The sequence below is a fragment of the Microcaecilia unicolor genome, chromosome 2, assembly GCF_901765095.1.
Source record: "Microcaecilia unicolor chromosome 2, aMicUni1.1, whole genome shotgun sequence".
Taxonomy (NCBI): domain Eukaryota; kingdom Metazoa; phylum Chordata; class Amphibia; order Gymnophiona; family Siphonopidae; genus Microcaecilia; species Microcaecilia unicolor.
This window is the reverse complement of record NC_044032.1, coordinates 261,148,894-261,220,982: the sequence shown is the minus strand read 5'-3', so window position 1 is coordinate 261,220,982 and position 72,089 is coordinate 261,148,894. Positions and strand designations below refer to the sequence as shown.

The window sequence follows — 72,089 nt, the reverse complement described above, 5'->3', positions numbered from 1 at the left end:
GCATGAGCAGGACTAAAATCTACATACGTTTTCCCCATTTTACAAACAGAATACGTATAACGCATATATGGGAAAAATGTCCATGTCAGGATTTATACCTGCTCAGAGGTACTCATAGGTTTTACAAAATGGCTTGTTTCTGCCAGGGCTTCACACAAAGGCTTATGGGAGAAATTCTTCTCAATGTCATGTAGTTTATTTCCACCTCCAAAATGAAACCAAGTTAAAAATGCAGCCGTTACTTAGTTGCAGTACTTGTACATTTAGGTTTGTAAAAATGAAGTATCTACATATGGAAACTGCACCATTTAGACATGGAAGCTGTGAAATTGCTGCTTCCGTATCGAAGCTGCTGGGTTCGTGTCGTTCATTTTTTCATGTACCTTTGTAAAATGGCTGCCCCTGCTGGACATGCCAGCAAATACACATGCACTGCTGCAGGTATTATGGAGACCGATCTGTATCAGAGTCCCTTTTCTAAAATACCACCAGAATTGAGCACATTCTTAGTTCCAGTCTCTACGATCTATATAAAAATGGGGCTCCATGTGTGTGTTGGATTTTCAGAAAGCATTGAACAAAGTCCTTCATGAGAGACTTCGGAGAAAATTAAAAATCCATGGGATGGGAGACAATGTTCTGTTGTGATAAGACAGAAAACAGAGAATAGAGTTAAATTGTCAATTCTCTAAATGGAGGAAGGTGAATAGTGGAGTGCTACAGGGATCTGTATTGGGACTGACGCCGTTTAACGAATTTATGAATGATCTGGAAACGGGAACAATGAGTCCAACCGCCACCTGAAACTGAACATGTCCAAGACTGAGCTCATCGTCTTTCCACCAAAACCCATTTCTCCTCTTCCTCCACTTTCTATCTCAGTGGATAACACCCTCATCCTCCCCGTCTCATCTGCCCGCAACCTCGGAGTCATCTTCGACTCCTCCCTCTCCTTCTCGGCACACATCCAGCAGATAGCCAAGACCTGTCGCTTCTTCCTCTTCAACATCAGCAAAATTCGCCCTTTCCTCTCTGAACACACCACCCGAACTCTCGTCCACACTCTCATTACCTCCCGACTTGACTACTGCAACTTACTCCTCACCGGACTCCCACTTAGCCATCTATCCCCCCTTCAATCTGTTCAGAACTCTGCTGCACGTCTTATATTCCACCAGAACCGATATACTCATATCACCCCTCTTCTCAGGCCACTTCACTGGCTTCCAATCCGATACCGCATTCAGTTCAAGCTCCTCCTTCTTACCTACAAATGTACTCAATCTGCTGCCCCTCACTACCTCTCTACCCTCATCTCCCCTTATGTTCCCACCCGAAACCTCCGTTCACAGGACAAATCCCTCCTCTCAGTACCCTTCTCCACCACTGCCAACTCCAGGCTCCGCCCATTCTGCCTCGCCTCACCCTATGCCTGGAACAACCTTCCTGAGCCCCTACGTCAAGCCCCCTCCCTGCCCATCTTCAAGTCTCTGCCTTCGGCACCTAACTCTTACCTTCAGGATATCCGGACTGCCCCCATCATATCGTCTACTCACTTGTCCTTTAGATTGTAAGCTCTTTGAGCAGGGCCTGTCCTTTTATGTTAAATTGTACAGCGCTGCGTAACCCTAGTAGCGCTTTAGAAATGTTAAGTAGTAGTAGTAGTAGTAATGAGTGAAGTGATTAAATTTGCAGATGACGCAAGATTACTCAAAATCACATGAAGATTGTGAGACATTGCAAAAGGACCTTACAAGACTAGGAGACTGGACACCCAAATGGCAGATGGAATTTAATGTGGTTAATTGCAAAGTGATGCACATAGAGAAAAATAAACCAAATTATAACTACACGATGCTGAGTTCCGCATTAGGATTCACCACTCAGGTAAAAGATCTAAGCATCATCGTGGATATGTTGAAATTTTCTGTTCAGTCTGCACCGGCAGCTAAGAAAACAAATAGAATGTTAAGCATTATTAGGAAAGGAATAGAGAATTAAACAAAGAATATCATCACGCTTCTGTATCACTCCATGGTGAGACTGTTTGAGTATTGTGTGCAATTTTGGTCGCCGCATCTCAAAAAAGTATAGCGCAATTAGAAAAGGTGCAGAGAAGGGCAACTGAAATGATTAAGGGGCTCTTCTATGAGGAAAGTCTAAAGAATTTAGGGCTCTTTCAGCTTGGAGAAGAGACGGCTGAGGGGGGATATAATTGAGGTCTATAAAATACTGAGTGGAGTGGAACAGGTAAACATGAATCGATTGCGTATGAACAAGTACAAAGACTAGGGAATAGGTCATGAAGTTATAGTTATATAGTAGTACATGTAAAACAAACCAGAGAAAAAATTTTTTCACTCAATGCATAGTTAAGCCCTGGAATTCGTTGCTGGAGGATGTGTTAAAAGCCATTAATGTACCTGGGTTTAAAAAAATGTTTAGACAAGTTCTTGGAGGAAAAGTCCATAAACCTTTTGTTAAGGTAGACATGGGGAAAGCCACTGCTTCTCCCCAGGGATTGGCAGCATTAAATCTTACTACTTTTTGGGATCCTGCCAAGTACTTGTGACCTGGATTAGCCACTGTTGGAAACAGGATGATGGTCCTGATGAACTTTCTGTCTGACCCAGTAGGGCAACTCTTGAAGTTCTCATGTCCTTGATGCCATTCTTGTGTTTTTCTCCTTTACAAATATGTTTTCTTACTTTGAGGTTTTGTTTTTTTTTTATCAGTGGGAATGGGAATACTCCAGTTTACACAATGTCTATCTTCTACAGTTCTCCTAACATCGGTAATGCTATAACCATTACAGTTTCCAGTGGATGAGACGAGCTCTCTTATTGTGCCTTTCTGTATACTAAGCAATAAGGGAGTATTATTGTAATGATTTATCTGATTAACTTCAAAAGGTACCTGAATATTCAGCAACTGGTAACTTTTGGCTGGACAATTTCTGGTTAAAGGTTAACAGGTTAAAAGGAGGAGAGAAGAGAGGTGTGTCTGAGGAGAATCAGGGTCCAATTTAATCTAAGTTAAATAAGCTTAGGGCCCCACATTTCAAGGAGCCTCACACTTCACTAGCACAGAAAGCTATTAAACCTAAATTTTACTTTCTAATTAAGCGAGAAAAGCCTCTTAAATGTTACAGCTTAGAGGCCACAATACTTATAAATCCAACCCTGGACAGAGTTAAGATTTTCCAAGTAGTCTTTTGTCTTTAAGTAAGATATAAATGGCATTCTTCACTTTTATTTTTGTAATTCCCAGTTTGTGGGACAAAAAATTTGGCTTTATCCAGATGTTAAGGTTATGTAGGACAAGAGGAAAATCTTTTCGGCTATGAGGCAAGAGTTTAGAGACCTGGGTGCTTCTTTCCTCCAGTAATACCTGAGCAAGTGTTTGGGTTACGTAATCCGGGATAGTGTTTGTATGGGGACAACTGATATCTGTATCTGACTTGAAGAGAATCTTCACTGGCTGCTCCAAATTAGTTAAATTGCTATATTAGGTTTAGAGAATTAACATAAATTAATACCTTGAATCTAATACAGCAATCTAAATTATTTGGAGGCGCTGGTGGAGATTGTCCAGTCAGCTACAGCTATCAGTTGTCCCCATTTAAAGTCTTATCACAGAATATGTAACCAAACACTTGCACAGGTATTACTGGAGGAAAGAAGCACCCAGGTCTCTAATCTCTTGTCTCATAGCCAAAAAGATTCTCCTCTTGTCCTGCATCATCTTAATAACATCTGGATAAAGCCAAATGTTTTGACCTACAAGGTCACTAAGGTCTTCTTAAGGAATATCCCTAACCACACCATCTCCAAAGGACATCACGCGTTGTGATACCCCCAGTGATCCTTCTCCAGAGTAGCCCCCATACTGTGGAATGCACTCCCTGAAAGGCTTTTCTCAATGCTCTACTTCAGGAAGCAGGTGTCAGCTTGGCTGTTTTCCCAGAGGCTTCAGGGAGTTTCCTCCCCTACCCCAGTTCCCTGCCTCAGGACACAGGAAGTAGAAGGTGAAGCATAGTTGTACCTTTCTTGCTTAATTTGGTGGAGGAGGGCAAAAAGTAAGGAAGTTGTATTAGCAGTCGGGGGAAGGGAGCCAATTTAGCACCAGTATATGGACAATTTGGGGGGGGGCACTGCCCCCCCAAGGCCCCAAACTATGCCTATGAGGTGATGAGAGGTCTCTCCCTCCACCCTCCTGTGTAGCCCCTGGAACCATTCATGCAGTGGTCCATTCCAGGGCCCAGCTACATTTATCTACAGGAAAATGGGAAATCCGTTTGTCCTTGATCTCTCTCTGTCTCAGTTCTATCAGTGGCATAATAAGGTCAGTGCAATTGTTCTGGACACAGTTCCCTCCTTGCTGCTGCACATCATAAGCAGGAGGTGAGGCCTGAGAGTGTACACTGGCTCAGGCCTTGCAAATCACTGCCTGCCGCCACTGCTGCTGCTGTCATACACAGCAGAATAGGTAGGCTAGGCTACAGGGGTCCTGACCTGATCAACCTTTTGCCCACACAGCTCTAGCAGCAAGGAAACTTAAGGGACAAGGGCAGAGATTGGTTTGTTTGCCAGGAACTGCAGCTTCTTCAGCTACAAAGTGAGAACAGGCAGCACAAACAGGAAGGGAGAAAGAATGAAGGCCTTGAGATGAAGGCCAAGAACCATGGGTACAAAAATATCTTGCTATATCACTAGATCTAATCTGCTCTTCCAGCTGGGGCTCTGCCAAATCTGTTATACATTTTTTTCCATCTCATCTATCAAGAACTGCCATCTAAGCAGTAGTAAAGTGTCCTAAACCATCCTTCCCAAGGTTGACTGCATGTATGATTCTTAACTGCTGTGACCATAGATCCTTTGTCTTCACTGCTATAGAGGGCTGCCAACAGGTTTGGTTTTCAGGATAGCCCTAATGAATATGCATGAGAAGGATTTGTATTCAGTGAAGGTAGAAGGGATGCAAATCTCCTTCATGCGTATTCATTAGGGATATCCTGAATACCAACTTATGGGAGGCCCTCGACAACTGGAAGTGAAGACCACTGCTATAGATGAAGTGGTGTACATATCTGGTACAGTACAGTGGATAGCATGTCCTAGGAGGGGTCTGCAGTTTACCAGTTGGGCAGCTGCTAGCATCACACTAGAGGGATTCATAGACCTGTTTCCCTCTGTCACATATGCAGACAGTACATGGATCCAAGGCCCAAATTGCTACATCATACATAGCCATGCCCTTCACCTTGCACTGTCCTTTGCCTATGGATTAAGGGATATCACAATTACAAATCCTGACCTTGGTGGCTAGTTGGGGGCACAAGCAAAGTTACTGCCCACTGCTATCCCATGAGCCTCCAATCTGATCCCCATCCTGCCCTGCATACTTCATTCATTTGTAACTTATATTCCACTACATATCTCCACAGGATTCATTGTGGATTACAAGAAAAGAAACATCTCAATCAGATGGAATAACAAAATAGCACCCTTAAAAGTAATACAATCTAAAAATTAAACTGAATCTATAACTGAAAACAGAAAAGCCTTCAGCTGTTTTCTGACTAAAAAGTATTGTTGACATGTGTACTCCGTGCTAATATGTGCTGTGAGGTATGAGATACTATTGGGAATTGTGTGGCAATATCTCATGTTGATATCAATAAAGATAAAAAAAAAAAATAAGATAAAGTTGATCTAATCTGATGAGGGACATCATTTCAAATGTTTACTGCTAAATATTGAAAGGAGTTGCTCAAATACCTCTTAAACTTAACACATCAGGGATTTATGCATGAGGAAACTGGAAGCCAATGTAATTTTTTTAAAAAGAGGAGATATTCTCCCAAATGTATTAACTCCTAACTAGGAGTAGGCAGCCAGAAAATGTGTGGGTCGCATCATTAACCATGTTATTTTTGGGAATGCGTGGGAGTTTTTTTTGGGGGGGGGGATCTTTCATTTGGTTGTTACAAGAGAATGTGGTTAAGAGTGTGTACTCTTTCACAAACAGTGCATGAACTCTTTCAACATAGTGCACACTGTTTGCAAAATATGTGCAGTATTCTAGAAGCCTCTGCCCTATTTGTGTACAGTGCACAATCACAATTTCTTCTGCTCGTTTTCCTTTGCCAATGACATGTTGTAGACATTTCCCTTATTGTTTCAGACAGATGCACATCCCTAGTCATCACCATCCTCTCACACTCCCTGGATCCCCGATTCAGTTCCAGCCCTTTCCTCCAGCTGCGTCTCCTGTCCTTTCCCTCTTGCCAGCCCCCATCCACAGAGTTGTCCAGGGCCGGGGGGGGGGGGGGTCTTGCTCTAAGCTGACACCTAGTGGCTTAAACCAGACTGCATGTTTACTGAGTTAGGGCTCCCAACCAAAGGTCATTACTCCAATAGCTGCGCTAGTGACTGTACTTCAAATAGCTGCAAAAAAAGGCTGATGGCGTTTGATTTGTTTTACATCATCTGGAGCTTAATAAAGCAATTTGTGAAGCTAATAAATAAAATTACATGAAATGATGCCCAATAGTCTCTGTCTCTCTCACCCTGTTATACCTACCAACTCCTCATGTGTTTTAGTTCCTAGAGTCTTTGGGAATATAGGGTTTGTCTGACAGCAACTAAACTGGTTTCTGTGGCAAATGATCCTGATAAATTACATAGCACATCTAGGATAAAATATTCCTAACTTAGGTCATCTGCTCCCCAGATTGGCAGGGGCCACTGCAGAGAAAACAGTGGAAAGTAGGAATTCATTGTCTTAGCTCAATGGTGACACCTAGTGGCCAGATTGAAGGTCCATGATCTTCAGGTATTCGTGAATAAAGGCTCATGGCACTGGCATCCCCAAGAACCAGAATGAAACTGATGGATTAAAAAATTGTCATCTTAACACATGGGTAACTCAGTTTTACCTGTAGAAAGCTGGCTATGCAAACTTTGGCAGCCATGTACATTAAAGTATATATAGGAAGCAATGTCATGTATAAACTAGGCATTCTTGGAGGTGAAATTGAATAGACTTTTGGGCTTGCAAGCATACTTTGAAAAATGCACAATATTTGTTTTACACAGCAGACATATTCACATGTATTTCATGTAGGCATAAATATCTGTGAGTTCCTGATGCTACTGGTTGCACATATGAGCTACAGTGTTAGTACATACTGAATATATTTTCCCTTTCCAAATCTGCCACTTTTTACACATGTGTGACTACCTCAGGGAAAAGTTGACCATGTTATGGTATAAGCCAATCATCAGAATTAAATGTGTAGCATGATGTTGTGTTGGATCAGATACATATATATACACCAATATATTTGTGCAGCTTTTAAATAGAAAATAGTATCATTTCAAGCCCCTCTCTCTCCATTCCTTTTTCTGGGAACTTCTGAGAGCAGGGATAGTTAATTACAAACACTTAACAAACACAAAAGAGCTTCCTCTGCCCTCCCACCTAACAAAGGCATGACTAAGGTGGGCACCTGAATACCCCATTGAAAACAAAGAACTCAGGAAAAGCATAAACAGGACATTTGCTTGTCAAAGGTATACCTGCCCCTCCCATCAGCTTTCAGACATGTGCAGAAAGGAAGGACTTGTAATGTGTATCTGCCCCAGAGACTGAGCAGGACATCAAAAGACCTTTTGCCAGCAAAATCCAGACAGTAAGTCTGTGATGTCATAAGACATGAGACCAACTCAGGGGTCGTGTGCAGACATGAGACCAAGATACCACAATGCTTTGCAAATGCCCAAGGGTCGTGTGGAAACCAGGAAATCAGGACAAAGATCCACACGGCATATCCTCCTGCAGCTTGGAAGATATAAAAGGACAAGCTGTTTCCCAAGACTCAGATTCTCTTCAGCTGCAAGCAACTCAGATTCTCTTCAACTGCAAGCAAGACTCAGACTCTCTTCAAGCAACTCAGATGATCCACTTACTGCAGAAGCCCTGTTCCTGTCCTGCAAACATGTGCTTACCTAATGCTGTTCATACTGTGTAACAAGGACTTGTAAGTAACATAACTTTTGATCTAGACCTGCTACTTTGTTCTATTTTATGCACAAATTCTCTGTTCTACGATCCTTTTTAAAACCTACCTCTCGTGTGCAATTGTATATTAAATCAACCTTTTTGAAGCTACATACGGTCTCTTTGTGTTCTGAGTATATGGTATCTTTTATATATACTTAATTTATTTAATTTATTGCAATTATCACCTTTGGTGATTGGTGGAGAAATTAATATCCTAAAACTTATAAATACAGCACCTGCTCTTAAATTATAAAGAGAGGCGAGTTGCTCTAGAGCTATTTTCCCCAAAATAAATCATTTCTTGTAACAACCACAGTCACCAGAAACAAGAGGTTTTATTTGATTCTGTTAGAGCAAACAATTTGTAATACAAGAGTTCAAAGCCCACCCTTTTACATGAAAAACATGAAAAAGTTAAGGAAATTCAAACTTGTGACTCTTGCAGACTGCTTATGGACTCGTGACATCAAAAAATCAGCCATACTCAACATTTGCATCTGCCACTTTAGTCACCTTTCCTAGAGATGGTCAGATATACTGGCCAAATCCACTTATACAGCGGCTTGTAAAATTACCTCTGAAAAGTAGCCATTTTGAACTCTGAGTGTTAGAAAGCCAGCACTCACCTGTAGAAGGGCCTTGTGTCAGCCAACTGGGGGCCTGGCCCCTGCATGTCCATGCTTCTTGGAAGTCTGCTTGGGTGTTTTGACTTTAGTGGAGTTCCAGGGCCTGAATGCAAGCAGGCTGTCATTTCTGGCAATGGCTCCAACCCAGCCTGTGCAATCCCAGGCTGTCAGAGCTAAGGCAATAAGGAGCAGGTCCATGTTCTTTTCCTGTGCATTTACTTCTTCCCTGTCTTGCACTCCCTTTCCTTGCCTCTTTGACTTCTCTTAGGAAGAATGAAAGGAACTGTGAAAGTTTTCTTCTGTATCAACCCAAACCAGTTTCTTCTATGGAAGCCCCCAGGAGGGACTTAGATATACTGTAAGCTCCCCCCCCCCCCCCCCCCACACACACACACACACTCTCACTCCCAGCCTGATTGCTTCTACATATCCTTCTCTAAAAAAATAAGCCACCTGGCTATGCACTGTGACTTGCTTGTATGCATCTCTTATTCCATTCTTAATTCAAATAAAGACATCAAAAGAAATTGTGCCATTATAGGATACGTCTAGTGGGGATCTATCAAACAAGGACTTTGTGAAGTGGATGGAAACTTCCCCAGGCCTCTGGCACAACTTTCCCTTATAAAGTTACTGCAAAAGCACTTGGTAGGCCTCAAAGGCTCATCACTGTGAAAGGGGCTTCTGTTGCCCTGTGGACATTTTTTTTTATATATACAAAGCTAATAGCATCATCTCATGTAATAAACATAAATGCTCCTTTATCCCACCTCTCAGGGAGAAGCCTCCTGGAAACTGTTGGTGCTCTGTTGGGTGATGAAAGGAAACTGACCTTAGAAATATCAACAGAAAAGAGAGGTTTCTGTGCAAGAAAATACAAGCCTGGCTAAACAGAGAATGCATTCTTACGAATGAAAAATAGAAGAAGTATCTGATCAACACTTTAAAGGAAATTGAAAGTAGAAAGTTCAGATATGCAATGATAGGGATGTGGAAGGTGCAGAGGGGACAAAAACAGGATTGGCTCAGCCTCTACCTGATAATAGTGTCAGAGCACCATGAAATCAAGGATAGGCTGCATCTGACACAGTTTGGCTCCTATAGCCAGTGTTATTCAAAATACTTGGTTAAAGTACTCAAGTAAAAGTAAAATTAAATGTTTTTTTTTAATTCCTAAGTAAATGTAAAAGTATAGTGAAGAACACTTCAAAAAATTTACTTAAGTGAAACTAAAATGTTATTGCCTAATATATATTTATTTGGATTTTGCTCATACCTTTTTCCATTGTAGCTCAAGGTGAGTTACATTTAGGGGCATTGGTATATACTTAAGTAAAAAGTAAAAGTACTGCAACTACAATGAATACAACTGTTCTTAACGTTTTTATCCCAACAACTTTATTGCTCTACAATTCAATTCACAATACAATTCAGAAAACGCCATTTCTGGCATCTATTTAAGAGAACTAGTACTTGGAGGTCCTGCAGCTATGTCCTGCTATAAGTAATCATTTCTTCTTTTCATGGTCAACAGCTCCTGAAGTCGACTTATGGCGAAACACAGATTTGTGTCGGGCTGAAAAGTGGGCTCAACAGTAGTCTGGAAGAACTAAGGAGAGTTGAAAAGTAGTCCAAAAGAACGAAGGACATTTTTCCGCTAACAGATGTGGCAATGTTTGTGAATGAATTATAACTATTCATCGTTGAGGAAGAAGAAGAATGTAGTATAAGTGATTTACTTGAATGAAAAACAATTAATGGACATTTAGTGGATAAATATAGGACATCAAGAAAACCAATTGAAATATTCCATATGGACTAGGGTATTATCCATGTGAATTTAAAGGGGTCTGTGCACATTTAAACATAGAAGTTTTTTTTATTCTTTTTATATATAATAAAACTTACTTGTGTTATAATAAGCTTGTAAGTACTTTTATAGTATATGAAAAAAATCTTTGTAAACTTTCTATCCAGGAAATCTAGACTGCCTCAATCTTGATTGACTTTTTGTCCTTTAGATTGTAAGCTCCTTTGAGCAGGGACTGTACAGCGCTGCGCAACCCTGGTAGCGCTTTAGAAATGTTAAATAGTAGTAGTAGTAGTAGTATTTTTGTATGTAGTATGTGAGAAAGTTATTAGAATTGTTAGGATTCCTATTTGTATATTGTTAAAGAATAAGTGTAAACAGCACTGATAACCATCTTGCCTGTGTAATTAACAACTGCACTGCATAGATGCAATGTGTAAGAGCTGCATGAATACAAAAGTAACTATTTAATACCATTTGGGAGAAAGGAATGTTTTCTATAAAGTTAAAAACTCCAGGTGAAATATCCTGTAGTGATTCATAAGAATGTAAGAATAGCCATACTGGGTCAGACCAATGGTCCATCTAGCCTGTATCCTGTTTCCAACAGTGGCCAATTCAAGTCAGAAGTACCTGGCAGAAACCCAAATAAAAGCAACATTCCATGCTATCAATCCCAGGGCAAGCACTGGATTCCCCCATGTCTATCTCAATAGCAGACTATGGACTTTTTCTCCAGGAACTTCTCCAAGCCTTTTAAATCCAGATATGCTAACTGCTGTTACCATGTCCTTTGACAAGTTCCAGAACTTAACTATTCATTGAGTGAAAAAATATTTCCTCCTATTTTAAAAGTATTTCCATGTAACTTCATTGAGTGTCCCCTAGCCTTTGTACTTTTTAAAAGAGTAAAAAATCAATCTACTTCTATTCATTCTACACCACTCAGGATTTTGTAGACCTAAATCATATTCTCCCCAGTCGTCTCTTTTCCAAACTGAAGAGCCCTAACCTCTTTAGCCTTTCCTCATATGAGAGGAGTTTCATCCCCTTTATCATTTTGGTTGCTCTTCTTTGAACCTTTTCTAATTTCACTATATCTTTTTTTGAGATATGGCAACCAGAATTGAACGCAATACTCAAGGCGAGGTCACACCATGGAGTGATAGAGGCATTATAGTATTCTTGGTCTTATTTACCATCTTTTTCCTAATAATTCCTAGCATCCTGTTTGCTTTTTTGGCCACTGAAGATTTCAGTGTATTGTCTACAATGACACCCATATCTTTTTATTTATTTATTGGGATTTATTAACTGCCTTTATGAAGAGATTTACCCAAGGTGGTATACAGCAGGTACAGTTTAACATAAAACTTATAATTTTAACAGCATAACGACAGTAAAATAACCAAGTATAAATACAATAAATAAGGTAAACTTGAAAACAGTAAATTGAAACATAAACAGAACTACTGTAAAACAGTATCAAAAATATATACATTTAATAGCACAGGAATTCAAATACCAGCAATATAATACAATGTTAACTTAATACTAATGATACACCTAATAAGCATGCATTAGAACATCCAACTAATATAGATGTGATGCTATAGATTTTCTACAATACAGCTTAACACATAGCTGAGGGACCAAGTGCAAATATGATGGGAACAAGATGAGTTGTACAGAGTCAGTTAGGATAATTAGATGGTTAGCTAAACTCAAGGCAAGTTCTTTTTATAGTTAAGCAAGAGATAAGGAACTGATCTAAGTTACCGTGTGTGTAGCAAGCTAGTCCAGGTGCAGAATAAGTGTATAGTCAGTCACCCTATGTATTAAAGGCTTTGGAGAAGAGCTAGGCTTTCACCTGTTTCCTGAAGTAGAGGTAGTCTCGAATTAAACGTAGCCCCTCTGGGAGTAAATTCTAGAGTGTGGGGGCTACTCCTGAGAAGGCTCGCTGAGTATCACATTGTACAATTTCTTTTGATGAGGGTACAGATAGTGATGATCCTTGAGAGCATAGGCATCGGAACAGGGGGAGCCAGAGGTGACGTGGCACCCCCCTCCCCAAATCTAAAGGGAGCAGGAGGGTCACAACAGGCTCTCCCCAGTCCCACCCAATACCCCCCTGCTACAGCCACCACTGCTGCTGCTGTTTCAGCAGTGGCGACAAAAACAGAGAAAAAGATTGTAGGGCCGCACTGTTCCTGCTTGTGGCTGCCGGTCCCGCCTTCCTCTGACATAATTTCCTGTTCCAGGGCAGAGCCAGTCAAGCTGTGAGCGGGAACAGTGCAGCCCCATGATCTTTTTCTTTGTTTTTTTCCGCCACTGCTGAAACAGCAGCAGCAGCAGTAGCCGCGGCACAGGGGTATTGGGTGGGAGTCGGGAGAGCCTGGTGCACCAGTGGCAGTGGAGATGTTCGGTGGGGGGGGGGGGAGAGGGGTTAGATGCTGGATATTGGGGGGGGGTTGAAAAAAGGACAGACACTGGATGGAGGGGAAGAGAGGGGACAGATGTCAGATGGAAAGAGGGCAAGGAGAAAGTAAAAGAGGAGAGACTCTGGATGGAAGTGAGGAGAGAGAAGTGTCAGATGCTGGATGGAAAGGGGGAGAGAGAGGGGGGCAGATGCTGGCAAGAGTTAAGAAGAGATGGAGGAAAGGAAAAACAAGAGACTTGGAACCAATGCAATTAGAAAAAGTAAATGGCCAGACACCAAAGGTAGGGAAAAATGAACTTTATTTTTAGTTTAGGATAAAGTAGTGTGGTAGCTGTGTTAATAAATACAGAAAATGGAAATATGGTGATATCTTTATTGGACTAATTTTTATACCTTTTTGACTAATGTTTGGAGACCCAACCCTCCTTTCTCTTATCAAAACAGAAGTGGCCTAGTGGTTAGGGTGGTGGACTTTGGTCCTGGGGAACTGAGTTTGATTCCCACTTCAGGCACAGGCAGCTCCTTGTGACTCTGGGCAAGTCACTTAACCCTCCATTGCCCCATGTAAGCCACATTGAGCCTGCCATGAGTGGGAAAGCGTGGGGTACAAATGTAACAAAAAAAATATATATACCATAACAGCAGTATACTTTCCTGAGCTAAGGAAAGAGGTTTTGGCCTCTGAAAGCTAATTGAAAAATGTATTTAATCCAATAAAATGGTATCATATTTTCCATTTTTTGTTTTATTGGGTTTTGGCCTCTGAAAGCTAATTGAAAAATGTATTTAATCCAATAAAATGGTATCATATTTTCCATTTTTTGTTTTATTTGTATTTGTTAACCTATAGTATAGTGATTGAAATATGTCAGTTTTTTTTTTAATTTGCATCTGCTGTCTTTATATTTGCACAGTACAGGAGGACATGCATCACTTTTTCTCTTTCTCTGGAGTTGCACTGTAGCTTTTTAGGAGTTCAGTTTAATATTTGCCTACATATTTTTATACTATGGTGGGGGGTTCAAAGGTAGGAAAGGATGCTGGATGTCGTGGGAGGGGGTGACTATGGGATATTAGGTAAGGGGAGATGCTGGAGCTGGGGGTGGAGCATGGGTGGAGCAGAGGACAGAACATAAGCAGGGTTGGAGCGGAGCTTGGCCCTCCCAAACAAAAAGGCGTTCCACTGCCTCTGCTTGAGAGGACCTTAAAGGTCTCAGAGGTGTGTAAAGGGCTAACTTATTCTTTAAATACTCTGGCCCATTTTGTCTGAGGACCTTGAAAGTCAAACAGAGTTTTAAATTTAGCCCTGAGATACTAGTAGTCAGTGTAGTTTTTGCAAGAAGGGTGTGATATGGTCGCGCCGCTGCAGCATTCTGAATTAGTTTTGGAGCTGAAACTCTTTTTGGTTTGGCCAGTGTACAGGGCATTACAGTAGTCTAGTGTGATCAGACTCGTATATGGAGAGAGATTTCGTAGCTGCCATAGGTGATAGAGAATTTTTGAAGGTTGTTTGAATTTGTGGGATCAGAGGAAGTGATGAGTCTAGCAGTATTCTAAGGTTTCTGACCTGTGATTTTAGGGGGAGTTCATATTTCCCAAAATATATTTTGAAGTCTGTTATTTGTCTACTTGTGTTTAGTGCTCAAATAATCTCTGTTTTACATGGGTTCAGGCAGAGTTTGTTGTTGCTTGCCTATTCCTGAGTTGCGGTTAGGCAGGCAATCAGTTTACTCAGAGCTGTGGGTAGATCAGATTCTATGGGTATGAGTAGTTGTACATCATCAGCATAGATGTAGAATTTTGTGTCCATTGACTGAAGCAGCTCATCCAGAGACTTGAGGTAGATATTAAAATGGGAGACAGTATAGATTCCTGTGGCACCCCACAGTTCAGTGCCCAAGGTAATGATGTGCTGTTTACTGAATAGAACTGATTGTTGTCTATCTGACAAAAGGGATTTGAACCAAGTAAATTCTGTGCCATTGATACCTGTTTCTGCCAGTCTTGTATGGTATTATGATCCACGATGTCAAAGGCTGCCAAGAAATCCAACAACACTAGTATCGAGGAAGATACCGTGTCACGGTCTCTGTGCAGATCATCAAGAAAGGACTCTGTTCTGCACCCAGGTCTGAAGCCAGATCGATATGGGTCTAGCCAATTACGTTCAATTAGCCAGTCGTTGAATGGAGACCGTCCGTTCTATAAGTTTTGCCAGGAAAGGAATGTTAGAGACTGGTTGGTAGTTTTGTCCTTGTCCAGTGAGCTCCGTTTCAGTAGGGAGCACACCACAGCTCTTTTTAGTGTTGTTGGCAACTTCCCTTCCATAGGAGAGGAGTTAACTGTTGTGGCCCCTTCAATGAGGTCTGCGCTCGCTTGTTGTACAATCTTTACTGGGCACAGATCAAGAGGGCAGGCTGTAGGCCATAGACCTTTCTGGACCTTTTTTCTTGAGTGCTGACTCCTAAAAAAATTAAGAACATAAGCACATAAGCATTGCCATACTGGGACAGACTGAAGGTCCATCAAACCTAGTATCCTGTGGCCAATCCAGGTCACAATTACCTGGCAAGATCCCAAAACAGCAAAACAGATTTTATGCTGCTTATCCTAGAATATGAAGTGGATTTTCCCAAGTCCATCTTAATAATGGTTTATGGACTTTTAGGAAATTATACAAACTTTTTTTAAACCCTGTTAAGCTAACTGCTTTTACTACATTCTCTGGCAATGAATTCCAGAGTTTAATTACTCATTGAGTGAAGAAATATTTTCTCTGATTGGGTAAGAGGCAAGCAGAACATTAGTTATTATTATTTATTTGGATTTTGTTCACAACTTTTCAGTAGTTGCTGAAGGTGAGTTTCATTCAGGTATACTGGAATGGATGAGAGGGCAAGGGGTTTTGAGTGAGTGTATAGGAGCAAAGGAGGGTACATAAGTGCATAAATATTGCCATACTGGGACAGACCAAAGGTCCATCAAGCCCAGCATCCTGTTTCCAACAGTGGCCAATCCAGGTCACAAATACCTGGCAAGATCCCAAAAAAGTACAAAACATTCTATACTGCTTATCCCAGAAAGAGTGGATTTTCCCCAAGCCCATTTAATAATGGTCTATGGACTTCTCCTTTAGGAAGCCGTCCAAACCTTTTTTAAACTTTGCTAAGCTAACCACCTTTACCGCATTCTCTGGCAATGAATTCCAGAGTTTAATTACACGTTGAGTGAAGAAAAATGTTCTCTGATTCGTTTTAAATTTACTACATTGTAGCTTCATCGCATGCCCCCTAGTCCTAGTATTTTGGAAAGTGTAAACAGACGCTTCACATCTACCCATTCAACTCCACTTATTATTTATAGACCTCTATCATATCTCACCTCAGCTGCCTTTATTCCAAGCTGAAGAGCCCTAGCCGCTTTAGCCTTTCCTCACAGGGAAGTTGTCCCATCCCCTTTATCATTTTTGTTGCCCTTCTCTGTACCCCATCATTCCCCTGACTTACTGTCCCTTGCCTTGAGCTCCTCATTCACCCTCCCATCCCAACATGTCTGCAGCAGGAGAGCATCAGAATTGTAAGGCTTTAAGGTCCTCCCATCTGCTTCTAAGTCCAGGCTGTCATGCTTTCAGTCATATAGAGGAAAGCAAGGGCAGACTGAGAGTGGTCTTGGCTCCCCGCCCAGCCGCTGCCTGACACACTCCCTACTGCCACGCTGCTGCCCCCTACCACCACAGCTGCTGCCCCCACTGCCCAGGTCTTACCTGAAGGGCCCTAGTGGTCTAGTGGTCTGTGCGAGGGGGAGGGAGAGCATGTTTTTCCTGCCTACTGTGCCGCTGCTACTTGCCGGTGCCGCCGTGTTTTCAAAATGGCGGCCAAGACTTCCCTTGGTAGTCTTGCAGGTCTCGACAGTCTCACGAGAGTTCTGCAGGGAGTCTCGGCCACCATTTTTAAAGTACGGCGGAGTCAGGCAGTGGGAATAGCAGCAGCACAACGGGCAGAGGCCACTAGATCACCAGCTGTGTGTCTTTAAATGTAGGACTGGGGAGGGCTGTAGTGTGCAGCGGGCATCCAGGCAGAGCCTCTGGGCCCTCAGACACTGCCCGGTTAACCAAATGGTCAGTCCACCCCTGGTGGAAAGCACAACAAACCAAGCCTAGAAGCACAGGGGGGTAGACCCTGCTTAAAAACACTAGAGGATAAATATTCAGCTTCCAGCATTGAGTGTTTTCCTGACCGCCGCAGACATTATTCCCGGATACTCAATGCTGGTCCATGTCCGGGCTTCAGCATTGAATATCCAGTTTATGCAGAAAGACGATACTCAGAACTTAGCCAGCCATGGGTTGCCATATAAAGATAGGACTGTGTTTGATGCGGTCCCATTTATGTGACTAGCCTGGCTGGTTAAGCGCTGAATATCAGTTCAGTGCTGGATGTTTTTCATTTAGTTGCTAACCACCAATTTTCAATCAAATGTCTATGGACTCAATCATTCAATACAGGGATATCATATCACAAAACTCATAACAATCCCAGTAGTATGTATAATAAATCAAAATCAGAAATTATACAAAAAGATTTTTGTGACCATCGGAATATGGCAAACAGAGCATTACAGGTTTCTTTTATGCAATGGTTGCAGAATCGTCATCAATCAGATTTATATATTTTTTAGAAAACTCTATATCAAACTTGTTTTTTTCTTCAACCGCATTACACAATATTTAACTTCTTATCATCTCAATATTTAGCTTTAGAACTTAGCTTTAGTGCTATAAGTGAGATTCAGACTTGCTGCCGACATGGCCAAGTTTCGATCCTTCTTCAGGGAAGCAGTTCACTATGATAAAATTAAAAACAGTCTTAGCAGTGAAATCTCCACAAGACAAACAAATACTTTAGTAACTCACACATACAGCATATCGAATCAACTCTCTCTTGTTAGCAGTCAAAATGGCAGCGTTATCCTGCAATCCTTCATAAATACGGAAGGAAAACATATCATATGATCAGCACGAATAACTTTATTTAGTGGCACAGTCTTGGCCGTGGTCGAACTAATGACCACCATTCCTCTTCAGCATTTAATCCATTGGGTTGCAAACACTTCAGTTGATAAATCCAGCATTGCTCTTTGTAATTAAGCAATTGTTTATCATTCCCACCTCCCACCCCACCTGAACACTGTCTAACACTCTCCATTTCAGTTCGTACCTTGCGCATATGCATCCAGTGGGCTGGGCTTACCCTGTTTAGATACGAGTTCTGCACGCTTTGAATTTGCACGTGATTGGCAGTACTGCATCAGCAGACACAACTTTCTCATTAAGGGGCCCTTTTACTAAGGTTCGTAGGCGCCTGTGCGCATCCAACGCATGCCGAACTGGAACTACCGCCCCGCTACCACGTGCCTCGGGCGATAATTCCATTTTTGATGCGTGCCCAAAACACGCAGTAGAAAATATTTTCTATTTTCTTCCGCGCGGCGCTTGCCCAGCGGTAATCAGCAATTTATGTGCTAGATGCATACCGCCCGATTAGTGCATGAGACCTTACCGCTAAGTCGATGGGTGGCGATAAGGTCTCAGGCCAAAAATGGACACACGCAGGTTTTAATTTTGCCTCGCGTCCATTTTCGGCCTCAAAAAAATAAAAGCCTTTTTTCCCGGGAGCACTGAAAAATTGACCTGCGCGCGTCCAAAACATGCGCCTACACCAGCGTAAGCCACTTTTAGGCATGCCTTATTAAAAGGGCCCCTAAATTTGCATTAGAAGCCGGGTAGTCAGCCTTTGCACGTAGCTCTAATGCACGGCTTCTGCCAGTGGCGTTCCTAGGGGGGGCGGTGGGTGTGGTCCGCCCCGGGTGCACGCCGCTGGGGGGGTGCCAGGCACCTGTCGGCGCCACTTGTTCCGTGCTCCCTCTGCCCCGGAACAGGTTACTTCCTGTTCCAGAGCAGAGGGAGCATGGAACAAGCGAAGCCGACAGGCTCGCGGCACCACCCCCCCCCCCCCCCAGCAGGTAAAAATGCACCCGGGGGGGTGTCGTTTTGCTGGGGGGAGGTGTTGTTTCGCCCTGGGGGGCGCTGCACCTGGGGGGGCGCATCGGCGATCCGCCCTGGGTGTCAGCCGCCCTAGGAACGCCACTGGCTTCTGCATCAGCAGGGAGTGCTGAATCTTCTATTTCTGCAGTAAAGATACCTCTGTCAGCGTCTAGTAGATTAAAACCTTCTAAACATGGGTGTCTTACACTTGATCTCTGTTCAACTTGTCTGTCTTTGCTGGAGGTTTGTAGATCACAAAATATATAATCGGGAAGTATACATTAATATAACCCCCAAACTCAATATGACAACTATCAAAAACACTACCATACCAGTGTTGTGATTTTGATAGTGATCTGTAAGTTCCATTTCCCTTTTTTAAGATAACACATAGACATAGCGCCTCCTCCATTCCCCAGACCTTCTGCATTTCTGTTTTAAAGTTATTTTGTACATGAGGTGCTGCTCCTCCCCTCCCCCACACATTCTGCTTGTCCTAAACAGATGTTAGCTTGGAATGACTAAATCACAATTCCAGAGTTCATTACACCAATCTTCATGATAACAATAATATCCAGACCTGATCCTACCCTGTTATATACCAGAATTACTAATAATGCTGCAAGATGCCTTGAGCATTACTCTATAAGACTTCCAAATTGAGGGTTTTATTGCTAGGAGTTTGATCATTTGTATACATAGCCTTCCAAATATTTGCTTTTTCCTTTCTCACTATTCGGAGATAGTACTGAGTGAATATGAATCATCCCATACTCTAAGCTCATCTAGGAAGGCCAATGTTTATGTTTTCCATCTGGCTGAGACTTGTAACAGAGCATTCTCTGTTTCTGGTCCCCTACGTTGGAACGCTCTCCCATTTGAGATCTGTAAAAAAGTTGTTTTTTCACATTTTTATAAAATGCTGAACACACATTTCTTCAAGTAGGCTTTTGGTATGGGTTGATTTATTTTATGGGTTGTCGGTTTGTGCTTGTTTTTAAAGTGTCTTGCTGTATTTTTCTGTTTATTTTTGCAATCACTGAGGGCAATGCATTCAGACTAGCATAATATAAATGGCCAAAATAAATAATTAAATTTCTCTGTTCATCCTCTTGCTGGCTCTTCTTTCTTTTTGGGCTTCTCGCTTTCTTATGTCTCTGCACTTTACTCATTTGTTAGGGATGACAGCCTGATTTAACTAGACCCCATTTGCAACCAAACTACCTGCTAGTTTCATCTCTCATTAATGTATGACCTGAATGATTCACCCAGGAACATGGTTCTCTTCTTAAACTGATGCAGGGTCATCCCTTCTACAAAGATTGTTGTGTCTCCAGATTAATCCCCCCCAAAATCAAACTCCCTTTCCTCACACCAACTCTTTAACCATGCTTTGAGATGAGCAGGATAGAGTGTGGTAGCCGTGTTAATCCACTTTTAACGGTAATGAATAGAAATAAAACCCCCAAAAAGAAAATGATACCTTTTTTATTGGACTAATACATTTTTTACTAGTTTCCAAAGGCAATACCTTCCTCTTCAGGTCAGAGGGGAGCAGGGACGCCACAATATTCCTCATTCTGAACACACACCCCACTGTTTACTAAGCCACGTAGCAATGCCGACACAGCCCATTCAAAGTGAATAGGCTGTGTCAGCATTAGCGCACGGCAGCCGCTAACGTAACTTAGTAAACAGGGGGGACAGAGAGATAGTAGCATCCTGCTGCTATAACTGATGGTGTTGTAAGAAGAAACCTCCTAGCTGGGGAGTGTGAAGTATATGTTAAAGAACTGTGGGTGAAGGTTTTACGCCTCAGAGGGCCATCTCCAACCCAAACTTAGGAAACTCCTGCGAAACCTGGGAGATTCAGGAACCAAACTTGTCCATGTTTTCTCTGCTTGCATGTGACCACGAGCAGCTTCAAATCTCACAGTCTAACCGGGGAACACTGTTCCCTCTAAGCTGAATGGAAGTCCTCCACCTACAATCCTGCCAGTAGGGGATACTGTTTCACAATCACATTTTCAGCAATAAAGGACCGGCAAGTTCTGCAGGACTCCAGGGAACCTGCCTGGATCTAGCGATTGAAAACATAATATTGAAGTGTCACCCCCCCCCCCCCCCCCCCCCCCCCGTTGGAGGACTCCTGCCCAGCTTAGAGTAGTGGTTCTCAACCAGTGTGCCAGGACACACTGATGGTGTATCATGAAGAGATGGGAGGTGTATCACTAAAAATTGGACATAGACAACAAGCTTATCCTTTCCTTAACAACCATATGTGCCTGCAAGCTGGGAAAAACAGAAAACCAGAGAATCAGGTACTTGAAATCCTAGTCCCAATTTCTGCTTCCCCACCATCTCCAATAATAACTATCGCCACTATCCCCAACTGGAAATGTTGCAGGTCTGCTGTCTATAAGATAGGTTCACTAAATAGTTTCTGAGTAGCATATTTTCAGGGTTTTGTGTTACTTCGCTCACTGTATGTGGCACTGGAAGGATTTCGGTTCACTGCTCGTGAGGTAACATGAGGTATAGAGAGGCTTTACCTTGAATGTCCTTCTACTGATTTAGCTGGATTTAGCAGCACTTCTTTTTTCTCCCTCTCTCTGCTTTCTACTCATCAGCAGATAATGGTGAGAAGCAGGTTCCCTGTTCCTGTATTCCCTTGAACAGTCCAGCAGTTTTGTAGGCTCTGGGACTTGCTTTTGATAGATTATTTGCCAAGCTGCAGCATCTTCTAAAGACCTATCATAGTCCCCTTGCATAGGTGTTAGAGGAATGGCACCAAAGACAAAACCCTCTCTATGGACTGGGTATTGATGCTACTTCTGTTTTCCCTCCAAGGAATGGATCATCCTACCCTGTTTGTCAGGAAGGAAAATATAGCTCCTGTACTGGATACTGTAGGTTTAAGAAAAAGGTCGTAACTGCTTTATTCTGGTACAGCACTGAAGATTTTAGCTGTCTCTACGTGTATATTGAAGGTCTATGGATATATTGGAATTGACAATGTTGCTTTTCTACCAGATCATGCCAACTCTCCGATCTGCACCTAATTCTATGGGACCACAAACTACGAATTGGATGACAATGCTAACATCAAATAATTTGAACTTTGTGTTTCATTCACTTGCTCTAAACAAATATTGTTTTAAATAGCACTGACCTCAAATCTCCCAATAGGGAATAATACACTGAAGTATTACAAAATCAACTATCATACATGGGAGTAAGTTATTATCATAGGTCCATTTTTGGGAGTCCATTCCATAGCGCACAACTATGGAATGGACTCCCGAAAGCTGTAAAAACAATCCATGACCATCTAAACTTCAGAAAATCACTAAAGACCAACCTCTTCAAAAAGGCTTACCCCACCAATCCAATGTAAATCCCCACAACCAGCAACATAGCACAACCAATGATCGTACTGGACAATACACAATCTTCATTCCCTTCGACCTTCACGGTGCCTGACACACACCTATCTCATTCGACCACAATACCCATAGTATTTGTTATCAACTGACTGGCGAACGCCTTTACGGTACTATGTAAGCCACATTGAGCCTGCAAATAGGTGGGAAAATGTGGGGTGCAAATGTAACAAAGAAAGAAAGAAAGAATCAGCATCAAAATCTCCCTATCCATGGAGAAAATCTACTGATTCAAAAAAACCTCTTCTTTCAAATACATAGACTAAAGTGATTTAACACACAAAAAATAGTAAATTGTTGGCAAATCCATGACCCCAAAATGAATCTTAATGGTACTTTAAACTAGAACAAAGCAAGTAAGCTTACTGCATACAGTGTCCATTACAAAAAATCTAAAGAGCATAACCAGCAAAAAATGTCATAAGGTTCACTTAGCTGGAACAACTGTCCATAAGTTCATCAATGTAGCTCAAACCAAGTCTCTATATGAAACACTGAATAGTGCACTGCTAGTTCCACTTGATGTTTTTCTTCAACAAGAGTGCCATGTTTCCCTTCTCTAAATGCTGCTTCAGGAAGAATCTCAAAATATCAATGGATTTCACACAACCTTAACTGGCATAAACTCTCCAACCTGGACCATTTTTTGAACTCCAGCAAATTTCTTCAGAGATGCCAAGGGTTGCCTGTTCCAAAGACTGAAATTTTTCCAGTGATGTTTTCAGGGTATAAATCCATGCACATACTACCCAGAAGTCCCTTCTCTTTGACCTGAGCCCCCCACCCCCACCCCCACCCCAATTGCCCTTGATCTCAGTCACTTTCTTCTCTCCTCTCCAGCAAACCCTTTGGTCTCAGTCAGTCCTCCCTTCACTTCTATTTACCACCCCCCCCCCCCCCCCCCAGCTCCTTTTCATTTTCCTACTGGGTTCTTAATGTTACCAGTCATAAGCCTCGTTTTCATTTGTTTTTCTGACATGTTGGTCCAAGTCTGATTCTGCTGCTCTCTATCTGTTCCCTTAATTCTGTTTCCAGGGCTTCCTTTCCATTTATTTCTTTACTTTCCTCCTTTCTTCTTCATTTTTTGCCCTACATCCATAGGTAAAAGCTGGGTCCTCCGCGGACTTGACTAGAAGAGGCATAGAGTGGATCCAGCTTTTGCCTATTTTCTCCACCCATGTGCAGTTTTTCTCCTCTTTTTCCTTTCCCTCATCTCTGTCAGTATGCATCTCCTTCCTCTTTCTTCCCTCCCCTCCATCCATATGCATCTCCTTCCTCTCTCTTCCTTCTCATCCATCCATGTCCAGCTTTTTTCCTCTCGCCCTCCATGATCCATGTCCAGAATTTCTCCTCTCTCCTCCCCTCCATCCATGTTCACCTCACTTCCTCGCTCTTCCCTTCCCTCCATCCATGTCCAGCATTTCAATTCTCTCCCCTCCCCTCCATCTGTGTCCAGAATTTCTCCTCTCTCCCCTAAATCCATGTGCATTCCTCCTCTGTCTTCCCTTCCCTCCATCTATATCCAGCATTTCTCCTCTCCCCCTCCCCTCCATCCATGTTCATCTCACTTCCTCTCTCTTCCCTCCCCTCCATCCATGTTCAGCATTTCAACTCTCTCCCCTCCCCTCCATCCATGTGCATCTTCTTCCTCTGTCTTCCCTCCCCTCCATCCATGTCCAGAATTTCTCCACTCTCCCCTAAATTCATGTGCATCTCCTCCTCTGTCTTCCCTCCCCTCCATTCATGTCCAGCCTTTCTACTTCCTCTGTCTTCCCTCCCTCCCCTCCATCTATGTCCAGCATTTATCCTCTTTCCCTTCTCCTCCATCCATGTGCATCTCCTTCCTCTGTCTTTCCTTCCCTCCAACATTTCTCCTCTATTTCCTGCCCTCCACTCCATCCATGTCCAGGACTCTCCCCTCCCCTCCATCTATGTTCATCTCCTTCCTGTCTTCTCTCTCCTCCATCCATGTCCAGCATTTCTCCTGCCCTCTCCTCCATCCATGTCCAGCAATTCTCCTCTGCCCTCCCATCTATGTCCTGCGATTCTCCTTTGCCCCATTCTCCCCTCCATGTCCAGCAATTCTCCTCTCTCCCTTGCCCTCTTTTCCTGTCCAGCGATTATCCTCTGCATTCCCCTAACCATCTGTGTCCAGTGATTTCTCCTCTCTCCCCTACCCTCCCATCCATGTCTAGCAATTCTCCTCTGCCCTCCCTTCCATGTCCAGCAATTCTCCTTTGCCGCCTATCCTCCCCTCCCATCCATGTCCAGCGGTTCTCCTCTCTTCCCTGCTCTCCCCTAACCATCCATGTCCAGCAATTTCTCTTCTCTTCCCTGCCATCCCCTCCCATCCATGTCCAGTGATTCTCCTTTGCCCCATATCCTCCCCTCCCATCCATATCCAGTGACTTGCCCCAGCCTCCACCTGCTCCCCTTTTCAGCCCCCGAGTTTCAGTTCCAACCCCAGCCCCACCTGCCCACCCTCAGCTCCCCAACAGCCCTCCCTTCTGTTCCTGCTGCAGCCCTGCGTTTAAATCTTTAATTTTACCTCAAGTTGCAGTAGCAGTGAAAGCAGCAGTCTCACCTCCAGCCTTCCCTTCCCTCTCAGTGTCCCACCTTCTGATGTATTTCCTGTTTTCGTGAGGTCGGGACACTGAGGGGGAAGGGAAGGCTGGAGACAAGCCTGCTGCTTTCACTGCCGCCGTGATGAGGTAAAATTAAAGATTTAAACACAGGGTGGCAGTAGGAACAGAAAGGAGGGCTTTTTTTGGGAGCTAAGGGCAGGTGAGCCGGCCCTGGGAAAAAAGGTGCCGGTACACTGTACAGGCACAAAAAAAGCACTGGCGCTGGGAGTCTGTGGCAAGCCAGCTCGCAATCCCAGAACAACCGGCTCTCAAGATGCCAAAAAATTTAACAACCGGCTCTCGCGAGCCGGTGTGAGCTGGCTCCAGCACACCACTGTAGTAGGGACACTTTTGAACTCAGTAGGGAAGGATCCTTTCACTGTGTACCTGTTTCTTCTCCCTAGTATCTCTGTACATACTGTATACACTCCAAGGAATTATGTACCAAAATAATACAATGTATTAAACAGAATAGTATTTGAAGTAACCTGGAAATATATGCAGGTACTTTAACAATTAGCTCCCATTCAGCCCTAGCTCCCCAATCCAACATCTTCCTGTTGGCTATGTAAAAAGTGGTGTTCAGCAGCACTGTAACAGAAATCCTGTGGTTATTAGCAGCCATAAAATGATTTACCTATCAGGTGTTTTTGGTAGATTGCCAAATGGCCACCAGGCTTCAGCTTTGCTAGTCTTTAGTTTACTGATGAGTTGTTAAACATGTTTGGAATATGTATTATCTGTACCTAATGATTACAGCAGCAGGCTGAGAACCAGGGAAGACAGGGTTCAAATCCCACTGCTGATCCTTGAGATATTGGACACTTAACTCTCTAGGTACAAACTAATTGAAAACCCACCAAGGACAAGACAATGCCTATTGTGCCTGAATATAACTTGCCTTGAACTACTACTCAGGCATGTGTGACCTAAATCCAAAACCCAGTACGAGACATTTATGTGAAGTAATACAAAACACTAAAAATGTCACTCAGGGCCTACATAGCAATTCTATCATACCATAATAGCACTAACTTCCAGGTGTCACACAACCACAGCCTACCTAGGAAAAGGCAGCACATAAACATTCCAGTGGGAAGTAGATCATCAATACACGTACTGGAAAACTAAACAAGCTGAATTAGTACAGAGTGATCCTACACAGGCAGGCAATGCTAACAGAAAACCATGTCTCTTTCTCACATGTAGAACACAGTTGGGTGGTAGACCCTTACCCAATATATAATAAGTAGCCACAAACATAAAATAGAAATATGTATACAAAATACTAAATGGAATCCACAAGAAGTCAGATTCTGCACACAGTTCAACACCACAGAAAGAGAGCCAGTGAGGCATTTTCCCCTGTCCTAACAAAATATAAAGAGAGCAGATATAAATTTGAAAAAACTGGCATATTCAAATCAGCACATTACAAATTAACAAATGTTATGGTATCCTCTCATGACCTGAAGGAAGAGGTTTTGGTCTCCAAAAGCTAATTGAACAATGTGTTAAAATTAGTCCAATATAAAGGTATCACCTTATCTTCCATTTTGTGTTTTATTTGAATTTATTAACCTTTATTAACACTGCTACCATATTACTATATCCTAAATTAAAAATAAAATTATTTTTTCTACCATTGTTGTCCAGCCATTTACTTTTTCTAATTGTGTTGGGTCTGGTCTCTGGTTTCTGCTTTCCTTCTTCTTCTCCTATCTTTCCAGAATTTCCTGTCCATTTGTCATTTTTCTCTCTCTTTCCTTTCCTTAGAGTTTTCTTCAACTTATTTTTCTGCCCCTCTGTCCAGATTTAATTCCTTCTTACTATCCAACTTCCATCTTTTTAACTGTGTCTATCTAGAGCTTTCTTTTTCTCTGTCACAGTCGTCGACATCCATGCCTTTCTCGTCAGTGCCCTATTCCATCTAGACCCATTAGTTTTACCTGCAGTTCTAGCCAGTGACCTGTGAGGTCACTGTAGAGTGGTGAAAGCCAAGCTGGTGATGTCATCAGTGCTGAGCCCTTCTTAAGCTGGCTTTCTGTGTGAACTCAGTGTTCTGGCAATAATCCTTGATTGAGCTCAGGTCTGCCTGAGGATCTGCTAGTTCCATCTGCTGTTTCATTGTCAGGCCGTGGCCTGAAGCTTTGTTGCAGCTTCTTCTTCTTGCTCTATTCCAGTGAAGCCTGCTTCCTTGCCTTGAGAGCTACCTGCCCTTCAGTTGAGTCCCCAGTCATCCACAGTGAGTCCCTGGTCACTGGCTGCAGTGAGTAGGCTCTGTGCTAAGTTTTGGACTGTGTGTTCTGGAAGCACGGAGGGATCCGCATGGGCTGTTCCTGGTTCCTGTTTTCTGCGCTCTGCCTGTGTGTGTCTTTTGCCTTGGGGAGCATTCGGCTCAGGCATTTCAGAGACTGTTATTGATTTGCTTGCTTTGGGAGCATTCAGCTCAGGTGGTTCAGAGACTGTTTGTTTCTACAAGAGACTATTTTGAGTTCCTTTGCTTTGCTGTTGCTCATCTCCTGCTTCTGAGAGAGCTTGCCATGGAGGTCCCGTGGCTTACGTGAGAGTCCTGACAGAATGAACCTTTATCTGACTGCCAGCGGTCTCACCACTTTCAGCTAAGTGCTACTGCTTTCTGTTGCCCCGCCAGGGTGGGCCTTTGCCTAGTCCCTTGTGCTCTTGTGTTTGCTTTTCTTGGACAGCTAGGCTGTCTTACTATTTGACTTTATATGTTGTATGCTTTGTTTTGCTTTACTTTAGCTAGTATTAGGGTGTGCAGTTAGGCTGCTTATTGTCCTCTCTTTTCTTACATTTTGCTGAGCCATTTGTTTGCCTTTTGCTTTGTGTTCCTTTTGCTTCCATTAAAGCTACCTTAGTTCACCTCCACTTGCAATCCAGTCCAGTTCTTTGGGATACTCTTGGGATTCCGTCTACCGAGAGGTGGTTTAGTGATCCTCACGCAGCCACCTCTGGGCCAAGGGCTCACAAATGTCACACTCTCTCCCTCACCTTGGTTTTCCCCCATTCTTCTTCAGGCTTTCTACTCCTTCCATCAGCATCTTTGTCACCCCACCATTCCATCCAGTGTTTCCCTCTCTTTTCCCACCTTTCCATCTTGCCTCTTCCCGTTTTCTTTCCCCGCCCTTCCATACAGCTTTTCCCTTCTTTTCTCCACATCCTTCTATCCAGCATCTTCTCTTTCTGTACCCCTCCCATTCAGCGTCTTCACTCTCTCCCTTTCCATTCCTTCCTTCAGCATCTCCTCTCTCTCTCTCTCTCCTTTTCCAGCTAGTATCACCCTCTTTCTCCTCCCTTCCATCCAGTGCTCTCTCTTTCTCTCTCCTCTTCTGTACATAATTTCTCCTCCCCTGCCATTCAGCATCTTCTGCCTATCTTTATCTCTCCCTCTTCCACCCGGTATCTTTTCTCTTCCCTTTGGGATCTACCTATGGTATCTTCTGTTCCTCATGGCTGCGGCTGCTACTGCTTCCCCTGACCAGTAGGGTCCTCTGCGGGGGAGGGAGGGGGCATGTGTGTACAAGACCACCGGGGTCTTCTGTCCGGGGGAGGGGTTGAGGGATCCATTGGACCCCCAGCACTGGTGGCAGCCCGGGCTGAAAGTGACAGCCCAGGCTGCCTGACATGGAGTGGGAGAGGCAAAGAGCCTTAACCCTAATGCCAGCTTGGAGCTGGCGTAGGGTTAAGGTGCTATTCCACCCGTACGATCAGAGTGCACTGCCTGCACCAGACCTCTTCTGTTCATCTGCGCTGGGTAAATGCAGGTGCTAGTCCAGCGCTAGTGGCCTCTAGCGCCTGCATTTACTTTTGATCATCGGTTCCTAGGTGCTTATGCCTCATGCCTGCCTCCTACTTCTTTAGCAGCAGGGCCTGAGGAACCCTGCTTATGGCAGAAGCACTTAGCGTAGCTGGTTTAAAAAAGATTTGGACAAGCTGCTAGAGGAAATGCTCATAAACCTTATTAAAGTGGACTTGGGGATAAGCTATCTACTTCTTGAGATCCTGCCAGATACTTGTGACCTAGATTGGTCACTGTTGGAAACAGAATATTGGGCTTAATGGTTCTTCGGTCTGACCCAGTATGGAATTCTTATGTTCTTATACTGTGTTGCTGTTTTGGTCTGTCTGAGAATGTAAGATCCCCTTCAACTGCACATGTCTGAAACGCAATGTGTCCCACCTTGTAGTTTGCTGACTCAGTTTATTCCTTTTTCAACACTGCAACAAGTGAACAAGTATAAGGTAGAGGCTGCCGTAGACTTGGCCCAGCACTATTTTTAATTTTTTTTAAAGAAAATCAGCACTGGTGACTGAGTACATCAGAGGTCTCTCTTTGGATATGCTCGGGCTCTTTGGATACACAGGGAGGTACGGGTCTCTGTCCATTGAATTGCTGATATATTGGATGATCGTTGGGGATTTCTGGGTACACTGTGGATCACTGGGTAAATCAGAAGACTGTAGGAACACTGGAGTTTTCTGGACACTGTAGGTCTCTAAGAGTCCCAGGAAATAGTGAGTACATTTGTGCCTGTACTGCAAAACTTAATTCCAAGCCCTGGAGAAATGTGAATTCTTTGCAGGTTGTGACCCTTTGTATTGGAACAGTATAAGAGCTACCAAGTGAAGATGCAGCACCATGTACAGGCTGTGGTCCCGGAGGGAGAGTTTTCACTCTTCCCTCCCCAGCACCCTCTAATTTTAGTCAAAGACCCATCCAGCTAGCTGTGTCAGATCACCCTTAGCCTCTTTGAACACCTCTGCCTGGCTGTCTGCAGGGGCTCGTCAGTACCCCTTCCTCCCCCTCCAGACCCTCCTCCCAAGAATACCACAAAAGAAAGAAACACTAACTTCCACAAGAAATGATGGAAAAACTAAATTCCTTTTTTTTTCTTCTCTCTTCCTTTCCTCCCACTCTCCCTTTTCCTGTTTTCCTTACCCAGACGTGTTAAATAATAAAAAGAAAAACATTAAGCTTATTGTTTTGTGATACTGAGCTTACAGTGTCTGCAGTCTGGTTCAAATTAAGTCCCCTTCCTTTTTTGTAAATGTTTTTTTATGTATATATGTCATGGTTTTTTATTTTTTTCTAGATCCTGGTCATCCCCTGCCAGATAGTTCCAAACTTGAACTGCAGTATTTCGACACAGCCATTTCCTGCCCTTCCCCATGCAATGCTGCTGATCTGATATGGAGGAGACCCCTCATTCCATGCCTCAGGGGAGGGGAATGGGGAAGGACAGCTCCAGCAGTTGTCAGAAACAAAGCACCTTGTGCCAAGTTTTCTAGCCAAGACTTTATGTCCTTGAACAGACACATACCAGGGTGACAACTCGGATGCCTAGATAAGGGAGAGCTTGAGAAAAGTGGTCCCATACTTTTCATGAGTCTTCGGAGCCATGCCAGAGAGGTTTCAGTAATTTTGTGGGATATTTGGATACAATAAAATACAGATTCTTATATACCGCTATTAACCAACATACTGGTTCAAATACAATACAGAAACACTTGGTAGGCAAGACACTCTGGCAAAATGCAGAGGAGATTCTAGTGACCATAAGGGACCTGAAACTGGAGAGAAGATTCCTGCATAATATATGGGGCTGAAAATACTGGAGAAGAAATCAGCAAAAAGCAGCACACAACATCAAGGATGAACATCCTGTCCACACTAATCAAAATGTCAGAATCTGAATGCCCCCTAGTGTTTTATAATATAAATTGTTTGAGTAACTCAGCACAGATACCTACTGTATATATCTACCTATGTTTATGTTAAATTGTGTGTACAATTAAAATTAGATACATACTCGTAACAAAGTTATCTCCCTCCCCGACCCTTTTTCAGTGCCATCCAGAGCAATCTTCTCACCAGTTTAGGGCTTCCAAGTTAGAGAGATTTTAGGCAGTCCTGAATGTCTGACAGCCTCATCCTGGTGCATTTTGGGATATGTAGCACTGATTTCAATGGGTAAAATCAAGGACTGCAAATACCATACTGCTTGTAGGATGTCAAATTCAAAACATGGAGTGAACAAAGAATCTCCCTCCTGGAATAGGATAACATTGCAGTCCTGACAGGAAGAAGACAATGAAAGATATAGGGTTGCCACCTGGTTCCCTATCATAGGGGAACAGGTAAATCCTGTCTTGGTTGTACCCTAGACTTGTGGTCCATTTATACACTATGGTAAAATCAGAACTGCATAACCCTGTTCATTATGGCATGAAGTCAGGTGGTAGGCCTATCTCTGGTTCTGAAAAGCAGGCAGGGTAGGGGCCCACAGGCAACATAAAATGAATGGGTGCTTGGCGCATATGTTTTAATGATTCTGGAACATAAGCAGTGAGGATAGAAAGTGGTATTTCTGGTGGAGAGCAGCTTAGCAGTAGGATTTGTAGTCAAGGCAGCAGCTGGAGTATTTGTTGCAGGAGGCGTTGCAGTGACAGGGGAAGTCAGAGGAGTAGGCACCACAGCGCCCCTTGCAGGATGTCAAATTCACACCCGTACAGTCGCAGTCCACTGTGTTAGTGCTTCCACCATCTACACCGAGGGATGGGCTGGTCGTGAATACTTCCCCAGAATATTGAGCTGGGGATAGAAAGTGAAAAAGAGAGAACAAGTAAAAAAATTTTGAACTACATTTCTGCTCATGACTGAACACGACTCTTCAGCTCTGTCACTGACTCTGTATGTGACCTTGAAGGAGTCATTTTATCTCCCTGGGTCTCAGCTCTAATCAGTGACTCTGTCACTGATTCTCTGTGCATGACCAGAGGGAAGTCACTTTAGCTTCCTGTGCCTCAATACTATCTCCAGCTGAGTCACTGAGACTTGGTAATGTCTCTAAATGAGTAAATTTTACACATCCCATGAAAGGAATGAACCTCACTCCTATGCCAAAGTGGGTTGGAAACGATTTCAGTCTGTCAGATGTACAGTTAATGCTCATCTGAACACTTTTATTCTGCCAAAGACCTTCGCTTTGGAGTTTATGGGGTGTAATATATACAGGCAATATATAAGGGCGGTGCCTAGTACAACTGGGACAGTTTCTGTATCTTTCCACCACATTTTCTTGGTCTCAAATTGCTTGTTTTGGTACTCGAGGATCTTCTCTTTCTCCATATAAAGTACAGAATATCCACTTGGCACTGATACGTCTATTAGTAATGCTGTTCTTTATTTGTCACAAGATCTGTATTTTATTTTTCATCAAGCTTCTTATCAGTGAGAACGGAACTGTCCCAGATGATAACAACTCCTTCGTTCTCCACAAATTACCTGGGTTCTGATCCCAGTGTTTTTTCTGGCACTTCAGTGTAATGATGTTAACATAGTTTTCACTTTCCGCATTTAGACCTTCTGACATCAGAACATCACATCCAGAAATGACCATTTCCAGTTCAGCACTATTAATCTGTATTTGTCTGTTTTACTCCTTTATTCTATACTGGCTGGGAACCATCTTTTCTATTCTACTGACCTGTGCTCTAATGATCAATATCTTACCTTTAAATTCTCCCTAACTACTTCTGGGGCTAATGCAGGAAACTACCACAGGTGAAAGCACAGGGTTAATGAGGCACACATAGTTTTATGGCCACATGATGCAGAGAAGATTTTCACACAGAGATACGGTTGAACAAATCCACACACCAGGGGCGTAGCCAAACACCCAATTTTGGGTGGGTCTCGGCCCAAGATGGGTGGGCAGAAGAACTCTGCCTTGTCCCACAAGTGATTTGCTTTCTCCCTTTCTCACCTGCATGTCATAGGGTCTCTCAAACACCCCCCTTCCCCTGCATACCTTTTAAATAGCAGCTTTTCACCGGCAGCGAGCAGCAACTAATACACACTGCTCATGTTGGCCCCACAGTCTTCCCTCTGATGCAACTTCCTTTTTCCGCATAGGCTCCAGGAATACATCAGAGGGAAGGCTGTGGGGCTGGTGCGAACAGTATGTATCAGTCGCTGCTCAATGCAGATGAAGATCTGTTATTTACAAGGTATGCAGGAGGGATAGTTGTTGGGAATTTTCGGCTGGTGGGGCTTGGGGATCCCTGCCAGCCACATCATAGATGTGCTGCTGCTTGGGTGGGCTTGGGCCCACCCAAGCCCACCCTTGGCTACGCCACTGCCACACACACAGCATATTAAGACAAATGATAATGAGGATATTAGCTATTCTGTCCCAATATAGAGAAGAACACAGAAGACTTTAAGGGAAGCACAACACTGGAACTTGGATACCAGGTCTGAGGAGACATAGAAGGGTTGGTTCATTCATCTGCAGTAGGGTTTGAGAGGATTTAATGCTATTTTTTTTTTTTCTTTGGATGGGATTTGATATGCTGTCTTTCTGTGGTACAATCAAAGTGGTTTACATATTGTATACAGGAACTTTTCCTGTCCCTAGTGGGGATAGAGCTACAACTTATAGGATAGAATGGGAGGTGACAGTACTGCACACTGGTCAAAAAACAGAAAAAAATTATATTTGTGCATGAACTGGAATGTTATTCTGTGCATAAACTTTTGCAAGACTGATATTTATCCCTAAAAATATATTCCAGCACGTGTACAGACGTGCAGTGACACTTTCGTTTTGCTTGGACATGTGCTCAGTGCTAACTGCCCTTGATGCAGAACCTTGTGTACATGTATCCCGCAGGCTTTCCCTAATTAGCATACAAATTCTGTGTGCTTCAAATTTGCATGATTAGCTCACTCACTGAATTGGCACTGAATATGTTTTCGGTAAGTTCACAGTAGAAGTCATGTGCTCCGCCATTGGTGCATGGCTCTATCACACTGCTTTCTACAACAGCCAACCTGTGTCAGATTTTTATCTTTTGTTGTGAGGTTCCACCACCAGTCTCTAGGGGACTCAGTGAACTTCTGATCTCCTTCCAGTTTGAATCAATGTGTGTCACCAGGAAGGCTGGTCATGTCTGTTCACACTATGGCTGCTGTTTCCTGCCAGAAGCCATCTTGTTTCTGTCTGGACTCCTATATAAACCCAGTCACTGTTTACTTTCCTTGCCAGAGGTTACTCTGCATTACTTATGTTGTCTTGTGCTTTGGCTACCTGCTTCTTGCTGGATTGTACTTGTCTCATTAGATGGTTCTTGATCCTCGACCTTACTCCTACCTTGCTCTTTATTGGTGAATGCCTTGCCCTTGTGTCTCCTCTACTTTCTGGTTCTGGTTCTGTCTTCAGATTATGTGTTTGGGCAGCTCAGTCTACTCTTTTGCACTTCAGGGGTGGGAGGACACTAGCCTGCTTATTTTCGAAAGAGAAGGCCGGCCATCTTCCGACACAAATCGGGAGATGGCCGGCCATCTCTCAAGTCCGGCGAAATCAGCAGATACAATGGGCAGGAGTGAGTGGGCATCACTCCTGCCCTATGGACCCCACTGGACAACCATGCTTCTATGAGGTAGACCCTGGAGGGGGTAGCTATGGGAGTGGGAGGGGATGAGGGTGGGCGGCAAGAGCTCAGTCTACTCTTTTGCACTTCAGGGGTGGGAGGACACTAGCCTGCTTATTTTCGAAAGAGAAGGCCGGCCATCTTCCGACACAAATCGGGAGATGGCCGGCCATCTCTCAAGTCCGGCGAAATCGGCATAATCGAAAGCCAATTTTGGCCGGCCTCAACTGCAGTCCGTCGCGGAGCCGGCCAAACTTTAAGGGGGTGTGTCGGAGGATACTAAAGGCGGAATGGGGGCGTTGTTAACACATGACCACCCTCAACCGATAATGGAAAAAAGAAGGCCGGCCCTGACGAGCATTTGGCCGACTTTACTTGGTCCATTTATTTTCAGGACCAAGCTTCAAAAAAGTGTCCAAACTGACCAGATGACCACCAGAGGGAATTGGGGATGACCTCCCTGTACTGCCCCAGTGGTCACCAACCCCCTCCCACCCTTAAAAAAAAATTTTTAACATTTTTTGCCAGCCTCAAATGTCATACCCAGCTCCATGACAGCACCCAGGTCCATCCCCCCCCCTACCTGTTACACTTGTGGTGCTAAGTGTTGAGCCCTCCAAACCCCCACCCCCAAAACCCACTGTACCCACATGTAGGTGCCCTCCTTCACTCCCAAGGGCTATGGTAGTGATGTACAGTTGTGGGGAGTGGGTTTTGGGGGGATTTGGGGGGCTCAGCACCCATGTTAAAGGAGGTATGCACCTGGGAACAATTTTTGGTCCACTGCAGTGCCCCCTAGGGTGCCCAGTTGGTGTCCTGGCATGTCAGGGGGACCAGTGCACTACAAATGCTGGCCCCTCCCTCAACCAAATGCCTTGGATTTGGCCGGGTTTGTTTGGCTGTTCCAGCCTTATTTCTGCATTTCCTCTTTTCCTTTTCACTTTAGCTTTAATTTAGGTGCTCCTTTCCAATCTCCTCTTTCTATTTCTCTTTCCTCATTAGCCCTCAATGTTTTAAGATATTTTGATTTGTCCAATAAGGCATCTTAAATTTGCAGCAGTTGTTTCTTGCAACTTTTCCTTTGATAATATTCCTCTTCCTTTCAGTTTTTGATGGGCTCTTTATATATTCTCTTCATTTAAATATACAGGTCGATATTCAGCCACCAGGGTCAGCATTTTTTTTTTTAAACACCAACTGCATCAGTGAAAAAAAAAAATCCCAGTACTCAGTGCCTTGATCTGTATAGTGGCTGGTACTGAATATCTGGATAGAGCCGTCAGTGCTGAAACTTATCCACATATGGGCAATCATTCTTAGATAGCTTAGGACAGCTTTGTTTCCTCCTAGTGCAGAGGCAGTCTGTAATGATATTCAGAGGCACCATGGGGCAGTGGTGTAGCCACAGAAGGCCTTGGGGGCCTGGCCGCCCTCCAACATTTATTTATTACATTTGTACCCCAAGCTTTCCCACACGTGGCAGGCTCAATGTGGCTTACATAGCAACAATATAAATAATTACAAAGTCATAAAAAGAATATAACAGTTTGTGGTAAACGCAAAACTAATGGGGTTAACGGAAAGTAAGTTAAACATAGGAGGAATTGGGTTCAGAAGGAAATGAGCGTTGGGAGGTAGGCATAAAAAGATGCTGATTGCCACTTTAGCTGATGGAGGTCCCCAAACCCCACCAGCAGAATCCCTCCTCCATCTGCAGCATGGCAGTTGGCGGTGCTTTTCCTGGGCCACCGCCACACCCCCCCCCCCCCCCCCTCCGCACATGCTTAGTTTTTATGAAACTAAGCACGTGTTAGGGAGGCCCGCACATGTGCAAAAACAGAGTATGGGGAGGAGAGCGGGCCTCCATCATGCATGTTCAGTTTGGTACGGCAGTGGCTGGCATGGCAGTGGCCCGTGAAAAGCGCTGACAACTGCCACACTTCGGATGGAGGAGGGCTTCTGCTGGTGGGGCTTGGAGACCCCCGCCAGCTCAGGTATGTGGGGTAGCAGCAGAGGAAGGATATTGTGCCCCACCTCTCCCACAATCTGTGGTCTAGCTACGTGTCTGCCATGGGAACAATTCTATAACTTAAGCACTAATATTTGCACGCCCAGTGGAGGAGTGGCCTAGTGGTTAGTGCACCAATCTTGCAATCCAGAGGTGGTTCAAATCCCACTGCTGCTCCTTGTGATCTTGAGAAAGTCACTTAACCCTCCATTGCCTCAGGTACAAAATTAGATTGTGAGCCCTCCTGGGACAGAGAAATATCCAGAGTACCTGAATGTAACTCACCTTGAGCTACTACTGAAAAAGGTGTGAGCAAAATCTAAATAAATAAATGTTTAGCATATCGGGATTTTCATGTCTATGTGGGGCAGATTTGCACACAAATGCCAAAATTCCACCCAAGCGCTATTCTAAAAATACCCACTTAACTTAGCATGTATTTCCAAGGAGGACATATATGGGCTGGGCTCACACTTGTGTGTAAGATACTATATCATTTACATTTACATCTCCAGCACGTTTGACATATATGTGTGTATATACCAGTCAGGCTTACATTCTATAAGGGGGCATTTATCTGGATAACTGAGTTTGACCCAATAGGCCTTGTAGCATTAAAATAGCAATACACGATCCTCTTTCTATCTTCGAGTCTCCACTTAACTGTATCTAATCCTTTTCAGTTTTCTACTATCTTCTGTGGTCTAGGTCTGGCTCCAGTAGAAGATTCATGCTTCAGTAATAGTGGCCACTTGCTAAGGTCTCATCTATGTGCTAGGGGCATAGCCAGGATTCAATTTTGGGGGGTGCAATGCATGTTATCTCTACTCCCCCTCCCCACCGCATTAATACATTTGCCCTTATATCCCTGCCAGCTAATGAGATCCACTGCCTGGAACTGCCTCAGTGCTGTCTCAGCAGAGAGGAAGTCGGCGGCCTCCTTTCCAGCTGCTGACATGTGAGGAGTACCGGCTGCTGCTAGAAAGAAGACCACAGACTTCTTGCTGCTAAGGCAGCACTGGGTTAATTCTGGGCTGCAGATCCAATCGGCTGACGGGGATTGTGCACCCCCACCAGCCATTCAACAGGTATTTTGGGTTGTGGAAGGGGCCTGAACCCAAATGGGGGGGCAGGCCAGTAGGAGGGGGAGGGGGGTCAGGCCAGTAGGAGGAGATGGAGGGGTAGAGGAATGTATGCTGGAGGCAGGCCACTGCTATGTGCTATACAACAAGGTCACTGCAACCCAAGAGTGTCATCCTTTTATTGATATTGTTAATATAATACTAATCGAGTAAACTTTCCGAACTGAGCATACAATTTTATCAATTACATCTAATGCCAGTCAAAAAAAAACTCCACAATTCATTAACTATACTTTAGTATTCTTTTTTTACTGAAATTTTTACACAAAATTTCAGTAAAAAAAGAATTCTATAGTTAATGAATTGTGGGGGGTTTTGACTGGCATTAGATGTAATTGATTTATTGATATTGTGAGATTTTTTTTTTCTGTCTTGGGTTGTAGCGATTTCTGTTTCTTTGAGTGAGATTTTTTTTTCCATCCAGGGGTGTGTATGTGGGATACAAATGTAACAAATAAAATTAAATAAATAAATAAATAATACAACAAGGTCACCCATAAAGGTTCTCAGCAAGACTTGGCAAGAGTAACTTACACTTTGCCCATAGGAGCCAGTTCTGTGGGTACCAGTGGGTGCTGAGTAAGCTCCTTCACTGTGTCCAGGGTAGGGTAACTTGTATTGTGTTTGGCACCCCCTAACCATTTGGAAATGTTGGCACATATGCTCCTGCCCCCCCCCCCCACAAAAAAAAAATGCTCATTAATTTACAAGCATTACCACTGAATTTTAAGGTGTGGACTCTGCAGACTCTCTGGGAACGAGCTCAGGGGAGTCTCTCTGCTCCCTGTGTGTGCCTCATTTCTTTTTTTTTTTTTAATTTATAATATTTCCAATGCTTTTATTGATAACAAAATATAAGAAAACTCATCCTACACAGTTGCTTTACAATGAATAAAGTGTCCTCCCCCGCCTCCTACCTATAGTCTTCCCCTTCCCTCTCTATATATGGGTACAGAAATATTATTTATTCAATATACAGACCACTTTGTTTTAACCCTTCCCAGCAACGCTGCCCCATGAATCCTACACAACACACAAAAACCCTTTACTAAAAGACATCTTTAATAATAAAACACTCCTACCCCCCCCCCCCCCATCCATCCAACCAAAGCCATTTTTGAAAAAAAATATTATCATGGAAACAGCTGAGAGGGTTTGTGTTCTGATACCCCCACCCCCACCCCCACCCCCACCTGAGAAAACCAACATTTCCATTCCCTCCCCCCCCCCCAAAAAAAAGCCCCATATTCCTGCCCTAACCCCAAACTCATACCTCTGCTCCTACCCAACCCCCCCCCCCCCTTCCCACCATGTGTGCCTCACTAGCCTTCAGTTCATTCCTATGTTAGGCAGTCTGGCAGCTTCTGAAGTATGGTCAGTTGTGTGGTGGAGGAAAGAGTATAGAAGCATTCTCACAGTGACACCTAGTAATTAGTATAAAGACAGTAGTTGGAAAGCTATGTAACAAGCTGCATCCCTTTTTTTTTCTCTGCCACAAGGGGGGGCTCCATCTCCTATGTGATGGAAAAAAAGAAAAAGCCTGTGCTGGATACCACAGCATACAGAAATACTGAAACACAGAACAGGAGAAGCAAATGGAAACTTACGGTCTAGGTGCAACTCCAGCTCCACAGGGTAATGGTCAGAGACAGCTTTGGTCTGAAAGACAGAAATGATTAATTAGTTCTCTCCAATGCAGTCTTCTCCATCCACCCCTCAGGGAGACTAGTATGTCCAGGGCTGTATCTCTTTTCTGCCCTGCTGGATCACAGGTCACATCAGTAACACTTTCATTTTTTATAATTTTACTGGACATTCAGGTACAGTCATAGGAGCCAACTTTTCAAAATTATTGGGGGTGCTAAGCCCAATGGAAATAACCCCTCCATGGACACATACAAAGAATTTTCTCAATATTGGGGGTGCTCAAGCACCCATAGCACCCACAGAGTCGGCTCCAATGGGTACAGTATATCCCTGCCCCTGAGAGGGTACTCTCCGAGGCATCCGTGCCTCCATTTAGGCCGTTCAGTGGGACCCCATTCTATACGGATACCTCCATTTAGGCCGTTCAGTGGGACCCCATTCTATTAGGCATGTAGGTTCCTTTAAATGACACTGACTGACAGTCTCTCACCATTGTGACATCACAATCACCTCCTCTGAACCATTAGTCCCTGGCATGAATCTCTGCTTCTAAGAAAGTAGATTCCCTTAAACAATACCAGCAAGTCCCGGTATTAGCGCCCCTAACATCCAGGCATCCATACTTTCACCAGCTATGGAGCTGGCCTATGAGTGGGCACCTAAATATGGCAGGGATGCATGTAACTTACAGTATATAAGTTATGCATGTGGGAGTCCTATGTCTCATCCATGCTCCACCCTGCTTGCAAATACATGCTATGCAAATTGAGTGGGTATTTGCAGAACAGCAGAAGATTGGCATTTATGTGCATATGTGTGCAAATACGTGCTTATACATCGTTATTCTAATCATTTACATGTGTAATGTGTGTGCCTAGTTTATTTAATTGCCCTTTAAGTGGACACCTGAGGCAATGGGGGAAAAATGACTTGCCCAAGGTCACATCAGTAGCAGAAATGGAATCTGAGCCCTGATTTCCCTGGTTCTCAGCCAATTGTTCTAACCACTAGGCCACTTTATTCTCTTGTCGTGCAGTAAACCTGTAGATATGGGGGAAGGAGAAAATGATAAAGGAGCGACAGGAACCCCTTCCCTTACTTTCCCAGTGTCCCCAATTTTTGGTGCTGTTGGAAGACTATGATTTCTGTAGGGCAACAATCTGCTTGATTGACAGTCTCTCACCATTGTGACATCACAATCACCTCCTCTGAACCATTAGTCACTGACATGAATCTCTGGTTCTTAAAAAGGCCTGGCTACCAAGAGAAGAGAATGCGAAAGGTGGGAGTATAAGCCAGGCTATCCAAAGACTGAAACCAGGGTAAACTTAAAATATATGATGTTTAATAGTTTAAAACAAATAATAATAAAACAATTGATCCGTCTGCCGTTATCGTTGGTGCAGTACGCAGCGGCAGACGGATCAATTACGTAACGGTCTTTTTCAAGACCTCCTTCTTTTGTAGATCCTGTCCGCAGATTTTTCGATTGGTTTTTCTTGAGTTTTGAGATTTTGTGATTATACCCATTGATGATCTTTAGTCATTGTTTACCCCAGTGACCAGACTCCTGATGTAGGCCATCCGGCCGAAACATAACGTTATGTCAAGTCATTTTCTATGTACAATTGTTTTATTATTATTTGTTTTAAACTATTAAACATCATATATTTTAAGTTTACCCTGGTTTCAGTCTTTGGATAGCCTGGCTTATACTCCCACCTTTCGCATTCTCATTTTACGCCCCGTGGGATCTACTGAGTTCTCCACGTAAGTGGATTCTCTCTACCAAGAGAAGAGGACATTGGGACCACTGAGGATGGTCATCTTGCTCATTCATTCAGAAGGTCTCTTCTACAAAGAGCTTACAGGAAAAATATGAACTAAAGGACCAACTAAGTGACCAATATATTGAATCTGAAATTTCCTCCATGCTTCACTCATTGCTGGATAGTCTCTCATAACAAGGCACCTATCCCCTCTCTACCTTGAGAAGGGTTAGAGAAGGAAGGGGGAAATCTGCCTCACAGCTGTTCTGGCCTATGTGGCTGCTCCAGTATCTCACCATATCATAGGAGAGGCCGAAGGCGTCCTGGAAGTTAAATGCCATGGCAGTGTTTGGTAGAACTGCAGTCAATAGGCCTGTTCCGCTGGCCACAAACCTAAGGAAGGGAGAAAGGGAGAAGGTGAATGCAAGGTTTCTGTAGGAAAAGGAAAGAGGGGTCCAGGAGCAGGGACACAGCAGAGGGAGAGGAGGAAACAAACAGAGTGGGGAGAAGGGAGAAGGCATGAGTATAGTTTGGGGGAGGTGAGGGGGCAATCCTCCTCCCCCCCAAAAAATGCTATGGGCATAGGGGTGGGAACAAAGACCTTTCTCCTGCCCATATAGTCCAGGCATCTTCCCCTCTTCTATGCTCCCCTCAAACATCAGTCCCTGTCACAGCTCCTCCAATGTAGCAGTGGCATCATCAGCAACAAAAAGACTGGTTAAGGGGTCATGGAGACTTGGGTGTTAAGGCTCTGCTGGTAGTTGCTGGTCCCAATTCCAAGGCAGCAGGATGGGTGTGTCACAGGGACGGGGGCCTTGCAGAGCGCCTGAACACCAAGGTTCTATGCCTCTTAACTGGTCCTTTTGTTGCTATCACAGCTGCATGAAGGAGACACAACAGGGTGCAAGTTTTGAGAGGAGCAAGAAAAAGGGGAAGATACCTGGAGCACAGATGAGGAAGGGAAGAGAGGGGGGAAATAGTGGACTATGAGGGGGGGGGGAATGGGAGAGAGGGGGAGATGCTGAACCACAGGGAAAGTGGAAGGGGAGATGGTAAACCAGAAAGGGGAGGTAATAGGAGAGAAAGAGACAAGGAGGTTAATGCTGGCAGATGGTTGAGATGGAGGCATCATGTTATAGGATGGGTCTGATGCTGGGGCTGGAAGAAGGTGGCTTGGAGCTGACTCTGGGAGATGTTGGGGGTAGAGAAGAGGCATATGTCTCCCCTCCCCCAAACAAAGCAGGAAAGCCAGCCTATGGGAGATGGAATGAATGGTCTGTGCAGGAAAGAGTAGACATAGCAGAGAGAAAGGAGGAAAAGTAGAGCAGGGAGAAAGGAGAACAGCAAGAAAAAGGGAAGAAGGCAGAGAGGAGCTGGAAACAAGAAAAAAAGCTAAGAGGAAAAGGAACAACACCAAAACCTTTGGAAAACTGTTGGGGGTAAGGGGTAGCTAATGCTGACTTAGTCAAGGAATTAAAAACCTACATAAATATTTCTTCCCCTACTTCGGTGCTCTTGTCTCATTTGTTCCCTCATCACTACTGTAAAACTTCTCGCTTGTCTTTCTTACCCTCGCTCAATATCTTTCCCATTCCCAGTCACCACCTCAGTGTCAGGGCCAGGGTTAGTGGTAGTAGTGGTGGCAGTGGCAGGGAGAGTACCCTTCTCCACCACCGCCAACTCCGCCCATTCTGCCTCACCTCAACCTATGCGTGGAATCAACTTCCTGAGCCCCTATGCCAAGCCCCCTCCCTACCCATCTTCAAATCCTTGCTCAATGCCCACCTCTTCAATGTTGCCTTCGGCACCTAACCTTTATACCTTTCAGGAAATCTAGACTGCCCCAATTTGACTGCCCCTACTTGACTGACTGTACATTTGTCCATTAGATTGTAAGCTCTTTGAGCAGGGACTGTCCTTCTATGTTAAATTGTACAGCGCTGCGTAAACCTAGTAGCGCTTTAGAAATGTTAAATAGTAGTAGTAGTAGTGACACAGCAATTGTGCACCCACAGGGCTGCTATGTGGAAGGCAGGGCCATTGAGCAGGGCAGCTGCTGGACAAAATGACACCCTGGGCAAGGGCAGAGGGAAGCATCCCCCTTTCCTTTCAGGCTCACATGCTCGCTGATTTCTAGACTGACACAAAAGAGTTCTGGTCTTCCCTCTGGCTTGGCGCCCATAGCAGTTACCTTCCTTGCCAACCCCTTGTGATAGCCCTCTCTGTACTGATTGTATCAGGCAAGCCGATCTCATCCTTAAATTACTGCAAAGTGAAATCTGAGGAAAAACACGTGATATAATTAAATCCATGTTTTTCATCCGTCAGCTGTAATATAAATATAAACAACCTGCAGACAGATAGCTTTGGGCAAGAGATAGGGACGTAGTGTCCTTCTCAGCACCCCCCCCCCCCCCCCTCCATAAAGTTTCCTAAATCCATGTTTACCTAATACTTTCTGCTGCTGTTAGACACAGATCAACTTGGGACTGGCCCCATGGGTCAGGAGCATACCCAGATCTCAATTTCTGGGTAGGCTTGGAGGTGGACTAGATGGGCATGGCCCACAAATGTCTTCTCTACCTGCTACCCCCCTCCCTCCACCCCCGAAGCAGTAAAAATTAATATCTTGGCTGGCAGAGATCCCCAAACTGCATCAGCTAAAGAGTCCTCTCCAGAGCCTCCCCGAACTGTCTTAACCCCTGGTGGCACACTTCCAACCGACAACGCTAAGAGCCCCCTGCATTGCTGCTGGGTGGGCCTGAACTGAAACTGGGTGGGCCATTGTCATCTGGGCCCACTTATGGCTACGTCACTGATAGGCAGAGGAGTGCATCTTTTTTTCTTTCTTTACAAGAGTAGGGGGCATGGGCCCTTATACCAGCAATGGTGAGAGAGGAAAGAAAGGGTAAAGTGTAGTTGAGAGACAGAGAGAGAAATGAAAAGAACAGATGGGCCGAGAAGAGCAGATATGTGACCCTCTCTGGGAAAACATGACACTAGTGACTAGTCATATTTCCCAGAGATGGTCACATATATAGGGAGAGGAAGAGGAAGTCAAGGACATTATATAGATGAAGACAAGTGAACCAGGGAGAGGAATTCATAGATTACTCAGCGAAATGTCAACTGTAAGGTAGATCTGTGGTTCTCAACCCTGTCCTGGAGGCATCCCTAATCATCTGGGTTTTCAAGGTATTTATAATGAATATACTTGAGAAAGATTTGCACAGGTTAGAGACCCAGTATATACAAATCTATCTCATGCATATTCATTGCGGCTTTCCTGAAAACCTGACTGGTTAAATGTACCTCTAGAGCAGGGTGGAGCAGTGGCGTAGCAAGAAGGGGGCGGGAGGGGCGGTCCGCCCCGGGTGTCAGCTCAGGGGGGTGCTCCCTGCCAGCTGCCCCCCCTCGGTGAATCGACACCCCCCCCCCCCCCCCGACCAGCACCCTACCTTTAAAAAGAATATCGGGAGGCGAGGTGCAGCGTCTCGCGCCTGCCCTGCACATAAAAGAAATGTGGACCGTCAGGTCTTCCCTCGCTCTATCTTCCCGCCCTCCGCTGACGCAACTTCCTATTTCCGCAAGGGCAGGACAGACAGAGCGAGAGAAGGCCCGACGGTCCACATTTCTTTTACGTGCAGGGCAGGCGCGAGGCGCTGCGCCTCGCCTCTCAATATTCTTTTTAAAGGTAGGGTGCGGGAGCTGGTCGGGAGGGGGAGGGGGGTGTCATCGTGCTGCACCCGGGGGGGGGGGTGCAACGGCGAACCACCCCGCCCCGGGTGGCAGCCCCCCTTGCTACGCCACTGGGGTGGAGAGCTGCTGATGTACTTGACTGTTCGTAATAATATGATTAATAATCCCTCTTACCTGTCATAGGCACAGTGAGTGTTTATACTCACTGTGGTATCTACCTCATCTCCAATCAGCCACTGGAGGCTCCCTGACTGCCGCAGGCGGATCCGAGTCCAGTCCTTGCTGGTGACATAGCTGCAGTCTGCATTGAAGTCTCCAAGGATCAAGATATCCTGCCAGAAGAGAGTCCATTAGGGATCCATCTCACCCCATCCATTCCCCCTCACCTTCACCTCTGTTACCTCCATGAGTAGCCGCTGCTGTGCATCCTCCCAAGCATCAAAGAGAGCATCCACCTCGCTGACTGCATAATCTGGACTGGTGTGAATGGAGATCAGCACAAAGCTCTTCACATCTGGGGAGGTAACGAACAGACAGGTAGCTTCAGGAGCAGCAGAAGAGAGACATGCACTGTTTCAATCCCCCCCCCCCCCCCCCCCTCCCTCATAAGCCCTCAGTCTCTTCTGCAGTGCCTGTGGTCAACTAGGCAGGGTTCCCTAATGCTTCAGTTGTCTATGAAGCTACCCCTGGGGTTCTCACTAAGGACCAGGCGCTGTTGTGAAGAAAGGCCTTATTTTCACAGATGGGAATGCATGACTATTGAGGACTGGGTGCCTTACTGGGAAAAGACTTTCAGGTCAATATTCAAAGCAATTTAACTGGCCAGAAATGGCTCCTGGTTGGTTAATTTGCTTGTTTAGGGATAACTCGTCATTTTCAATGGCACTTAACTGGTTAGTACTGCTAAAAAATGTCCAGTTAGTGCCTCTCTCAAAACTGGCTATTATGGGGGCATTCCGGGGACAGATTCAGCACTTGGCTGGTTGATGCTAAAGTGCTGAATATCACTCTTAACCGGCTCTGCAAACCCAGAAATTCAATGCTGAAGCCTGGACATTGCCCAGCACTGAATTTCTAGGCATAATGCCAGAGGAGGTCAGCAAAACGCTGAAAGTCACCGGCTGAATATGGACCCCTTTATCTATAAGGGAGGGAGCACACTGTTTGTGTGATAGAATGCTATAGTGAGAGAAGGCTGGGAGAGCACCTTTGTGTAAATAAGGGCCGGGTGCTGTTGCTGGGTAACCTCTGGCAGAGATGCACCTGTGGTGAGGGACTGGAACTCTGCCACAAAGGGTTCGCGGATGAAAGAGTCAGCGCCACATTTCTCACAGCCATCGTCATAGTGGTACCACCTCGTGGGTTTCACAATGTCCTCTCTGCATTTGTAGAGGCAAAAATGGACACAGAGGGGTTGGATGGTGTAGAAAACAGGTCAGAATTAGTCTCTTAAACAGTATTACATCCCATTTCTAAGCCTTTGTTAGAGATAGCCTCTTGTCTGTAGAACCTCTAAGGCCCAGCCCCTCACCTTAAGCCACAGATGAAAAAAGGAAAGCATTTTCTAGCTGGGATTAGGACCCACATGCTTCTGTCTGTAGACATAGACAAGGCAAGCTGCAGACCAAGTAGCAGAAAGCTTCTTCTTGCATTCTGGAGTGGCATTCTTGCCTCTTCCCACTCTTACAAAAGGACACGACTCTACTGCTGAGACCCTAAATCAGAGCATTGCTGGGAGTAGAATGGCAATCCCTGGACTATCCCTTTCTTTATCTTTTTGTCAGTCACTGACCTGTAGATGTAGACATATTTCTCACGGTAGGAGCTGCGACCCAGGTGGTCAGAGATGAGGAGATTGTAGTGTGATCCAGTGGCACTGGAAATCAGATAGAGTGTACTGATTAATTGCAAGGCATTAGGTGGCAAGGATGATCTAGTAGGCTCTCTCTCAGCACCCCTCTCAAGCCTCTCACATGCTAAACTGCAGCAATAAGAAGTTTAATGACTGTGGGGTAAGCTAGATAGTTTTCCACATGCTCATCACCAACAGGCTTTCACACTTTCTTTCTTCCCTTCCTATCCTGACTGTGGGTCTATATGTTGTCCTCCTCATCTAACTGGGCTATATTGTGACAAGGCTACTGCCAGGGTGGCTAGGATGAAGCATTTAGACCCTGAAATACAAGTACCAGAAGCCATTGCAAGGAGGGAGGCACAGAGTAGTCTGGAGACAGGGGAATGGATTCCCAGCTCCAGCAGAGGGAGCCAGGGGGATAGCCAGGCTGAGCCTATAATTTTGTCACCCACTAGGGGGAGGCGGAGGGAAGAAGCTCAGTTCCCCTGGATATGCAATCAATACACCATGCGGCCCTGCTGGAATAAAGAGGGGCCCATGGAGAGGGAAGAAGATGATTGGATGGATTATATGGAAGGAGAGGAATCCCAGGAGGGGGGAGAAGCCTCTATGGAGTGGGAGAGTTCCAAGGCAGGGTTGGCCAGTTCCTGAGGGTTTGGAAGGGTGTTGGAGGTGAGAGAAACCTGCTTTATTGAAAGCCTGATTTCTTTGGAAACCTGCTTTATTGCAAACCTGATGTATTTGGAAACCTGCTTTATTGAAAGCCTGATGTCTTTGGAAACCTGCTCTATTGAAAGCCTGATGTCTTTGGAAACCTGCTTTATTTACCTGCTTTATTGAACCCTGATGTATTTGGAAACCTGCTTTATTGAAAGCTTGATGTATTTGGAACCCTGCTTCATTTACTTGCTTTATTGGAAGCCTGCTCTATTCCCCTGCTTTATTGGAAGCCTGCTTTAGTTACCTGCTTTACTGGAAACCTATGTGGTTGGAACCTGTTTGTTTTGGGGATAACCTATGTACTGAAGTTGTTGACAGCTGTTATTGGCTTGATAATAAAAATCGTTTAACTTAGCCACTGTCTGCAGTTGTGGTGAGATCTGGAAAATGGCTGGTGGACGGCTCCACCTGGCTGGGACCCTTTTCACAATGGCACTATCCCAGATGGGACCTGAAGCGTAATCCACGGAGACGAGTTGTGGGACAGAGGACCTTGGTTCCCTTTATTAAGGCGCAGACCAGCAGGCACCTCAGGTAAGCTATATCTAGGGAGGCCAAGGCTGGATAAGGAGCCAGTTAAGGGAGGGAGAACTAAAGGGTAGAGAACCCAGGCAGATTCTTAAAGGGGACCTGCTGGGGGGAAAAAAAAAGGTAACGCACTTGGGTTTGTTTCTTTTGCTTTACAGGGGCTTATCCATTGCCAATGACGGAGCAGAAGGAGTTATTGCACTGGATGGCAGCACAATTCCAGAAACAGCAAGAGGACTCACGGCAAGCCCTGCACCAGCTGGTAGAAGCTACCAGGGAGCAACAATACCCTTATTAAAAGCCCTCCAGGTGCAGACACAAGCAATGGAAGATTTGGTGCTGAAAGTCGCAGCACCCAGCGCTCCAGTGATGACTCAGCTCCCTATCAGCCTTTCTCTTTGGGGAAATGGGGGAAAAGGATGACGTGGAGGACTTTATAGTAACTTTTGAAAGGATTGCCAGGGCCATGAAATGGCCATCGGAGCAGTGGGCTGTGAGGCTGGCAGGCTGTTTGACTGGTGAAGCGCTGGCTGCCTATAGGTGTCAGAGACTGATTGACCGGCTGCCCTCACAAGCCCTGTTGCTGCCCCTTCCCATCATAAGGGAACCTATGACTAGCCTAGCCATGGACATTATCGGGCCCCTCATTAGAACCCCTAGGGGATTCCTGTACATTCTGGTCATCATGGACCGAGCTATGCAGTTTCCCTGGGCTGTTCCCTTACGAAACATAAAGGCCAAGGGAATAGCCACTGAGTTAGTTATACGCTTTTGTGAGATAGGGTTCCCTAGGGAGGTCCTTACTGACCAGGGCTCTAATTTCAAGTCAGGAAGCTTAAAACAGTTATGGGAGGCCTTTGGCATCCGGCATATAACAACCACTGCCTACAATCCCCAGTCGAATGGTATGGTAGAAAGGTTCAACAAAACCCTTAAGGGTATGCTGAGGAAGGGATTGAAACAGTAGTATAAGGATTGGGATCAGCTACTTCCCTTTGCTCTATACACCTGCCGGGAAAATATTCAGGCATCGCTGGGGGTGTCCCCATTTGAGCTAGTATATGGACGGCTACCCCGGGGAATTCTGGACATTATACAGGAGCAGTGGGTGGAGAGAACAGAAGACCCCCAACCCATCAGTATATATCTCCGGGAATTAAGGGCCCGGTTACATCGCCTATCAGAGTATGCGCAGAACAATTTGGGAAGGTCCCAGGGGATTCAAAAGGGGTACTATGACCAGGGTACCAAGGCTAGGCACTTCCAGGTAGGGGAGCAGGTCCTGATAATGATCCCTTCAGACCCTCATAAGTTCCTCTCGCAATGGAAAGGGCCTTGCATAGACGGTAAAGTAGGTCCTTGGTCCTACCGGGTTAAAAATGACAAAGGAAGAGTCCAAGTTCATGTGAATGTACTACGCCCATGGATAGAGTGAAGTGGGATAGTAGCAGTTCAGGAGGAGGACCTAGGACCCCAGCTTAGTGACCTCAAGGCAGGGGGTACTCCGGGTATAGGTACTTCCCTCGAGCCCCAGCAGAGGCAGGCGGTGGAAGCACTGTTGAGGCAGTTTCAGGACGTGCTTAACCCCCTTCCCGGGAAAACACGGGTGATCACCCACTATATTTATACTGAACCAGGGCAGATCATTCGCCAAAGACCCTACCGGGTGCCTGAGGCTCAAAGACAGGAGATTATCAGGCAGGTGCAAGAAATGCTGGACCTTGGGGTCATAGAGGAGTCCCACAGTCCATGGGCTAGTCCAGTAGTACTGGTACCAAAATCTGACGGCTCCCAAAGATTTTGCATCGATTTCAGGAGGGTTAACACCATCTCTAGATTCGATGCCTACCCTATGCCCCGGGTTGATGATTTATTAGATAGATTGGGACAAGCCCTGTATCTTACTACTCTAGACCTTACAAAAGGCTATTGGCAAATTCCTTTAGCAGAAGAGGCCAAGCCTAAGACTGCCTTTATTACACCTCTAGGGCTATTCCAATTTAGGAGAATGCCATTTGGCTTGAATGGGGTGGCGGCATCCTGTCAGCGCTTAGCCGATCACATCCTGCAGGGGCATCACGAGTATGCGGCCGCCTACATGGATGATATCGTAATATTTAGCAGGGAGTGGGCGTCCCATTTGCCGCGGGTTGCAGCAGTGTTAGAATCCCTGCGGGAAGCAGGATTGACGGTGAACCCAAAAAGGTGTATGTTCGCCACCCAAGAGGTGAAATACCTAGGATATCGGGTAGGGGGAGGAATCATAAAACCCCTAACCGATAAAGTGCAGGGTATATGGGACATCACCTTGCCCTCAACAAAAAACAACTACGTAGCTTTCTGGGACTCTTGGGGTACTATAGGCGTTTCATCCCTAACTTTGTGGAGATCTCCGGACCCTTGACAGATATATTAAAAAGGACCCACCCCAATACCTTGATATGGGACACAAGGGAGGGCAGCCTTCGACACGCTACGAAGCATCTTATGTCAAGAACCCGTCTTGAGGGGGGTAGATTTTGGGAGGCCCTTCCTTTTACAAACTGATGCCTCTGAAAGGGCTAGGGGCTGTCTTGTCTCAGGAGTTTGGGCAGGAGGAACACCCAGTGCTGTTTCTGAGTAAGAAACTGACGCCCACAGAACGGCACTATGTGGTGATAGAGAAAGAGTGCCTAGCCGTTGAGTGGGCCATGGAGGCTTTAAAATATTACCTCCAGGGACAATCGTTTACGCTTATAACGGATCATGCCCCGTTAAAATGGTTGCAGCAGATGCGCAGCCAGAACAGCTGCCTTACGAGGTGGTATTTAGACCTGCAGGCTTTTTCCTTCATGGTGCAGCACCGGGCAGGGAAGCTCCATGGAAATGCAAACGCCCTGTCCCGAATTGCGGACCCTCGGGAGAGTCCTCTATGGTCTTCCGAGGGTCGCAATTTCTTGAGGGAGGGGGTGTGTGACAAGGCTACTGCCAGGGTGGCTAGGATGAAGCATTTAGACCCTGAAATACAAGTACCAGAAGCCATTGCAAGGAGGGAGGCAGCGAGTAGTCTGGAGACAAGGGAATGGATTCCCAGCTCCAGCAGAGGGAGCCAGGGGGATAGCCAGGCTGAGCCTATAATTTTGTCACCCACTAGGGGGAGGTGGAGGGAAGAAGCTCAGTTCCCCTGGATACGCAATCAATACAATATGCGGCCCTGCTGGAATAGAGAGAGGTCCATGGAGAGGGAAGAAGATGATTAGATGGATTATATGGAAGGAGAGGAATCCCAGGAGGGGGGAGAAGCCTTTATGGAGTGGGAGAGTTCCAAGGCAGGGATGGCCAGCTCCTGAGGGTTTGGAAGGGTGTTGGAGGTGAGAGAAACCTGCTTTATTGAAATCCTGGTGTCTTTGGAAACCTGCTTTATTGCAAGCCTGATGTATTTGGAAACCTGCTTTATTGAAAGCCTGATGTCTTTGGAAACCTGCTTTATTGCAAGCCTGATGTCTTTGGAAACCTGCTTTATTTACCTGCTTTATTGAAAGCCTGATGTCTTTGGAAACCTGCTTTATTGCAAGCCTGATGTATTTGGAAACCTGCTTCATTTACCTGCTTTATTGGAAGCCTGGCTTATTTGGAAGCCTGCTCTATTTCCCTGCTTTATTGGAAGCCTGATTTATTTGGAAGCCTGCTTTAGTTACCTGCTTTACTGGAAACCTGTGTGGTTGGAACCTGTTTGTTTTGGGGATAACCTATGTGCTGGTGACAGCTGTTATTGGCTTGAAAATAAAAATCGTTTAACTTAGCCACTGTCTGCAGTTGTGGTGAGATCTGGAAAACGGCTGGTGGACGGCTCCACCTGGCTGGGAAGCAGTGGACCCTTTTCACAATATATGTGGGCCTACTGACCCTGTTAACTATGCAGGCACCAGTACAGAACATTTCCAGGGACTGCATTACCTCCGAGTCTGCCCCATCTCTGCCCCCAAACCACCCCTCAACTGGCCGGTTTCAACATGGCTGGTTAGAGCCAATATTCGTCAGCACTGCCTCGTTAAGTGCTCCTGAACATCAGCAGCCAGCCAGCTCAGCAGGGTTAACCAGGCATGAGCCTCTCCTGACTGGTTTAACCCCTTTGAATTTCAGGCCCTTTATCTTTTAGCTCTTCGCGTAACCAGTGATGGCAGTAGATGGTAAGAGAGTGGCCAGCATCTCCTCATAGGTACCCCTTCCCTACTTCCCCTGATTGGCCACTATGTTAACCTGTCGTTTCTTTCTCTACAACATCAGCAAAATTCGCCCTTTCCTTTGTCTGTCTAATTAGATTGTAAGCTCTGTCGAGCAAGGACTGTCTTTTCATGTTCAAGTGTACAGCGTTGCATACATCTAGTAGCGCTATAGAAATGATAAGTAGTAGTAGTAGTTAAGGGGAGGCTTGGCTTCTAAATCTGTATTAGCTCAGGCCAGGCATATATTACCTACTACCACTACTGGGCCAAGTCCTGGCCCCAAAAGCTTCACCTGCTTAAGAACAATAAGCTAAGGGGATGTGACAGTGGCAAGGAGTAAGATAGACCACACTGCCCCCTCTGGACAACACCCAGGACAGCCATCCTGCTCACCCCACCCTAATCACACCATTGGGTAATGCCCATATATAACCCTTAACACAATATAACAATATATCTTATAATCCGCTATTGACCTTGAATTTCTTTGCGGATATACAGCGGATATACAGTATCAAATAATACTCTTACCTTCTGTTGGACACGAGCAGTACCTACATGGTTGGTATTAGGATTGCAAACTTGCTCCTGATTCACTCTGACAGCACTGATCTGATCCAGATGGGGGGAGGGGGGTTACCTCACTGCATACAGGGATTTGAACTTCTGATTTCCCACTTGCATCCCCTTGGAATAGTGATTCTCAGCCCTGTCCTGAAGGAAATCTAAGCATTTGGATTTTCAAGATTACCCTAGTGAATATGCATGAGAAACACAGCCTTAGAATAACAAGATCAAATCCCTCCATGCAGTGGGTAAACCCAGGACCTTATTAAGTGTCAGGCAAATCTGGTGCCAGTTGGCAGCTCTATCAGTATGTTCTAGCTTTTTAGAGAAGGATGTTAGAACAGCTGCTGTCTGTATTTTCAGCTAAGAATAATCCCCCTGATATTCAGCTGCTGGTGGGCAAGATTTTGACTACCCACCACTGGTGTTAAACACAGATATTCAATGCCAGGCCAATTATTGCGACCAGCATTGAATATCTGGTATTTTTTTTGGCCACTAGGGGCCTTATTCTATAAAGGTTATGCTCCTAAATTAAGAGCATAATCTATTTTGGAGCATAAATTATGCTCATAAATTTAGCAGGATAACCTTTATAGAATAAGGCCCTAAACACTTAATCAGTCAAACTGATATTTAGCAGCAGACTGGATAAGTTATAGCAGTTAAAGATAGGATTGCTATTTATGCGGTCTGATTTAACCCCTAATCTTACCTGGTCTGGCACTGAATATCTGCGCCTAACCAGATAAATCATGTGACACAATTAATTTAGTAGTAGGTACTAACTGCAAATATTCAGCAGGCGATAACTGGGTATTTCCCGCTGATTTTTTTTTTTTTTGGTTCATTTGTACCCCGCGCTTTCCCACTCATGGCAGGCTCAATGCGGCTTACATATTATATACAGGTACTTATTTGTACCTGGGGCAATGGAGGGTTAAGTGACTTGCCCAGAGAATTGAACCCAGTTCCCCAGGATCAAAGTCCGCTGCACTAACCACTAGGCTACTCCTCCATTATTCATAGTCAACCACAAAAATGCTATTTAACCGGTCAGTGGCTGTTTCTGACAGGTTAAATAGCACTGAATATTGGGGGGGGGGGGGGGGGAATGCACTTACCTGGAAAACAAAGTAGCAGTATACTTATCTTTTAAGCCCCCTCAGGCATAACTCGCTTGAGCTCAGAATTGGAAAGACAGGTAATCAGCTCCCAAATCCAAATACTGGGCTGAAGCAGATGACCGAACTCTGGAGGGAGACTCGAAGCCATTCCTGACTTCCTAACTCTCCTCACATGATAAGCCTCTGAAATCTCACAATGCACTGGGAAATTAGGTTCCAGAAAATAGGACAGGTTCAAAAGTCACATCACAGAAGCTGGGTCATCTGCTAGCTTGGCCAAGTCAATTTATCCCTCTGTGTCTCTCTCTCTTGGGGAATTTTCACACCCATTGGAACCAGCATCAGGAGAGATGTCAGCATTTTATGTAATTGTAAACCACCTTAGTTGCAGCACAAGTCAAGGTGGTTTACAATTATATAAAATCAATAAGAAAAGAACTCCACAATTTAAAATAGGATAGAGAACAATCATTCAAGGCATACATATGCGCACACACACACACAGTAGATTCCAATTGCCTTCCTCCCTGTTTTATTACTGTTCTATCTTTAATTGGTGACTAGGGTAAAAGCAGCTTTGAAAAAGTATGTTTTAAAGGCTGACCAGAATTTGTCATAGGAATTTTCTGAGTTTAAATATAAAGATCATCTGCCCAATATTTAAAACCAATTAATCGCCCAGGAACGGCTACTGGCCAGTTAAATGGCACTTAACTGGCTATCCGGCAAAATTCAGTGGGAGATCACTGGTTATCTCCCACTAAATATTGCTATAGGAGCAAAACAAGAACTATAAAGCACTATTTACAGCACTATATGTTCCTATATAACAGAGGTATATATGATTTAATCAGTGCTTGTTTTCTAGCAAAAATGGTGCCGGTACTCAGAAGCCAGACCACCCTTCAGGGGTGGGGTGATCACTGAGGGACCCACCCCTCAATAGCCAGGCCCCATGCAACCAGTCACAGAATCTATGAAAAGGCAGAATTGGTGTGTAGAGCCTGAGTTCTTTTACTATAACTTGGGGACCATGAGTCAATTTTAGCAGACAATGAAAAAGGTGCCGGTACTCAGTACCCCCAAGTACCCCCTCAAAAAAAGCCCTGGATTTAATAAATGGCAATCTCCAGCATTAACAACCTGACTTTAAAATGCAGACTCAGACTTGTTTCATCTTTCACTGCTAAAAGCCTGTTGCCTAATGAGCCTCAGCCTTGCATACAGACAAAAGAATGCTGTCAGAAATGCCAGTGTACCAGAATGACAGCACTGACTTCATGGTCAGAACAGCCAATGACTTGTAGCCGGAGAAGCACTGTGGCTGGCAAAATTGCACATTGTTTATGAAACTCTTGCTCCTTATCAAGGTGACCTCTTCAATGTGGTGCCAGTGAGACAATCTTGTGACCCTTGAAGCCACAACATCAGGGATATACAAAGTTATGTGTATGTTACCAACAAGGCCAGAATGCATGGCATTATTCAGCTGTAGCTGGTGATTTCTGTATAAAAGGGGCTCTTATCTGAGGCAAAGAAGGCTGTGTTGACATTCCATTTGAAGCTCAGCCCTGCATTGCATCTGACTGACCATCTGAGGAACACTCTGCCATCTGCTGGACGTCTACATCAGGTTGTATAGATGTCATGTATAGACATTTTATAGATGCTGTGGGTTTAGAGTAGCAACGGAGTGAGAAGTCCATCTAGGGTACTCTGAGCTGTTTATGTGATAAGACTTTCATTGTCTTTATTTTTGCCTTCTTTTCTTATTATTTTTGCTGCTATTGTAAATAAATAAGTACTCTGGTTTTTTTTAATACCCTTGATGTGGCGTTAGTTCTGTTTATTATTTGGGCATAAGGAGCTTGGATCTAGAGATAAGAGGGAACATTTGCTTCTGATACTATTTTGTCTAATGCCAGAACATGGTAGAGTTCCGTTCCTTTGTAATCTATACTAAGTGTCAGGTTCCCCAATAACACCCCAAAAGGTTGTTAACTGTGAACACCCTATCCGCGAATATTCAGCACATTTCCGGCTTAGTTTGGCAGCCAAATTGGGCCACAGAAATAGCAGGCCTGCCTTTGGCCAGTTTAAAATTAACCGGCCAGTGTTGAATATTGACTTGGTCAGTTAAGTTGAAACTGGCCAAAAATACACTGGATATTCAATGCCGGTCACTGGAAACAGCCCAGCACCGAATATCTGGGCTCAGCGCCAACTTTGGGAGGCAACCTGGCTAACTCCTGTGTTCTGACTATCAGGCTCAATCTATTCTATTGCTGACTTCAATAAAGAGAAATTAAAAAAAAAAAGAAAATGCTATTTCTGGTAGATTCCTAGCTAGCCCATGCAGGGTCTGGGAGAACAAGTTTATGGTTGATCAGAGACCAAAGATAGGGACATATGGGATGGTGAACGAGGCTGGGCAATTGAGTATATTGTTATAGAGGGCTTTGTGGGTTAATATCAATATCTTACATTTGATCCTATAATCAAACCGGCAGCCAATGTAGCTGCTTAAACAAAGGAGTAATATCGTTCCTACGTGATGCCCAGCATAAGACACATGCAGCAGTGTTTTATAGCATTTGTAATCATTTAAGATTGGCTCTTGAGATACCTACATATACGACATTACAATAGTCAAGTCTGGAATTTACAGATACAAGAACTAGTGTACGTAGGAAATTCTTACCTGTTCAGCTCCCTGACCAGACTGATAATTGCAGTGTCATCAGAACTCATCACTTCCTGCACACTGATGAGCTCATATCGCCTCAGAATCTGCAAAGAAAATGGAGGCAGCTCAAAAGAAGGATTCACCAACCCCACATCACCAGATACTGCTTTGTACAGAGTTGCCAACTTAGCTCTCCCTTGCCAATCTCAACAGGCTGATCTAGGTCTGGTTTATACCCAATGCAATTGGGCAGAACCAGAACTGAATCATAATGTTATGGCTGACCTGAGTAAGGAGGCAACCCTCCTAAGTCAGTCTTTCCTTCATTGTATCAATGAACCTAATATATTATTATTATTACCAGACTTGAATCTACAAGGTAGCGATTTAGATCAGGCTGCGATGATCGAATCAATCTAGCAGCTGGATTTGTCTGGCAGGCTGCAAGTTTTGTAATAATTTAGAAAAGCAAGTGGAGATGCAGGTGATCACATAGCTGGGTCTGTCTGGCAGGCTCTACAGGAAACACAGGAGCCAGGTGTTTGGGCAATAGCCATGCTCGATCATGACAGAGCTTTCTAGTTCAGGCATGGGAAAGGTGGATACTGAAGGGAACTACAAGAGGATGTGAAGGGCAAGTCTATAACTGGGTGCCATTTGAACACATAAATGTACAGAATACCAGCATTTTGTGGGTAATTGTTACACTCGCATGCTTAAGTGTCAGCAAAGCAACTAGTGCTATTTTGTAAGAGTGCGCATGAGTGGCATAAAGGGACATGAGCAGGGCTTCCACTTATGCACACAGTCAGTTACCTACACACCTGCCGCATTTAAGTGCCCGCAGCTTCGCTAGACCTATGTCTGGTGTAATTGTGGTCACTTACATTTTAGGCGTGCTAATACCAGGTTACACTAGTATTCTATAACAGAATCTGGACACCCAGATGCCATTATGGAATAAGCTCTCACTGGGTGCACCAAAAAGGAGGTTTACTGTTTACTCATCTACCCAAGACAGTGAAGTACAAAGGAGAGAGGTAGAAAGGATTAAGCTGGATAGGGAGAAATACCCTGCAGGTGGTCAGATTCTGTGTCTGGCAGCGGGGACGTATCCAGTGATGTGCTGGCGCCCCCCCCCCCCCCCCCCCCAGCTACTTTAACAACTGGCTTCCAAAATTTGGGCTTGGGTCCCCTCCTGACCTCCCTTTTACTTTGCTGGCGGGGATGTATATAGACTGCCGCTGCTCCTCGCTGATTGTGCATCATGTGCGAGAAGCCCCGTCATGCTGCTCAGAGCCAGAAACAAGCAGCAGGGAGCAGCAGCAGTCTATATATTTGGCTGGCGGGGCTGGGCATCCCTGTCAGCAAAAGTATGCCTAGCGCACCTGCTTGGGGGGGAGGGGAGGAATACGTTGCTCCCAAATTGCAGGGCTGGCTACGTATGGAGAGAAAGTCCATTGTTAAAAATTTACCAGCACACCACTGGATGTATCTTTAGCAATGTAGACAAAATAACTGAATAGTTTAATAGATTAATAGTTTTAATATACTTGATTTACCACACTTCTAAAAAATTAGTCAGAGTGGTTTACAATCCTATATAATAAAAAGCACCTCCAACATTCTGAAGCTGACTCCATAAAAGTGAAGCTTTGAAGGGTTTGTGCTCCTGCTGTATCCATCTCCTGAATTGACGTGATGTACTTCCGGGTTCGTCACAAACTGCAGTGACCAATCACTGGAAGGGAACACTGCAGAGTTGCCAGGCAATGGAACGCAACATCACACGCATGAGGGCGGCAGCGTCCCTCCCTTCCTCCCTTCAAGTTCCAGGCCCCCTCCCTTCAAATTTTAAAAGTTATGTTCACTTACCAAATCGGGGTTACGGCACCCGGCAGCAGCGGTAAAAGGGGTGTAGGCTCGGCCCTTCTCTCTCTCTCTCAGCTCTGGTCCTGCCCTTGTGGAAACAGGAAATGAGGGCGGGACCAGAGCTGAGAGAGAGAGAAGGGCCGAGCATGCACGCCTTTTACTGCTGCTGACGGCCGCCATAACCCTGACTTGGTAAGTGAAGATGACTTCTAAAATTCGGAGGGAGGGGTGCTGGAACTGGAAGGGAGGGAGGGAGGAAGGGAGGGGCAACAACCCTGGAACTGGGAGGGAGGGGGGGACCCTGAAACTCGGAGAGAGGGAGGGGAACCCTGAAACTCGGAGGGAGGGGGGACCCTGAAACTCGGAGGGAGGGAGGATCCTGAAACTTGGTCCCCTGGAACTCGGAGGGAGGGGATGACCCTGGAACTCACAGGGAGGGAGGGAGAGGGGACGACGACCCTGGAACTCAGAGGGAGGGGACGACCCTGGAACTCGGAAGCAGGGAAGGAGAGAGGGGACGACGACCCTGGAACTCGGAGGGAGGGAGGGGGTCCATGGCACACACTCTCATTCTCACACTCTCTCACAGACACACTCACACCCAGTCTCACTCTCTCTCTGTCACACACACACGGCACATTCACTCTCTTTCTCTCACACAATCACTCTCACACACACGCTCTCTAACATGCACACTCCAAGGAAAACCTTGCTAGCGCCCGTTTCATTTGTGTCAGAAACGGGCCTTTTTTACTAGTTTAAAATAAAATACAAGTCAGAAAAGAATGCCAATCTAAAAATAGGATGGAACTCACTCACCACTTACATAGACTGCATGGGGTGATTGGTCATTTTCTGTCATCATCTATTGTCTTGTCCATAGAGGCAATGTGAGTATACAGAAAATAGAGTGGGAAGGGCAGGGAACGCAGGATTAGTGGTACAATCAGGGCCAGCTCAACCTGTCCCTGATTACCTGGGGCCACCTCACAAGATGTAAGTGAAGAGGTGTCACTACAGGAAGTTTATTTCATCAGCTGGCTGCAGGTCATCAGGGCAGACTGCCACAGTTCTGGTGTTACTCCCATTTCATCCCTGGAATTATTTATCTGCTTTGCTTAGACAAAACAGATGTACAAGTCCAGACACACAATGGAATGACAGTGGAACTGGATAAACCCAACCTGGAAAGACAGCTCATTGTTTTAGGGTGCTTGCAAGAGACACCATGTGTGTCTCACTACATCAGAAAGTGGGAAGTGGGGAATCCCCCCATCTTGACATGACAGACAGTGCAGCACTCTCTGGACAGTGGCTGTATGATGAAAAAAGCTGTCTTGCAGTCACCAGCGATCACATCCGCAGGCTGAGTTAATAGAACTGCTAGAGGGCAGTAGGGTAGTACTACTTGGCCAGACTGAGTGAAACTAAGGCATCAGGCACTAACTTTATTGGAATTCACGAAGAATTGTTCTCTCTCAGATTGCCCAAGGTTTTTACCCCTTTCCTCACCGTGAAGCATTTCATGTGAACGCCACTAATGTAAGTATATTTGAGGCATCCAGGTTTAAATTTTATGAATCTCAGTGTGCCATATTATGACCAATAGATATTCTGGGCCTAGATTATCAAAGACTTTATCGGACACTTGGCTCGGAATAGATGAACAAATCAATAGTCCTTTGAAGACAAACGGGGTAATGAGGACACCTAGTGGCCAAGAAGAGAAATGAATGCATGTACCTTGTGCTGTTAACTCTCTCCAAACATCTTCACATGTTGCCAGGGATAGTATATAATCCAGAGATGTCAAATTACCCAGTTCCAGGCTGGATACTTCTTGGCCAGTCCTGGTTTTGAATTATATCACAAAGCAGTGTGGGATTTGCAGTGCCTGATCCTGCCCACTAAAATCAGTGCTGCAAGTTCCATAATTCAACGGGATTTGGTGGTCAGAAATCCAGGATTGTCCCAAAATCTCCAGCCTGGAGCTGGTTAACTTGACATCTCTATATAATCAGTGGTGTAAATCCTGCCCAACACAGGGACGCCCAGCCACTTTTTTATATAAAATATTCATAGCCCACCCATCCGCGGTTCTTCTAAGTGAATAATAGTAAAAAATCTTCTTCTGAGATGGTTGACATTTGTTTATTTATTTATTTATTTATTTATTTATTTATTTACTTGGACCTATTTACCACCTTTTTGAAGAAATTCACCCCTGAAGGTGTACACCAAGCATAATCTGGCATAGGTAATAAAAAATTACAACAGTAAAATAACAGTACATATTGTATTAAGGGCAATTCTATCATCTGGCACCCACATTTATTTTTGGATTTGGATTTAGTTCATATCTTTCATGTGCCCTTTAGTATCAAAATAACAGCAGATAAAGACTAGTATGATTCATCCAGTCTGGTCAAGGTGACCAGAATTGTACTTGCCCCTCTGTGCAGGTTACACCCCTCTGTGCCTTTGTTTAGGGTTGTAGTTGCCCCTCCGTGCAGATTACACCTCTCTATGCCTTTGTTCAGGGTTGTACTTGCCCTTCTGGGCAAATTACACCCCTCTAGCTTTTGTTTAGGGTTCTACTTGCCCTTCCGGGCAAGTTACACCCCTCTATGCTTTTGTTTAGGGTTCTACTTGCCCTTCCAGGCAAGTTACACCTCTCTATGCCTTTGTTTAGGGTTCTACTTGCCCTTCCAGGCAAATTACACCCCTCTATGCCTTTGTTTAGGGTTCTACTTGCCCTTCCAGGCAAATTACACCCCTCTATGCTTTTGTTTAGGGTTCTACTTGCCCTTCCGGGCAAGTTACACCTCTCTATGCCTTTGTTTAGGGTTCTACTTGCCCTTCCAGGCAAGTTACACCTCTCTATGCCTTTGTTTAGGGTTCTACTTGCCCTTCCAGGCAAGTTACACCTCTCTATGCCTTTGTTTAGGGTTCTACTTGCCCTTCCAGGCAAATTACACCCCTCTATGCCTTTGTTTAGGGTTCTACTTGCCCTTCCAGGCAAATTACACCCCTCTATGCTTTTGTTTAGGGTTCTACTTGCCCTTCCGGGCAAGTTACACCTCTCTATGCCTTTGTTTAGGGTTCTACTTGCCCTTCCAGGCAAGTTACACCTCTCTATGCCTTTGTTTAGGGTTCTACTTGCCCTTCCAGGCAAATTACACCCCTCTATGCCTTTGTTTAGGGTTCTACTTGCCCTTCCAGGCAAATTACACCCCTCTATGCTTTTGTTTAGGGTTCTACTTGCCCTTCCAGGCAAATTACACCCCTCTATGCTTTTGTTTAGGGTTCTACTTGCCCTTCCAGGCAAATTACACCCCTCTATGCTTTTGTTTAGGGTTCTACTTGCCCTTCCAGGCAAGTTACACCTCTCTATGCCTTTGTTTAGGGTTCTACTTGCCCTTCCAGGCAAATTACACCCCTCTATGCCTTTGTTTAGGGTTCTACTTGCCCTTCCGGGCAAGTTACACCTCTCTATGCTTTTGTTTAGGGTTCTACTTGCCCTTCCAGGCAAATTACACCCCTCTATGCCTTTGTTTAGGGTTCTACTTGCCCTTCCAGGCAAATTACACCCCTCTATGCTTTTGTTTAGGGTTCTACTTGCCCTTCCAGGCAAATTACACCCCTCTATGCTTTTGTTTAGGGTTCTACTTGCCCTTCCAGGCAAATTACACCCCTCTATGCTTTTGTTTAGGGTTCTACTTGCCCTTCCAGGCAAATTACACCCCTCTATGCCTTTGTTTAGGGTTCTACTTGCCCTTCCAGGCAAATTACACCCCTCTATGCTTTTGTTTAGGGTTCTACTTGCCCTTCCAGGCAAATTACACCCCTCTATGCCTTTGTTTAGGGTTCTACTTGCCCTTCCAGGCAAATTACACCCCTCTATGCTTTTGTTTAGGGTTCTACTTGCCCTTCCAGGCAAATTACACCTCTCTATGCCTTTGTTTAGGGTTCTACTTGCCCTTCCAGGCAAATTACACCCCTCTATGCTTTTGTTTAGGGTTCTACTTGCCCTTCCAGGCAAATTACACCCCTCTATGCTTTTGTTTAGGGTTCTACTTGCCCTTCCAGGCAAGTTACACCTCTCTATGCCTTTGTTTAGGGTTCTACTTGCCCTTCCAGGCAAATTACACCCCTCTATGCCTTTGTTTAGGGTTCTACTTGCCCTTCTGGGCAAGTTACACCTCTCTATGCTTTTGTTTAGGGTTCTACTTGCCCTTCCAGGCAAATTACACCCCTCTATGCCTTTGTTTAGGGTTCTACTTGCCCTTCCAGGCAAATTACACCCCTCTATGCTTTTGTTTAGGGTTCTACTTGCCCTTCCAGGCAAATTACACCCCTCTATGCTTTTGTTTAGGGTTCTACTTGCCCTTCCAGGCAAATTACACCCCTCTATGCTTTTGTTTAGGGTTCTACTTGCCCTTCCAGGCAAATTACACCCCTCTATGCCTTTGTTTAGGGTTCTACTTGCCCTTCCAGGCAAATTACACCCCTCTATGCTTTTGTTTAGGGTTCTACTTGCCCTTCCAGGCAAATTACACCCCTCTATGCCTTTGTTTAGGGTTCTACTTGCCCTTCCAGGCAAATTACACCCCTCTATGCTTTTGTTTAGGGTTCTACTTGCCCTTCCAGGCAAATTACACCCCTCTATGCCTTTGTTTAGGGTTCTACTTGCCCTTCCAGGCAAGTTACACCTCTCTATGCCTTTGTTTAGGGTTCTACTTGCCCTTCCAGGCAAATTACACCCCTCTATGCTTTTGTTTAGGGTTCTACTTGCCCTTCCAGGCAAATTACACCCCTCTATGCTTTTGTTTAGGGTTCTACTTGCCCTTCCAGGCAAATTACACCCCTCTATGCTTTTGTTTAGGGTTCTACTTGCCCTTCCAGGCAAATTACACCCCTCTATGCCTTTGTTTAGGGTTCTACTTGCCCTTCCAGGCAAATTACACCCCTCTATGCTTTTGTTTAGGGTTCTACTTGCCCTTCCAGGCAAATTACACCTCTCTATGCCTTTGTTTAGGGTTCTACTTGCCCTTCCAGGCAAATTACACCCCTCTATGCTTTTGTTTAGGGTTCTACTTGCCCTTCCAGGCAAATTACACCCCTCTATGCTTTTGTTTAGGGTTCTACTTGCCCTTCCAGGCAAATTACACCCCTCTATGCCTTTGTTTAGGGTTCTACTTGCCCTTCCAGGCAAGTTACACCTCTCTATGCCTTTGTTTAGGGTTCTACTTGCCCTTCCAGGCAAATTACACCCCTCTATGCCTTTGTTTAGGGTTCTACTTGCCCTTCCAGGCAAATTACACCCCTCTATGCTTTTGTTTAGGGTTCTACTTGCCCTTCCAGGCAAATTACACCCCTCTATGCTTTTGTTTAGGGTTCTACTTGCTCCTCTATGTAGATTACACTGCTCTATGCCTTTGTTTAGAGTTGTATGTTTGTTTCTTGGTTGCATGGTTCCTTTCCCATCTTAAATGGAGTTCTTTTCCTGTTAAAAATATTTTTTTAATTAGCCTATTTTGTAAACCACTTTGATCTACATTTTAGAAAGTGGTACATCAAATGTATCAATAAACATAAACATATATAGGGATTCTCTGTGTTTAGCTCACACGTTTTTTGAATTGCGTCATTAGTTTTTGTCCCCACCTCCTTCCCCGGAAGGACGTTCCATGCATCCATCCAAGAAAGCGCTAGCAGAACAGATAAGCGTTATAACACTTTGCCTAACTTACAAAGTGAACATACATGTATGGACCATGCGTCGGATATGAGCAGGGCTGTCACATGCGTAAGTTACCAAGGTCCCTGACGGATTTATGTAACCGCCCTTATGCCAGCTCCATGCCTGGTGTAACTGCAGGTGGGTAAATGTTAGGCACATTGAAACTATTTTAGACAAGCATTTTATAACAGAACCTGGGCACTCACATTTCCATATAGAATAAACTCTTATCGCGTATCCTTGGGGAACCGAAATGGAGGCACTCGGTTCTAGAATTACCCTTATTATACGTGGTATATTACTTACAATACACATTAAAACATCTTAATAGACAACAAAATGGCAAACCAAGGTGGGACAGACAGCAGGAGTTTACGCAGATGGTAAAGGGGACTAAATCAAGGAAAAATTGCTTGTGCAGTCAGAAAACATGCATGAAAATGATCTTATCTAGAGCAAGAGTGGATAGTGACAGAAATTCTACCACCTCCCCTGGCTAACTCATTTCAGTATTTGACTACTCTAACAAGAAGTTCTGCTTATCATCTACAACTACCTTTATTCTCCATTACTTCTAGTCTGACTCTCAAACTCAAAGAGCGATTCTTTCTCACTCTCTGATAGCAGCAAATGAGCCTCTTCCTGCCACTCCCAAGAATGTGTCTGATTGCTAAAATAATGCAAGTGTTCTCACTACCCTTCTCCTTCACCCAAGGCTTGCACTCTTACCTGGATGAGTATATCTCGCACATCCACATCTGTGACCTTGGAGTTACTGAACCTCTGGATGTTGAAGGATGCAATCTTGAAGGCAGAGCTTGCCTGGAGAAGGCAGCCAATCAGAACCAGCAAGAAGGAGATGGTGGTCATGGTGGCTTCTTTGGCTGGCAATAGAAGAGAAAGGAGTGACTGGGGATGGGGAGTGTGTGTCCCCTGGATGCTGATTTGTTCTGAGGGGCTTTGCAGCCCCTGTGTCCTCTTCCTTTTGCAGGACTATACAGAAAGAAATCGGTCTGAGTAGGTCTACATGGTGACATTTGAGTATCCTATGTCAAAGGGTTGAACCTCCTTGCAACAATGCAGGTAGTGTGTAGCACAGTCCTGTCTTTCCGCAGGGCACCTGCTCTTTCTGCTGAAGGCCAGTGATATGATCAGGTGATGCATGAGTATACTGTAATAGTTTCCAAAAAACGAAGCAGCCAGGCTCATGCCACTAGATTTCTGTTGCTGGTTCAGCTCAGGGAGAGCTTCTACTTTAATTCAGTACTAGAAAAGGAATCTCCTAGTAACTCAGCTCTGGGGCAGCAGCTTCTCTGATTGATATTGCCACATACATAATTCCATAAAATTACATCAACATACAGACAGATAACACAGCAACGAATAATGCAACATGCATTAGACAAAAAAAGAATCTCTATAAGCCACCCTCCATCATCATCACAGATGCCTGATATCATCTACCACTCCCTCCCATAGAAGCATTTGACTCTATGAAATAGCCTGCAAAAAAAATAAAGAGTTTTTAAATATCTTTATAAACTGCTGCAAAGTGGAACAAGACTGAAGGTGCCCTTGAAGATTCTTCAACATTGGCATCACATGCTCAAATTTTGAAGCTCCCATGATTCAACCACACTGCAGCATTTTGAATTACTTGCAGCGCCCTACACTGTATCTTTGGCAACCCCAAATACAGAGCCCTGCAGTAATTCAATTTTGAGAAAATCAGCAACTGCACAACTACCCGAAAATTATAGGCACTCAACATTGGTTTTAATTTCTGCAGGCTATAAGATGCAGAACACAATATCCCCTGGATTCTATATAAGGCGGCTAGAATTTTGCGTGTAAATCGGCATGTGTAGCCATTTGTGCGCGGAACTTAATTGGTTATCAAGTCAATCAACTTCGATAATTGACTGCTAACAAGCAATTATTGGTACTAATTGGCACTAATTAGGATTTATGCACAAAGCTCACTAAACGTATTCTATAAAGCAATGCAAGTAAATTGGACCATGCAGATCTCAAAAGGAGGTGTGGAGGTGGGAAGGGCATGGGCAGGTCATGGGTGTTCCTAAAATTTACGCACAGTGTTATAGAATATGCTCGATCTGCACCTAAATTAGTTGTGCGCTTTTACACCAGGTTTTAGTTGGCGTAAATGGCCGTGACTATATTTAGTTGCAGGAACGGGCAGTACGCGTATTCTATAAAGCGCGCCTAACTTTAGATGAGGTTTGGCTAAGTGCATTTTTTTCGGCGCCAATTTTTTAAGCACCATATATAGAATTCCCCCTTATCTGATTAACCTGCTCCTTGACCAATAGGTTACAAACTAAAATCATCCCCAGAATCTTCATACAGTTCCCCACAAGAACAGCACCCTCATCTAACGCACTGTTCTCAAAAGGCAATAAAATCATTGGACACCCAATCACCGCCACTGTCTTTTGCTACATTTAATAATAGCCCTTTCCCCCTCATCCAACCACTAACTTCTGCCATACAATTCGCTATTACTAGAACATAACATCTTGAGTAGAGAGAGATGTGGTAGCCATGTTAGTCCACTTTTAAAGGTAATCAGTAGAAATGAAACATGGAAAATAAAATAAAATGATACCTATCATCTTATTTTCTTTTTCATGTTTTATTTTGTTTTATTTCAATTGATTACCTTTAAAAGTGGACTAACACGGCTACCACATCTCTCTACTCAAAATAGAAGATACCGCATACAGCCGCATGAAAAAGCAAATGAAGAAACTTATGGAAAAAGAAACAAAAGTGAACAGTCATCTTTACTTTCTGACAATCTGCAAGAAGAATGACATCATTCCTAAAGAACTGAGGAGGATCAAAAATCCTTTGGCTAAGACTTACAATTCTGAGTATGCAGAGAAACTCTTCAAACACACTAGTCAGAAATAAAGAAATGAACTTATACATCAACTCTACAAGAAGAAGAAACTGATAAAAACCCAAAGGGATGAAATCATAAGGAACATGGAGGAACTACGTCCACACCATATGAGCCAACTTAAGGAGGACCTGCAGAACATCCAAGGAGAAAAACAATACATTGCTATCCGCAAAAAAAAAAAAAATAAATAAAGCTGTCTTCTCTCCTGCACAATCACAGGGAGAAAAACATCTTATCTCAGAGCAGAAACAGCACTGAAGAACTAACATTCCCAGACAACATGGATACACTTTCCAATCCATCTGAGGTATGTGAAAATCGGAGCCCAAACAAACCAAGAGATCAGGGAAGCCTGCAGAGGCCCTGCAGACAAACTACTGATCACACTGTTGGAGATACAGATCAAATGGGGATGGTAAACCTCTCAAACTATCAATTATCACAGCATGAAGTCTCTGTACTTTCCAAAGGACTTTCATTTTGCCCATCCAGCAAGCTGGATGAAATTCAATTATACTCAGACCTGGAAGAATTTTTTAGAAAACTGTGCCTGAAGGAACATTTCCACAACAAAGGAATCCCCAACAGACTGGAATACAGTTTTAAACAAAAGAACACATATTTCACCCCACAGGATGGACAAAACAACAAGCCGGACAACTACATAGAAAGTTTCAGACATAGGGTAAAATCACAACTTTCCAGCAAACAAAAGAAAATTCTGTACATTCTTACTCCACCAGAAAGAGCGGCCATAAGAACACTACAAAATATCCAACGCATTATCATCAAACCTGCAGACAAAGGAGGCTCAGTGGTGATTATGGACACACAAAAATACATTGAAGAAGGACACAGACAGCTCTCAGACAATACATAATACAGGAAACTAACTGAGGATCCCACACAGGGTTATACAAAACAGCTGAAAGACCTTATCAGAACATTTCCTAAACAAGTACAGCCACATCTGAAGAAACTCATACCAAACCAGCCTTCTGTGGGCACATTCTACAAGCTACCTAAAATCCACAAACCTGGAAACCCTGGCAGACCAATCATATCGGGTATTGGCACACTCACGGAGAAAATATCTGGACTTATAGAGGAGATTCTGAAACCTCTCGTGCACAAGACAAACAGCTTCATACAAGACACTACATTCTGAATAAATTGAAAAATATCAAGCAATTACCACCGGGTACCCTTCTGGTCACGATGGATGTAGAATCACTACACAGCAACATTCCCCATGCAGATGGCATAGATGCATGTGAGAAGCTCCTAAAAACATTTACACTGGACCATCAATACTCACCAGAAACCATTACAAAATTAATCAAATGTATTCTAACTCATAACTATTTCTGCTTTAACAATGATATCTATCTACACATCATGGGCACTGCGATGGGCACCAGGACAGCACCCAATATGCCAACCTCTTTATGGCTGAGCTGGAAGAGACATTTCTGAATACATACCAGATCAAACCCCTAAAATACTACTGGTACATCAATGACATTTTTATGATTTGGACTGAGGGGGAAGAAACTCTGAAACAATTTTACAGTTCCTTCAATACATACCATCCTACAATCAGATTCAAAGTTAACTACTCCCCAGAAAAAGTCAATTTTGGGGACACCACAGTCTCAATCAGCGATGGCTATATACAAACATCCATATACAAGAAACCCACAGACAAATGCAGCTACCTCCACAACTCCAGCTTCCACCCTTCACATACAAAAAGATCCATTATTTACAGTCAAGCCACAAGGTACCACCGTATCTGCACTGACCCAGGGGACAGAGACAGACACCTCGGAATCCTGACTGCATCCTTCAAACAGAAAGGTTACAACCCCAAATTAATCTCCAAGAATATTGCCTCCTCCCTCAAAACACCCAAGGAAAATCTGCTACAGTACAAGGAAAAGAAAGCCACAGACAGAATCCCCCTTATAGTGACATACAACCCAGAGCTGGAAAAATTAAGAAAAATCATAAAAGATCTACAGCCTCTACTCCAGGAGGATGAATTACTGAAAGAGATATTCCCATCCCCACCAGTGCTGGCCTTCCAACAGCCACCCAACTTAAAACACAAGCTAATTAGAAGTAAGCTCCCAACACAAATTCAAAAAGAAGAGAATGGCACACATCCTTGCAATATATCCAGCTGCAAACTATGTCAAAACATTTCACAGGACCCCATGACAAAGGAAAAATATCCAACATTAAGGAATCTTTCACATGCACATCTTCCAACGTGGTATATATCATTCAGTATAAAAATTTGATGAAGGATGCTACATTGGAGAAACAAGTCAGATGCTAAAGAAGAGATTTAATTTACATAGACACCATATGAAAAATGCCAGTACCAACCAGGATGTCACCTATGTGGGACAGCACTTTACAAAACCAGAACACTGTATCAGTGATTTTATGGTAAGAATCCTAAAAGGGAACTTTAAAACAATACAGGAACATAAGACCTTTGAAGTCAGAATGATTAAATATTTTGACACCCACAGACAGGACTTAACAAAGATCTAGGTTTTCTAGCCCATTATAAACCATAAAATTGTACTGCTTTGTCACCCTCTTATCTGTATGCATATCTCCCTGCCCCTCATCCACTTGACTCTCCCTGCCTCTCACATAACCCACCCTCACCCTGTTAGACTGTCACTGAAATGCTTTGATGTTTCCCTTATATATACTGTCATCTACCAACATTTGCTTATTTCCAATCTGACGAAGAAGGGCTACCTTCGAAAGCTAATCAAAAAATGTATTAAGTTATGTCCAATAAAAACGGTATCATCTTATTTTCTTTTCCATGTTTTTAGTTTATTTTATTTCTATAGAACATAACAGAAATCTTCTACCTCCTCAGCTGGGGGAGCTGCCCCTACTTAGCGCTAGAACAGAGATATTTTGTGATCTCATCTAGTAAAAATGCTCCTTTAATTTTCTCCTGCAGTCCTCATAGAGATATAATATTTCTTATTAAGCAGATTGTATGGCTGAGACGTTCCTGGTGACTGAATTGCAAGACATGTTGATGTTGAAGAAGATATCTTAGCTTCTCTAAAGTCAATAAGCAGCAGCCCCCTTACCTAAGGACTGGAGGAAAAGTCCCTGCAAAATATGCTGCCAGGGACCAAGTGGAACTTTTATATAAATTGTGTGTAGCAGGTGAGAAAAAACATGCTGGTTCCACCTGGCCCTGGGGATAGCTGGCGTGTGCTTTTGTTTTCCATCTCTTGTTATCAGTTGGGTGGCTGCAGAGTGATAACGGTTTACTTAATACTCAGGTTGTGTGAAGGACTTCAGCTGCTACTTCTGTCTTCAAGGATCTTTCTCCAGGTACTGGAGTCCACTGCATGCTGTGATACTTTTTAGCAGAGGGAGTATCCAAAGAAGCTGGCTTAGGTGTCAGTGGTCTGGGTTTCATTCCCAGGCCAGGCTCCTGCCTCAGGGTCAGCCAGGGCTGGGAATGCTGCATTCATTGACCTAGAGGAGGAAGGATCCTCAGCCATTGTACAACAGTGGCACATAAGAGGTAATTCTATAGAAGTTAAGAGCCAAGTGCATGCCTAGAAAGAGCAGACAGATGCCCAGACAACAGAGAATGTGCTAAGCAGATTCTATAAATTAGGAAAATATGTGTTTCTATATATATCATTCATGGCACTTACAACTACATGTGTTTGGGGCAGAAAATGGGCGTGGACCGGGCAGGACTGGAAAATACATAGAAATACACCCCCGGATTCTATACAGCGTGACTTAAGTTGCACTCACGTGTGCACCTTAATTAGTTAACAAATCAATCAGCACTGATAATTGCCAATTAACAAGCTATTATTGATACTAATTGGCATTAATTAGAATTTACCTGCAGAACTGTCTAAGCATATTCTATAATTTGCTGTGTTCCGGGGCGTGTCAAGATGGCGCCGTGAGCAGTTGTGTTTGAAGCAGTCTCCTGCCTTCCCTGCTGAATAAATATATATTTTTCGATGTAAACCCGATATGCCGCACACAAAACGAAAAGGGACGATCCGGGGAGTTCCCCTACCTTCCGGGACATCCACTCCGGCGAGGACAGGCTTGGAGCGCTTCTTCCCTGCGGTTTCCCGAGTTAGCGGAGCGGAGTCCTTAGCGGGGAGTGCCGGTGAAGCGGTTCTCCCGCTGGACATAGAAACATCTCTTTCCCCGCTATGCTCTATAACTCCTCCTTGCCCAGCAACGCTTGCTAGTCGAACGGGGTTTCCTCCAGGACCCGGAAAGGGTGAATCTGAGGAGCCCAGAGGGGAGCTCGACCTGACGGGGAGATCAGAAGTTGCAGGAGAGAGGGAGGTGAATCTAAGTCGGATCTGGCTGAAGCTATTAGAAATTGAAAGAACCCTGAAACAATCTTCTGACGAGGTAAAGACCCTAAATTTATCAGTACAGGAAGTGAAGAACTCTATGGAAGTGATTAATCAAGATTTTTCAAAGAAAATTGAGGCCTTACAGACAGACTCTAAGCAAACGGAAGAATTTAAAGTGGCTGTGATTAAAGATAGTATTGAGATTAGAAGAAAAATGGAACAAATGGAGAATTATAATAGGAGATTAAACCTTCGATTAATAAATTTTCCTAGAATGGTGGGAGTCTCTCCAAATGATATGTTTTGCAGATTTTTGAAAGAAAACCTGAATTTTCCCCAAGAAATATTTCCTCCTTTGAATAAAATTTATTATATTTCAAAAACAATGAATAAAGTAGAAGGAGAAGACTCAGTGGATTTACAAAATGTCACAGCCATTTTGGAACAATCAATTACAAAACCGAGTGAAAGAGGAACGTTGATAGTCTCTTTTGTTTTCCAACAGGACTTAAATGCAATAATGAGACTTTATTTTAAATCAACCAACCGTATGTTCATAGGCCAGAAAATCTGGCTTTATCCCGATGTGACCAAAATAACCCAGGAAAAAAGGAAAACGTTTCTGTCAATGAGGTCAAAAATTCTAGAAATGGGAGGCTCCTTCCTTCTTGCGTATCCTTGTAAATGTGTTA

General features: G+C 44.3%; 1 protein-coding gene across 1 annotated transcript; it reads right to left on the bottom strand.

Moving 5' to 3' along the window:
• Positions 1 to 31,307: 31,307 nt before the first annotated feature.
• Positions 31,308 to 66,769, bottom strand: LOC115462404 (deoxyribonuclease-1-like). The gene is made up of 10 exons (XM_030192418.1): positions 66,761 to 66,769; positions 64,807 to 64,961; positions 56,478 to 56,566; positions 46,567 to 46,650; positions 46,038 to 46,153; positions 45,176 to 45,288; positions 44,949 to 45,106; positions 41,372 to 41,468; positions 39,267 to 39,318; positions 31,308 to 31,666 (listed from the first exon to the last, which is right to left on the bottom strand). The coding sequence occupies exons 2-10, from the start codon at positions 64,945 to 64,947 to the stop codon at positions 31,458 to 31,460; spliced, it is 1,059 nt and encodes a 352-aa protein (XP_030048278.1). The 5' UTR covers positions 64,948 to 64,961; positions 66,761 to 66,769; the 3' UTR covers positions 31,308 to 31,457.
• Positions 66,770 to 72,089: the final 5,320 nt, after the last annotated feature.

Bases quoted from the DNA above. Each gene is read 5' to 3' on its own strand.
- LOC115462404 (XM_030192418.1), bottom strand. From the start codon at position 64,947: ATGACCACCATCTCCTTCTTGCTGGTTCTGATTGGCTGCCTTCTCCAG. The intron at 41,469-44,948 runs GTAAGAGGGATT...TCCCTTCCTTAG, and splicing joins ACTCACTGTGCCTATGACAG to GTTTGTGGCCAGCGGAACAG. The intron at 39,319-41,371 runs GTGAGATACTGG...TCTGTCTTTCAG, and splicing joins TCGGCCTCTCCTATGATATG to ACCAAAGCTGTCTCTGACCA.